Raw genomic sequence first — 72,089 nt, 5'->3', positions numbered from 1 at the left:
CTGTAGGGGTCTCTGCAAGCATACAGGGCTCTGACAGGGTACAAGATGACAACTTTGGAATTCTACTAGAAACAGTCGATCATATTTGTTTGTCAAAGCTGAATTCAGGGCAAACTACGCTAAATTAGCATTTTTAGCTAGCAGCTACAATAAGCATAAAAGTTACTGTACGGCTATCAATTGTTAACATGACGCTTGTTCTTATACATGTAATACATTTATTACCAACCTGAGAGTTTATCCGCTGGTCATTCGACATGACGAATGACTTCTGAAGTCTTAATTCAGCTCAAGACGCTGTAGATTCCGTCAGTAACGCTATCAGTCTGTAGTTCTATTAATCTGCGCTTGAACCGGAACCAGATGTAAGTCCCAAAAAACTGAATTTTGGAACTGAAATTGAATTGTAGAACTGAAACTGAATGGTGAGAAGTGAATCTGAAATTATTCGAGAGCTGAATTTTTAAAGGATAAAATGCAGTTTCAAAGCAAATCAATTCATTTTCAAACCATAAATTCAATTTCAAATTAGACTAATTCAAATTCAGTTTTCAAAAGCTTTCATTCAAGTTACAATTCAGATTCAATCCGAGTAATTCAAATTCAAATTTAACTTATTCAAATTCAGTTTCTGATGGCACAGATTTCTGCCCATATAAATACATCATTTCTGCTAAATCATACTATTTCTGCTATTTCATACGATTTGTGCTAAATATAGTGTTTCTGCTAAAACATAGTACAGTATTTCTGGGTTTTTTTTTTTTTTACAGGATTTGTACTTAATATAGTATTTGTCTTTAATCATAGTATTTCTGCCATTTTATAGTATTTGTGCTAAAACATTTAATCCTTTGTGAGGAGAGTAATATTCAAATTTACATTTCAGGGCATGCACGACTTCCCAACCAGCCAATAATACCTGAGGACTGACACATTCAAATTTGCATACTGGGGCCCCACGTGGCTTCTTAGATAACCAATCATCTATGTCATATATCTATAATATTTCATATTTTTATTTTAAATGGTCAACATTTCAAGATTCTCCCATCTCTTCTGAACAAAACGGTGTAAGAATGACCATTTTAGCCCCTACGGTTAGGAATTTATGGCTGTTTGTTTGAGGGGAGTGCTCACTATGAGAAATAGACTGCAAAAATCCTGTCTCTCTCTGTGCTGTAAAAGCCTGCACTTGGTGCACCAGTTTTGGCGGGAAAAAGCACACAGCCTCTCTGATTGGTGGATTCAAATTGAGAAGCTCACAGCTGTTTGACTGACCTAGAAACATGCTGTTAACAGCGCCTGTTCACTTGCTGATGCTGATGCTGTGTGTGTGTGTGTGTGTGTGTGTGTGTGTGTGTGTGTGTGTGTGTGACAGACAGAGAGAGAAAGAGAGGGCGAGAGAGAGTTTTTATGGGAGCATCTTATTGTATGATTTAAATTCAATATATTTAGACTGGTTGACTGAATTTGATCCTGTGTGTGCCTCTCTGTACATGTGTGTTTCCATATGTGTACATATTTGTGATTGTGTGACTGTTATACTTTTTTTGCTGATTTTTTTTCGTTTCACAATTACATTTGAGGGACCCTTAGCATGTTCAGGATTTTTTCAGCGGTCCATTTTGCTTTTCAAATTTTTCTATTTAAGATATTACTATTGTGCTAAGTCATAGCATTTCTGCTGCTTTTCAGTATTTATTTTTCTTTCAGTAATCATACTATTTCTGCCATTTTATAGGATTTGTACTTAATATAGTATTTCTGCCATTTTATAAGATTTGTGCTAAATATAGTGTTTCTGCTAAAAAATAGTATTTCTGCCAAATATAGTATTTTTGATTAATTATAGTTTTTCTACCAAATCATAGTACAGTTTTACTGCTTTTTATATGGCTTGTAAGACAACCAATCATATCTGAAGGCTTGCACATTCAAATTTGCATATTGTTGCTTTCATGGCTTCACAGCCAGCCAATCATATCTGAGGCCTGGCACATTCAAATTTGCATATTGGGGCCTTCATGGCTTCTAAACCAACCAATCATCTATGTCATATATCTTTAATATTTCATATTTGTATTTTAAATGGTCAACATTTCAAGATTCCCCCATGTCTTCTGAACAAAACGGTGTAAGAATGACTGTTTTAGCCCCTACGGTTAGGAATTTATGGCTGTTTGTTTGAGGGGAATCCTGACTATGAGAAATAGACTGCAAAAATCCTGTCTCTCTCTGTGTTGCATGTGTAAAAGCCTGCACTTGGTGCACCAGTTTTGGCGGGAAAAAGCACACAGCCTCTCTGATTGGTGGATTCAAATTGAGAAGCTCACAGCTGTTTTTCTAACCTAGAAACATGTTGTTAACAGCCCCTGTTCACTTGCTGCTGCTGCTGTGTGTGTGTGTGTGTGTGTGTGTGTGTGTGTGTGTGTGTGTGTGTGTGTGAGAGAGAGAGAGAGAGAGAGAGAGAGAGACGCAAAGACCTTTTTTAGGGCAGCATCTCATTGGTGGATAAAAAAATAATATATTCAGACTGGTTGACTGGCATAGACCCTGTGTGTGTGTCTCTCTCTGTACATTTGTGTATCCATATTTGATTTTCTGTGTATTTGGTGATTTGTGTATCCATATTTGATTTTGTGTATCTCTTGGCTGCTCTTATTTTTTTTTTCTAAATGTATTTTTATTTTATTTTTTCACAGGTGAACAAAAATTAGTTTTGAGCGAACTTAATCATGTTCCTTTTTATTCAGCTTATCATTTTACCTTTCCAATATTTTCACTTAAGTTATTACTATTCTGCTCAATCATAGTATCTGTTCTAAATCATTGTTATTAAGCTATATTGTAAGATTTCTGCTAAATCATAGTATTTCTACTATATTATATTTTTCTTTCTAAATATAGCATTTCTGCTATAGAATAGTGTTTCTGCTATATTATAATATTTGTGCTAAACTGGAGTATTTTTGCTAAAACATAGTATTTATATAAAATTACAATATTGATAGTATATTACAGTGTCTCTGGTAAATCACAGCATTTCTGCTATGTTGTACTGTTTTTCTAAATCATAGTATTTCTGTAATGTTTAAGAATGTTTGGCTAAATATATTCTTTCTGTTATTTTATACTATTTCTCCTAAATTCTTGTATTTTTGAGAAATTATCATGTTTCTGGTAAGTTACAATATTTCTGCTAAGTTCTGCTATGCTATTGTATTTCTGCCAAGTATTATGTTTCCTCTAGGATATTACAGTTCCGCTAAGTTACTACATTTTAGCAAAGTTCCTTTGCTTCTGCAAAGTTTTTACAATTTCTGCAACTTTTCAGTTTTTTCAGCTAGTTTCAGCAGAGAGCTTCAGCTTTAAAGCATCCACACTGCATTTTCGCAGGAAATGCAGATTTTTCTAGTTCTTTATTCTACTTTATTCTAGTTTCTCCGTACACTTTTTGGCACTTAACTACTTCCACAATTTTCAGCCGATTTTCACCGTTCAAATTTTAAACTATTCTGCTATTTCTGCTAATGTTCACAAATTATTGGGCTATTCAGGTATAAATCAGCTTTTTCATATCTGTTACCGTTTTCATCTTATCCCTCTTTAAGTTTTCAGTTTCATCTTTGTGATTTTTCACAAAATACATGCGTTGTTATGGTTGCTATGCACTTGGCTTCCAGTGTGCCACTGAAGGTTTTGCAGTCTTCTCTTCATGTCCGAACAACTTCTTGCTACTTGCTCAAATTTCACTCAACTTCCACAAATTATACATCAAAACGTAGGTATTTTTGCTGGCTTTCCGAAAATGTCACTATCATTGTTGTGGGATATTTAGAATTTTGGCAAATCTCCTCAGACCAACACAAAGTCGCAAAACTCTCCATAGAAAGTCAATGGAGAGCTTGTTCAAAATCACCGCTGGATTTCTGTAATGAGAGGCATATTCGAATCGTCATATCTCCTTAACGAAGCACAGTTAAGACATAAGGCTTGTCCCAGTATATCTTCAGACACTCCTGACGCTCACAATTCAAGAATTATTTTCTCACCTATTACCGTTCTGAAATGAGTTAGACTTGTTTGAGGGTAGGAAATTCGTCCTTCGCTCAGATTTCTTCAGATTTCAAACTCTGGAAATGAACCACTTTTTTCTCTCGTCATATCTTTTTAATGGATTTCCACAGAGACCTGAAAATTTCCATGATTGTTCACCAAAGCCTGCTGTCTCTTACGGTGAAATAATGATATTGATACTCCAAATAGATTTAGAGTTAGAAAGTGTTGTTTGAGGGCAAGTCAAGGCAGTTTTTGCTTTGCTCTACTCAGTTATGATGCATTTGAAGTCAAATATCTTTAATAATTCATATTTTAATGATAAATTGTCAACACTTTAAGATTCCCCCATCTCTTCTGAACAAAACAGTGTAAGAATGACCATTCTAGCCCCTACAGTTAGGAAATTATGGTCATTTGTTTGAGGGGAGTTGTCATTATGAGAAATAGACTGCAAAAATCCTGTGTCTCTCTGCTGCGTGCACCTGTTTTGGCAGGAAAAAGTGCACAGGCTCTCTGATTGGTGGATTCAAATTTAGCAGCTCCCAGGCTGCTTGACTGAGCTAGAAACTTACTTCTCTCTCCCTGTGTGTGTGTGTGTGTGTGTGTGTGTGTGTGTGTGTGACACAGAGAGAGGGAGAGAGAGAGAGGGGGGGGAGAGAGAGAGAGAGAGAGAGAGAGAGAGAGCCTTTTTATGGGATGATCTCATTGTAAGATTTAAAATTCAATATATTTAGACAGGTTGACTGAATTGGATCTTGTGTGTGTGTGTGTGTGTGTGTGTGTGTGTGTGTGTGTGTGTGACAGAGAGAGAGAGAGAGAGAGAGCCTTTTTATGGGATGATCTCATTGTAAGATTTAAATTCAATATATTTAGACTGTTTGACTGAATTGGATCTTGTGTGTGTGTGTGTGTGTGTGTGTGTTCCTGTCTAGCCATCTTTGTGAGGACCGAAATCTGCATTCTACTATACTTGTGAGAACCAGCAGTCACTTGTGAGGACACACAACCCGGTCCTCACATTTTTGAAGGCATTTAAAGGCATTTTTGAGGCTCAAAATGGGGTTTTAGTGTCAGGGTTACAATTAGGTTATGGTTAGGTTTAGGGTAAGGGTTAGGGTTAGGCATTCATTTTTAATGGTTAGGGTTAGGGTAAGGGGCCAAGGAAAGCATTATGTCAATGAGGGTCCTCACTAAGATAGCTGAACGGGGTTGTGTGTGTGTGTGTCTGTGTATGTGTGACAGTGAGAGAGAGGGAGAGGGAGAGAGAGAGAGAGAGAGAGAGAAAGCCTTTTTATGGGATGATCTCATTGTAAGATTCAAATTCAATATATTTAGACTGGTTGACTGAATTGGATCTTGTGTGTGTGTCTCTCTGTTCATGTGTGTTTCCATATGTGTCCATATTTGTGATTGTGTGGCTGTTTTATATTTTTTTGCTGATTTTTTTTCATTTAACAAGCATATTTGAGGGACCCTTAGCATGTTCAGCATTTTTTCAGCTGTCCATTTTGCTTTTCCAATTTTTCTGTTTAAGTTATTACTATTGTGCTAAATCATAGCATTTCTGCTGTTTTATAAGATTTGTGCTAAATATAGTATTTCTGATTAACTATAGTTTTTCTACCAAATCATAGTACAGTATTTTTGCTTTTTATAGGATTTTTATAGGATATTTATATTGCTTAATATAGTATTTCTGCTTATTATAGGATTTGTGCTTAATGTAGTATTTCTGCTAAATGTAGTATTTATGCTTAATCATAGTATTTCTAAATATTTCTGCCAGGTCCCCAGGCAGCCAATCCTCTGTGAGGACTGAGGCATTCAAATTTACATATCAGGGCCTGCACGGCTTCCCAGCCAGCCAATCATATCTTAGGGATGAGACATTCAAATTTACAAATCAGGGCCTGGATGGCTTCCCAGCCAGCCAATCATATATGTGGGCTGAGGCATTCAAATTTGCATATTGGGGCCTTCGTGGCTTCTAAGCCAACAAGTCATCGATGTCATACATCTCTAAAAATTCATATTTTAATGATAAATTGTCAACACTTGACGATTCCCCCATCTCTTCTGAACAAAACGGTGTAAGAATGACTGTTCTGGCCAATACAGTTAGGGAATTATGGTCATTTGTTTGAGGGGAATCCTCACTATGAGAAATAGACTGCAAAAATCCTGTCTCTGTGCTGCGTGTGTGCACCTGGTTTGGCGGGAAAAAGTACACAGCCTCTGTGGATTCAAATTTAGCAGCTCCCAGGCTGCTTGACTGAAAACATGCTTCTCTCTCCCTGTGTGTGTGTGTGTGTGTGTGTGTGTGTGTGTGCATGAGAGGGAGAGAGAGAGACCCTCTTTAGGGTAGCATCTCATTGTTGGAAAAAAATATAATATATTCAGACTGGTTGACTGGCATAGACCCTCCGTGTGTCTCTCTCTCTGTGCATTTGTGTATACATATTTGATTTTGTGTGTATCTGTTGGCTGATCCTTCTTGTTTTTTAAATTTATTTTTATTTCTTTATTTTTTTTTCACAGTTGAACAACAATTAGTTTTGAGGGAACTTAACCATGTTCCGTGTTTTTTTTCAGCTTGTCATCTTACTTTTCCAGTATTTTCACTTAAGTTATTACTATTCTGCTCAATCATAGTATTTGTTCTAAATCATTGTTATTATGCTATATTGTAGTATTTCTGCTAAATCATACTATTTCTACTATATTATATTTTTCTTTCTAAATATAGCACTTCTCCTATATAATTGTATTTCTGCTGTTATAATATTTGTGCTAAACCAGAGTATTTGTGCTGAAACATAGTATTGATTTAAAATTACAATATTCATAGTTCATCACAGTGTCTCTGGTAAATCACAGTATTTCTGCTCTGTTGTACTATTTTTCTAAATCATAGTATTTCTGTAATGCTTAAGTATTTTTGGCTAAATATATTCTTTCTGTTATCTTATACTATTTCTCCTAAATTCTTGTATTTTTGAGAAGTTATCATGTTTCTGGTAAGTTACAATATTTCTGCTAAGTTCTGCTATGCTATTGTATTTCTGCCAAGTATTATGTTTTAGCAAAGTTCCTTTGCTTCTGCAAAGTTTTTACAATTTCTGCAACTTTTCAGCTTTTTCAGCTAGTTTTTGCATACAGCTTCAGCTTTAAGCATCCACACTGCATTTTCATAGGAAATGCAAATTTTTCTAGTTTTTTTTGTTTGTCTAGTTTTCTCCAGAAATAAGTAGAATTCTTTTCCCCCTCCTCAATCCATTTAGCCCTTGAACGAATGAAGGCACCTTTTGCTTTGTCTATGTAAAGTTCATCAAGTTTGTACTGCAGCTGGTTTAGTTCTATAGAATTTTCCTCTGTCAGATGTGATAAATTGCACAATGAACTTATTTTTGCGGTAATTTCAGCCTGTTTCTGTCTCCTTTTCATAGCCATTAATTTTCCTTCTTGACTGGCAATTTTTTTGACATTAAACTTGAACCATTCCCATTTACTAGTAGAAGAAAAATCCTCCATTGCTTTTACCTCTCCTATTAAGGATTTAATTTTTATACAGAAAAATAAGCTTCTTAAGAGGTTACTGTTAAACTTCCAGTGAGAATTCTTCGGTTCTGATGATCTATTATCCGGGGAGATTGAAAGTGTTATGGCACAATGGTCAGTTACAGGGGAATGAAGAATCTTACAGTTGGATGACAGGGGGAAAAGACTACCAGTTATTAAGCAATAATCTAGTCTTGAGCGTTGAGAGTGTTCAGAATTACTCCAGGTGTAATGCAATTTGTCTGGGTTTAACTTACGCCAGATATCGATTAGGTTGAGGGTGCAGGAGAAATCCATTATTGTTTGGTTAAAATGAGGAGAGTTATATTTAGTAGGAAATCTATCCTGTTTTTCATCTGGTACCATATTAAAGTCACCTGCAACAACAACCTTTTCAATTGAATAGATGATCTTCCATTCCATTCATTTTTTCCAAATCAGAAATTAATTTCCGGTTTTTGGCTCTATTGTTGAACCCATAAACATTTACTAAAATGTACTTAGTATCATCCAACTCTATGTTAACCATTAACCAATGACCTTCCTTATCACCTTTATGATCAATAACTCTTCCATTAAAACGATGTAGAAAAATAGCCACTCCTGCTGAATGAGAGGTACCATGAGATAAATAAATATCACCGCTTCCCCACTGCTTTCTCCAAAATATATGATCATCTTCACTACTGTGTGTCTCTTGAAATAAAAAACAATTAGTGTTAGGCTGTTCCTTACAAAAAAGAAAAATTGCTTTACGCTTTATGTTATTTCTTAAACCTCGAACATTTAAAGAAAATATTGAAAGAACCATTGAATATAGCTTGAGAGTGCTTTAATAACTAGAGTAGGGCAATAGAACGTTTTACCTCCTTTGAACTAATAGACTCAGTCATATTTAAGGACCACTGAGCAAGTTACCTGCTTAAATGTAGTTGAACAGTTATACCTTATCTAAGTCGTTATAAAGTTCTTTCATTCTTTGATTTGACGACCATCGATGACAGCATATCCTTCCTTTAGGAAAGCTTTGAGCCCTCTGCTCCTTGCCTCCTCCACCCTCGGCCACAGATGTTTGCGGGCTTCTCTGTCTTCCTTACAAAAGTCCTCTCTGAACCGAATCTTCATCTCCTTGCAGAACTTCGCCTCCTTGGACATCTTCCACACTAGGTCTCGAACAGTTCTCATGGCAAACTGTATGACGATCAACCTGGGTTTGTCACCGACTCGTCCCTTCTGCCCCAGCCGATGCACTGTATCTACTGTGTTGTACAGCTGCTTGGCGTTTGCAGGAATTATCTTGGTCAGAATTCTGATTATTTCTTCTCTTGTGTTTTCACCCTCCTTTTCGGGAACCCCAGTTAGCAGCAAAGACCATCTCCATTTGTTTCTAGCATGCTCCAGACACATTTCACGAAGAGCCTCGTTCTCTTTTTTCAGCGTCGCCATCTGCGTTTTAATACGTTTCACATCCTCCACCAAATATTTAACAGCTTCCGTATTAGCATCCACGGACTCCTTTACTTTTCGTACAGCGTCGGTGTTTTCTTGCAACTGGAATTCATAACTCTTTAAATGCTCACTTCGGGTGTCGAATTTACATACCAACTGTCAGGAGTTTTCCTGAATTGCAACCCAGGTCGGAATAAAACGCTCAGACAGGTTAACGTGTACACGGGGAGACTCAGGGAGACTCGCACCGCCACAGTAAAAAGGAAGAGTCTTTATACAGAGTGCACATACAGGAAGAGAGAAAATAGGACTGCAGGCTTCCTGTGTAACTTCCCCATTTAGGAGTCTGCACAGAGTTGCAGAGGTTAAGCTGAATACTGAAAAGAGCAAACACATTTAGATAATGAAACGTACTTTTAAGCATAACATAGTAAAAACCCCAAAATCTCTTAACATTCCCTCCTGTTGTACATATGTATATGTACAGTTCATAGCTTATTGTATCAGTCTATGGCCACTTGTAAACATCATAAAACGGTGGGTTTCGTGAATATGTTATATCCAAGTGTCTATCTCATTATCATCTTCTTCATTCTGTGACAGGGTGATGTAAGCATGAATTGAAGCAGAATAACAGTATTATAACACCAACAAAAACAGCAGGGACTTCCAAGAGCCGCTTAAAAGCCACGTAAGCCAGTCTTCTGTGTTTGCGGCATAGTCTCGTTGTTGTGCATCCAGAAGTTGTCTGAGTGTTTTCAGAGCATCAGTCATGTTCGGTGAGTGCACATTATCTGGAATGTATGTGCAACATGTGTTGCTAAAGAGAATTCTCCTTTCTCGGCGAGAATTATGTCCAGTGCTACCCCTGTGGTGCATTACTGCAATGCACAGAGCATCAATCTCCTGATCCCATTCGTCGTTGAATTCACATGAAGCATACAGAACCTTTTGTCTTTCAGTCCAAAGTTTAAATTCCTCTGGGACATCGGAACCCCATATGGAATCATGCTGCTTGAGGTCTGGGGTGCTTCGTCTTTTCCTTGTTGTTGACGTTGAAGTTGACGTGGCGTCCATGGTCATCTTGAAAGTGTGGTCAGATATGAAAATGGGAGCGCACTGACCTGTCCAGTTCCCAGGAAGGATATCCCAGGCCATCCCTTGCACCCAGAAGGTGCCATTTGAGATGTAGCTGCTCTTCACGTGTGTCTGTACTGCTTTGCAGTTGGTGGTGTTTCCCATTGGCGTGGATCCGTTCTCTTGGCGGTAGCATGGGCTGTGGCTCTAATTCTCATTGTTTTCAAGAAAGACTGGGAATGATTTAGCCTTACTTCTGTGCTTCACATTCAGGTCAACCCAGAACCATTCGTCACATGTGCCGTTTCGTAGTTCTATTTGGAGAGGTCCTCATGGTTGACCACGATTCCCTGGAATTGATACCCAAGGCTGGCGTAGCTTCCGGCACACTTTGCCTGAATTATGTCCATTGCCTTCGCGTACAAGGTGGCGTACCGTGCCGTTGGGGGCATATAGGAGCAAACATAGCAGTCTTGTCTGGGTGTGCTGTCATGTATATATCGATACCAGGCGTTGTTCATCCATGGGTGAATGTGGTCTTGTGTCATGTCACGAAGATGTGAGTTGTCATGTGTCCATCTTCTTTCTTTCGGGTGAGTGTTAATAAACTCACCAGGAGTGCAATATTAGCCACTAGGAGGACGAGCGTCTTCATGATGACCAGACGCACCAAGTCCTATAGGTGAGTAGACTAGGGGCGAGAAGAACAGGGCGGGATTCTACCCAAACAGCCCTCTCTCCACCTTCCTAGATCACCTACAGGCAGGGGCGTCGGCGTCTCTTAGTCTATGTTGTCACTCACTTTTTTGCAGTGGCTTTGATGGATCCAGGACGGTCTTTCTGCTATTTTGCAGGCAGTAGGTGTGGTGAGTAGCACTTGATAAGGACCTTCCCACCTTGGTGAACTCCAATTTTTCCTTTGGAGTACTTTGATCAGGATCCAATCACCTGGTTTCAACCTGCAAGATACTGGAGAGTTGTTTAGAACAATCTCTTTATTTTCAAGTAATTTAGTCATCCATTCGGCTAGTGTAGTTTTTCTTATTGACTTATCTATAGGCTCACTTGTGATTGGTAGTGGAAATAGTCTACCGTGAATGATTTCAAAAGGTGTGAGTTTCTGAGAACTTTGTGTCAATCACATCCACATTTTTACCAGGCCTATACACTCAGGCCATGGTCTCCCTGTTTCTTCCATGCATTTTCTCAGTCTCTGTTTTATTTCCTAGTGCTTCAGAGACCTTACTGATTACTTCATTAACAATATGTGTCCCATTGTCTGATCTTATCAGAGTGGGGATGCCACATATTGAAATAAAATGGTTGCACAAACATTTTGCTACTGAGATGGCGTCTGCTTTTGAGATCACGTCTATGATCACTAGAGCGTATTCTGAGCCTTGGCTTTCATTTAGCTCAATAAAACTCATGTGGATTGTATGAAAAGGATGAGGTGGTGTGCATTATGTGCATTATGTTTTTGGCAAATCATGCATGTTCCGACAAATTTCCGAAATTTTATCTACCACTCCTACCCCCCCTCCTGTTGACAATAATGCTGCTGATATGTGTAGGGACTTTGGTAGTATTGGTTCGCTATCACAGCCTGTGGGGTGCTGTGAAGGTCAGCGCGTGACACAGCATACAGCAATTCTAATGTGTGACAGTGTGAGCAAAATGCCTACATAGGAAAGTTGTCTGGCATGTGTCGAACTTCTGAGGTAGGAAAAACCTTGCATTGCTTACAGTTCATAGCTCACAGCTCTAAAACTAGGCATCAGCAAACAAACAAAAACAAAACAAATTGCCTATGGCCTAAGGCTTTGTGTTCATATTAATTGAGTGTAAGCTGCTTTCTTCATTGCAAGTGTTTATTGCCATAAGGTTTAATTCATGCATCATATCACTGAGTTCTAAGTTCAAATTATCTCTTCTGACCCTTTCCAAAAATAATTTCACATATAACAATTTGACTATGTGTTGTCTATTCATTCTATTCATAGAGTCTATTCATAGAGTTCTGTTTCTCTCTGTGAGCTGTCTTGACACACTACAGGCACACATATATATTTATATACATATTTCCTGTTTCTGCAGACTAATCGAACTCTTTTGTTTCTCTTTGTATTCATAGTCTATAAACCCTCTTTAATTCTGCTAAATCTTGATCTAAAACCAATACACCTTTATGTCACGCTCACACTCCTGAATGGAGCCCTTTCAGACATCAGGTATCATCACACACACTCAAACTTCCACTTGTTCACTCACTCTACTATGAACCTTTGTAGTGTTAGTATTACTTATGTTTTATTATTTTTGTACAAATCACACCCAATCACTCAAAACCTACTACTCACAGCATTCACACAGTTAGAATCACTCAAAATATGCTTTCATACGAGTATTTCAGACATGCTTTTCTAGATATATAGAGGTCACTCACTGTACATCCACAGTAATGTATTCAAACTCTAACTACAATTGTAGTGAGCAAAACCAGCATCTCCATGCGCGTCACCGCTCCTCATTAGCTTGGTAGTGTCCACATATTTAATTCAGCTTCTCATTAGTTGTTAGTATAGGTCTTCATCTTAACAAAGTCTCATCTAAGATGACAGGTTTACAAGCAGGTCAAGTGTCTCTATGCACCTGATTAGTGTAGTTATTTCCTTATTTCCTTCATCTCATATATCATTGTACTGAGTTTGAGCAAACCTTAAGCTTGACTCAGACTACTTTTAACAATCTTCCACCTCACATCATAACTGACTGAGGTGCCCCTTCTTATTAATAGTATGTCATTATTAATGTTATCATTGTATTGTTTTTCCTTTTTTATAACAGCAATAGTATATCACAATACACTATATTAGTTTATATTTTATTATGTATCCATCACGGGTCTGTGTGAATCTGCAGCTTCACACCTTCCCAAGCTGGAGACATTTGCTTTTCCTTGGCTGAACAATGACACAGCCGTAATATACCTTATGCATCTCTCTTTTTTTTATTTGATATATTTTCATGTGAATTATCTGGTTTCATGCATTCTATTCATTCTAGGCACGGTCGTCATGCCAACTATGTTTCATTGTTAATACCAGTTTACAGGTTGTTAACCTTCCTATTATCTCCTATTATCATGCTTATCACTAGATAAGCTCTACTTTAAGTTAAGTTAACCCTAATTTAACCTTTTGTTTATTCCACTTCATTCCACTTTCCATGCTTTAAAATATTACAACTCTTGTGTACTCTTTGTTTTCTTTTTAGCTTCCTTTTCAGTATTTAAATTTGTCAATGCATTTTCCCTCCCACGTGGGACATTTAGGTTTTCTTTGGATTTCTCCATCTATATGCACTAATTTGTCCGGCACCTGGACATTTTTTCTCTAACCACTGCTCGTCAGCAGTGAGTTTTGAAGCTTCATTACCCATTTTAATCCTTTTAATTTAAATACTTTACAACTACACAACTGCGGCACCTTCTCTGGCACGAGAATAGAGAGTGGTAGTTGACACGGCCTTCTACTTTCAAGCTATTCTTGAAAGCGGTGTCATCTTTACGTGATAAAACACGACCTGTTTCTCTCTTTTCACCAGTACTTGGGTGGCCAACAGCAAACAAAATAGTGGAATAGTTCAGCCTCCTTATTGTGCTGTAAAATCAACTTATTCCACCAACAAAAATAAAACAACGACAACACCTTTTCAACGCGTACTACGTTTTATGGACGAGGTTTATCTAAAAATGCTTCCAGCCCTTTTTCAGGCGAGCCTTTACTTTTAGAAATCCACCTAAAAATGCTTCCAGCCCTTTTTCAGGCGAGCCTTTACTTTTAGGAATGCTACCAGCCCTCTGGGCGAGCCTAAACGTTTTACGCGAGGTGTCTGAGTGTTAATATTCACCTGGTTGCTGCCGGTCTCTCAGGTTTACCTCATCGACCCCCACCGCCGTGGACCACTTATAAGAACGCTGGCCAGAACCCGAATTCACGTCTCTGGACTTTATCCTGTACCTGGACAGGAGCTGTCGACAGACTTCAGCGCGGGCTTCTCACGACGTCAGGGCTCGATGAGGCTTTCCTGTGGGGTCACACAAAAGTGCTGTGTCCCATCCGGCTCCAAGGACCAAGAAATGTCAGGAGTTTTCCTGAATTGCAACCCAGGTCGGAATAAAACACTCAGACAGGTTAACGTGTACACGGGGAGACTCAGAGAGACTCGCACCGCCGCAGTAAAAAGGAAGAGTCTTTATTCAGAGTGCACATACAGGAAGAGAGAAAATAGGACTGCAGGCTTCCTGTGTAACTTCCCCATTTAGGAGTCTGCACAGAGTTGCAGAGGTTAAGCTGAATACTGAAAAGAGCAAACACATTTAGATAATGAAACGTACTTTTAAGCATAACATAGTAAAAACCCCAAAATCTCTTAACACCAACTTTTGGATAGCGTTGAGGAGAACTGTGTTTGAAACTTCGTTTTGCGTCTGCGATTCGATAGCCTTCATTTTTTTAGGATTTGGACTTTTAACCAGTGTGTGGTGACGATCAGTTTGCGGTTTGTCTTGTGGTAAGTCATGCTGCTGTTCCATCCATTCAGTATCTTCTTCGTCGCACGCCTGCCGAAGAGCCGCTAGGTGATAGCCATGATCTTTGTTAATGTTAGCCATTTCGTAGCTTCGGAGAAGGTGGCCAAAAATGATGGAGAGAAACAGCGGGAGGAAATTTTTGAGTCTTAGAGATGAAGTATAACTATTCTGTTTCTAATTCTGGCTTACTTGATTGCGGTCATGACATAAAGGAGGTTATTTTCAAGAAAAGCCTCGGAGCCCACTCAAGTTGAACTGCTCACTCCGCCATCTTCCCAGAATCCCCGCGTTCTCGGCTTGATGCGTACTTCGAATTGGAACAGTACTTGGTCTCTGACTGATGACGTATCACGAGTACACGAGAACGCAAGTACGCACAAGTACGCATATTGATAAACGGCCACAGTGTTGGAAATGCAGATTTAATGCTAGCTAGCTAACCATGCTAAAGTAGCCTCGTGTCTGCGCTGTTTCCGGTATGAGCCGAGCTCATTCAGCCCTCTGAGCTCCGTTTCTCCGCACTAAACACAGCACAGGTGCACCTGATCACCGGTGATGCAGGATTTTGACGTTTATACCACAGGTGCATCTACTGGGAGGCTGAGGGGAGCACTGGTGGCTGTCAGTATTTTTCAAAATATAATAATGTTTTTGTGTTTGTCTGATTTTCCGAAAGAAATACAAAATGATGCTGATTAATAGTTCTGATTATATCCAAAGAATGAGCTGGATCAATGAGTCTGAAAGATCTTCCACTTGATTAAATTTCTCTGTTTTCCATCCATGGAGATCAGGATCCTGAGTGTTTAACTTGGCTCCTTGACTTTGCCCCCTTTACTCTGTAGGGGCCCCTGCTGGGGTGTGTGAGGCACCCTTGAGTCTCAGGACTCTGGCCCTGGTGCGTGGTCTGCTCTGGCATAGCTAGCTGCAGGTGGAGCCTGCGGGCACGTCGCCGGGGCCCTCTGGGGCTTCTGCACTGTGTCTGCTGGCTGACCCCCGTCCAGGGGTCTGCTTTGGTCTTTTCCGAAAGAAAAGAGAAAGACTGCAGCAGTCCAGGAGTTTGTTAATTGTCTTTAATTAAGTCCCACAAAAGATTTGTTTACATGAAAATGTTTGTGAGGCTTAATCTGAATTCGGTGCAGCCAAACTTGAACTTCTTGTTTTATAGTAAACAGCACGTGTGACTATAAACATGGTTTTCTGGAAACAGAAATGGGCAATTTTATAATTAGTAGAGTCATAGATTAGTAGGAAAACAATCACAACACATCATCTACTCAACACAAGCAATATCTCACAATGTCCACAAGGGGTCACTGCAGACCCAAAATTGGCAAAATAGCACATGTCTTACAAGTTGCTAATAGTGAGGCATAAATATGGCAAGCTAGTAACAGTTAAAGGAAACCATAGAAAAGTCCTTTATTCCTCATCCCGCTGATTGTAGTTATTGCAGGAGATTACAGCCAGATTATAATCAGGATCATGTTAATAGACTAGTCATAGTCTTCCTAGTCTCGTCATAGTTCAGTCATAGTTTTCTTATTTTGGTCTCAGTCTTTTGCTTTATTTTTATATGTTCAAGTATCAGCCACAAATAAAGGCTCGCCTTTTGCTTAGTTTATTCCATCTCCTCGTCAGTGTCCACACTTGGGTGCTCCACTCTTTTTCTACTCGGTCTGCCGCCTGCAGACCGTGACATCAATAGAAATATTTATTGTTCCATTTTAAAGCTGACAGCACAGCAGCAGCATGAGGAGAAGAGTGTTTGCTCAGGAAATACACGGGTCCCTGAAGAGTTCAAACAGGAAATATTCCTGCATTAAATCTGCAGTTCAATCATCAGCAGCTCTCAGGTTGAATCAAAGCACAGATTACTGTCAGTGTCATCTGTCACCAGGCAGGTTTTAACAGGTGTGTAAGCCACATATTATTATAACAGCCTTTTATATTTGTATGATAAACACATGTCATTTAGTTGTGTTTGGTCTTTGAACTTGTGCTCAGTTTCCACAATGAATTCATGATGGAAATCTCTAATAAACTATCAAAATAGACACTATTTCCCCCCCCAACACACTCTGTCGGTGGCTGGTACCCCCATTCTCTGGGTGTATACTGGCTAATGGCTGCTTGGCGGGGCCCGGTCCCCCTGGCTCTGTCAGACGCCTGCTTGGGGGTTAGGGCTGCCACGATTAGTCGACTAGTCACGATTACGTCGACTATCAAAATCGTCGACGACTGATTTAATAGTCGATGCGTCGTTTGAAGCTTTGTAAGATCACAAAAGACGCAAGAATAAGTAGTAGGATTTAAGAGTGTAATAACGGACTGAAACAGAAGATTGCAGCACTGCATGTACAAGGATGCCAGCTGCCGTTAAACCCTGAAGAAGAAGAAGTAGTAGCTCCTTCCCAGAATTCATAACGCAGCCCAGCTCAGTTTCCAACAATGGCGGCAGCTTGTTAGTTTTAATATTACTCTTATTATTCTTTTTGGGTCACAAAATAAACGTTTAACATATTTTCAGGCGAGAATGTAACTGTGTAAACCTCAAATATCTGCTCCATTTATCAAGACACCACATATTTTCAAAAGCGCTTTTCGGAGACGTCTGTTACCCACTAGCTCGATAGCTAGCCGGCGGCAAGGCTCACTAGAGCCTGTGAGAACACCGGACTCCTGGCAAATCGTTTTCAAACCCACCACCGTCTTTCGCTACTCAGGTTAGTGACTTAGACAACTTAAAAATGTTATTGTTTGGCTTTTTTCAGTATTTTATTTGTTCCTGAGTAAATCGGTTTGGCTGAGAAAAGTTATAGTTTTACACAGCTGAATAAACGTCAAGCAGACAACTGATTATTAGAAGTGTGAGATGCTCGAGAATATACTCCGGTGTCCTGTTATATTTTAGACAGCAAGGAGCAGACGGCTGACTTTATTGAACTTCACTGAAACAATCTGCAAATTTCATTAAAATTTAATAAACTGTCATCTTGTCTTTATTTTTAGTTAGCACATACCTTAAACACTTAAAGCTGTAAGCTAATGATAGTTATATAAGAGCAGGTGCATGCTGGTGCAATAAGCTGTACGTTTTACGTGCAATGGATGCATGATCTGATTAGTCGACTAATCGCAAAAATAATCGGTGACTAGTCGACTATCAAAATAATCGTTTGTGGCAGCCCTATTGGGGGTGAGGGAGTCTTTGGGTCTCAGATCTCTGCTCTGGCGCAGGTGACTTCAGCACCATGGCTACGGTTTCTCTGATGTTTGGTTTTTTTGTGTGTGTGTGTGTTTGATTGTTTTTGTTTTGTTTGTTTTTTAGGGCAGGTTTGGAGCAGATCCTCAGTGTTTTTTTCCTCTCCCTCACCTTCTGTAAACTTCCTCACCAATTTTTTTCTTACTGCCCAACTCTGGAGAAGAGGAGAAGTTTTTATTACTCACATTATGTAAATTAATTACAGAGCTCTACACTAACTTTTTGCCATGGTTGCACTGGTGCGCCTACCAACTTTGTTTCTTAGGCGCACCAGTGCAAAAGTTAGGCACACCCAAATTTTTCAACCGCATCGTTTAACATCTCAGTTTTATATGTGCACTTTTTTTTTTAAATTGCTGTCCATACAGACTTTCCACACTCACCAGAGTAAATTCAGTGCATCATGTTGTCTGCTTTACTGTATCTTAGCCAGGGAAACTGGTCAAGCCACTCTCTTCCAAATGTAAACACTTTCCCCCCCATTTACTCTCAGTGGGCTCGAAGTCGATCGTATGTGGCTCATTATCTGATGCCGTTTGATCCCCTATTCAATTTGATTCAATTTTGCCTCAGACAGTCAGAAATATTGTAATTCTGATTATTTATCAGTACTGATACATGTGAGACTTCATCAGAGGTGTAAACATCACAGCAGATGCCTTTGTGTCAAAGTAACTGAGGATAAAACACAGAAAAACATGAAGCAGATTTTCCTGGCCTGACTTTTTATAGCAGATAACCTTAAAAATATTCTGCAGTAGAACAAAAACTGATCAAAATGTGGCTCACAGAACTGACTGCTCTACTACATATGGAGAGAATTAGATATCCATTAGCGGACAAACTTAGTAATTTCTTTGATGTGTGGCAGCCATTTTTAGACCATGTATTAAAACAAAGTCCTGTTTGATCAATCACCAATAACTCAGCCTACCACCTTAGCGTTTTATTTCTGTTTATTGCCAGTGTTGAAGTAGTATTTTTGTCGTTGCAGTGTAAACTTTTGTCTTATTTGTGTGTTTTAGCCCTTGAAAGCCCTGCTTTCAGGAAAAAAGCAGTGGCAGATGGCTTCTTTTCTCGTGGTCCACAGTGGGATAAGGTTAGAAAAAAAAGAAAGAAAAAAAACTAAATAAAAACATGAATCAACATATGAACATTACTCTGCTTCTCTTCAGCAACATCAGGTAAAGTTACAGAGGTTTTATTAGAAACACAGATAAGGGTTTTGCAGTTTGGCATCATTTTAAAAAGTTTAAATTTCTTCTGTATTAAACAGCAGAAAAGAGGCTTTCTTGTCGGAGGTCATTTTTAAAAAAAAACAAAAAAAACCCCAACAGCAGCCGACAGAGCTGTAAGCAACGGTAGACTGGGGCGTAAAAATCTAACAAATAATGCAGAAAGAACTTTTCCTCCTGAGAGTTGCAGCTGTGTCTGATGTGATCATCAGACACAAACTAAGATATACAAACAAAATCATTTGTGCCTCAATCCAGACACAGATAAAAAAAAAAATAACATGAAGTATTTTACAAATGTGTGAATCCAAACTTGATTAAAGATCATTTAAAGACACAAAAATCTTCCAGTGTCTGAAAATATTTGTTAGTTTGAGTCCCTGACAGAAAATTAAATATACCTGACACACACCTGTGTATGTGTAGTTTTGCTTTCAGTGAGTCACATTTAGTGTGTGCAGCCAAACATGATGGCAGACTGCCACAGATCACTTCTGAGGAAAGAGGAGGCGTTCAGCTTCCTCATAGTTTCACACCTGCATGAAGCAGCCTCACCCTGACAGCTTCAAATCACTGTGTCAGCTGATCACTTCCTGTCCTGTGATTGGCTGAGCTTCAGGCCTTCTCTCATTCAAACTGGAAACAGGGATTGAGACAGTGTGAGGGTTTGTGGAGTGCCACAGTGCTGTAATGAATACTGTAGTGGAAGAAGTTCTTTCACACTCTTCATCCTGGAGCTGCTTTATGTCCATGATCTGCATGGAAACACATCTATGGAGAGGAAATCCAGCTGCTGAGGGTCACATCTGCATCATTGTAGCTGCAGTGGATGTTTCAGTGTCAGGACTGAAGGCGGAGCTTTGTGCGTGTCAGGGTGAGGCCGCAGCAGCCGCCTCCAACCGGAGCGCTCGGGCGTGAAACTAGGAGGAAAGCCGACGTCCTCCTCTTTCCTCAGAAGTGATCTGTGGCCGGCCGGACTTCATTCCACAGATGTGCTTTAACAAAGTGTGAAGCTGAACTCTGAGCTGTGACAGTGTGAGCAGTGTGAGAGTGTCAGTAGATGATCAGCAGAGGAAAGTGAGAGCTGCTGTGAGCTGATGTCCTGAAGGGCTTTTAAAGAGTCTCTGAGTTTGACAGGAACACGAAGATGTTTGTGGTGTTTGTGATCCTCCTGCACGGTAAGTACACCTTCCTCTCTCTGCTCTCATCATCATCTCTCTCTCTTTAATGTGTTGAAGTGCAGCAGGAGGAGATTTCCATCAAACACTGGATTCTGATTCAGATCAAACTAACAATCCAAAGCAGCAACTTTCAAATCACTGGATTCTTCTTGGTGGCTTTCAGATGAGCTCATGTTACAATCAGGTTTCATCTTCATGTTTCCCTCTCACCAGATAACCAAACCGACATCATGACCAGCAGCTTTTACAGCTGTGGCTCCAGCAAACATCAGCTGATACCAGAAAGTAATATTAAATAAATTCTACCAACAGCTGATCAAGCTTAAACGTGCTGCTGTTGTTTAGCACGACATCGGCTGGTTTCCTCTTTCTTGTGCAAAGTGGGCAATAAACAAACACGAGAGAAAAGCCGATCAGCTGATCATTGATCAGTTTCATGATTGAAGTAGAAACAGGAGAGAGAGGGGGAGAGAGTGAGAGGAGACGAGGCAGCTGACAGCGTAAAGACACAGAACAAATCCAGCTTTGTGTCTTTTCCATTCAAGCTGAAGTCCGGGACAAACTGTTCCTTTTCAGGTCAATACAAAACGCGTAATATTTTCTCTGAACACAGGACGATTCCGTTTTTTAGGGGACGGTTGGCAACTCTACTAACTAACCTCATGAATACAATAAAGTTCACTATCAGTAACATCACAGCACCCACCCAGCTGTATAGAAACTCCGTCATGCTAGCTAGTACGCAGTAAGAGTTATTGTAACTGACTGTAAAAAGTCAGCACAACGAAAATAAACTCCACCTAAACTTGGTTTATATCTGACCCAAATAGACTGCAGGTCATAACTTCTTACCTGAAGTTCAGTTCACCTGACACTCGGACCGGCGACCGCCCCGTGTCTCTCCTCCACCTGCCTGCCCTTCCTCATCCACCTGCTGGCCTCTGTGGAAGCTCCACACAAACAACAAACAACAAAGCCACCACCAAACAACTGAGTTATTTTTACACATTCCACCACCTCTCGTCTTTTTTATGTTGCAAAAAAGAAAAAAACAGAAAAAAAAACTATTGGACCACAAAAATGAAAAATCAGCGATGGTCCTGCTGATTTTACTTTGGTGGACACCAAACATTTTCATCTGCAGGTGAAACTCTGCAGTGACCTGAGCGTGTGCTGTTCTCTGGCATCTCTCTGAATGATGATGAAATGCTTGATGTTCTTGTCTGTGATCACGAGGATCTTATCTTCCATCCCTGCTTCTGTTTCCTGCTCACAAACCTGCATCCATCTCAGCGTCTAAACTCAGAGTCAGCAGCAGCTTCTTAGCTGTCTCTGCCCTCATAGCCCTGATCTCAGGGACTCTTAGATCATTTCAATATGTACATGGAAATCTGTCCTTGATGACATCGCCCCTTTGAAGGTGAAACATCAGAAATATAATGGCCTCCATGGCTCAGTGATCACAGTAGAGATATGAAATGATGATTGTTATGTTATATGATATGTCCTGACTTTTAAAGCCTCACATCAGCTCGTTGCTCCACCTCCTCTGGACTTCCTGCCTTTTCCTTTTTTATCTGTGAGATGTTAAAATGTTGAATGTTTCTGTCGGTCTGCCTCCTGGTTTCTGTAAATGTGTCTAAACTTGATCTTTACCTCAAAGTGACTCATGGAGTCTGTCTGTGTGTCCTCAGTTTCCCAGCATGCCTCAGCTGTGGAGTCGTATGAGGGGGAGGCATTCATCCTGCTGCCCTGTCAGTTTGACACTTTTGATTTTCGAAAGCCCTCAGTGGTGTGGAGTCGCTCCGACCTCAGTCCTCCAATCATCCACCAGCGTCAGCTTCAAGGAGACGAACTGAAAGATCAAAACCAGCGTTACAGCGGCCGAACATCCATGAAGACTGACGCTCTGGATTCTGGAGACCTCAGCCTGAACCTGACCAACCTCCAACTGTCTGACAGCGCCACCTACACCTGCTCCGTCAGAGAATATGAACGTGAACTGAGTAGGAGTGACGTACAGCTGCAGGTCAAAGGTCAGCAACACCTGCTGACAACATCCAACATCACTCAGATAAAATTTTATTATGTTAACGCTGTCAGAATAACCATGTTGGCTCCTTGACTGAAGTGTAGGCCTATTTATTTATTCCATTAATGGCATTCAGTCAAAGGTCAAAGGTCATGTTGATCTTTGTGTTTCTCCACAGAACGGTTTCCATCCTGGGCCAAAGCTCTCCTGGTTCTCCTGGTTCTTCTTGTGATTTCTGGGGGTCTTTTATTTCATTTCCGACAGTATTTCATGCCAGGTGAGTGTCTCCTACTACACTACCCATAATGCCGATGGTTGAGCATTCACCATGCTTCTGAGCAGGGCCGTGCAGAGACATTTAAAGGGGCGGGTGCTCAAAGTTAAAAAGGGGCACATTGAACCAGGCTGAATAATAACAACACACATTCATCAAGAATCTAATATGGGATTGCATTATACCATATCACTGTTGTGAGGTGGCGACAAGGCAAAGCAAATGTAGCCGATGTTTTACCTGATGGGTACAATGTTGCTGTTAAGGCAGGGGTGGGCAATCTCAGTTCACGAGGGCCGGTGTCCCTGCAGGTTTTAGATCTCACCTTGGGTCAACACACCTGAATCACATGATTAGTTCATTACCAGGGCTCTGGAGAACTTGGCCGTTTATCAATGCCCAAGTACGCGAGTACGTACTCGCGTTCTCGGTGAGTACGTACCCGCCGAGAACGCGAGCACGGACTCGTGGGCCGTTTCTCAATTCTCAAGTACGCGAGCACGGACTCGTGATTTGTACAGTCGGAACACCAGCGTACGTGATGATGTCACAGGTCCAGAGTTTTTACTGCCGTCCCCTCCTAATTTAACTGTGAGTAACATGTTATGAAGCTTAACTGTAATCACAGCCAAACCGGTTTACTCAGGAACAAATAAAACACTGAAATAAACCAAACATTAACATTTAGAAGTGATCTAAGTGACTTATATATCATTTTTAACCTCAGTAGTGAAACCTTTATTAATAAAAATAGTGTACATGTACATACGTGTACATACCTTAATAAAAACAAGCAGGTGAGATGTTAGAATGCTTTTATTCCTATTTTAGTGGACACTCAATACTATAGACAGCTGCTGGAGTTTCTTTAACCTGAGTAGTGAGAAGACCGCGAGCGGGGGGGGCGATGTGCCGGGAGTCCGCTGTTGAGTTTTGGACGAAATGCATTCTGGGATATATAGCTGTGCCAAGTCTACACCGATGCATGCTCGATAAAATGGGCGGATCGAGAACACATCCGGGACTTTTTCGCGTTCTCGGCGTGATGCGTACTTCGAATTGGAACAGTACTTGGTCTCCGACTGATGACGTATCACGAGTACACGAGAACGCAAGTACGCACAAGTACGCATATTGATAAACGCCCCTTCAGGACATGTTGAGGAGCTAATTTAGCCATTTAAATCAGCTGTGTTGGTTCGACGACACATCTAAAAGCTGCAGGGACACCGGCCCTCGTGGACTGAGATTGCCCACCCCTGTGTTAAGGGGTTTCTGTTGCCCCTGCTGCTGATAGTGCTGGAGGGCAGGGCTGTGCTGATCTGAGACTGTAGACATTAAAAAGTCACAGGAGAGATGGTAGCTGATTAAACAAGTATCATGAGATAATAACAAAATGCAAAGATTGGTGACAGCGCTTGGAACCATAAGGCAACAAAAAACTGTGAGAAATAAACTCGACTCTGCCTGTGAATCACTCTTTCCTTCTCTTCTTCCTTCCATCCCATCATTTCATATATCACTCTCTAGGGCTGTGCGATATGACAAAAATCTCATATCCCGATATAAGAATTCTATCGTCCGATAATGATATAAATCACAAAAATGTAACATTTTCTCTAAATTCTGTGAATCTCGGGCAGCTCGACTCGCAGGAAGTGTTTGCAGCTGCGCGTCATGTACTTGGAGTCGAGTGTTTTAACCGATGCATGAAACTATACATCTTTAGACATAAGTTGTAATGGCCGCCGTTTTATTTGTGAGTATTTATTACACAGCGTGCTGCGGGGAAAAGCCTGTTCTAATGTTTGAGACTAAGGTTTATTTTTTAGCACCTGGCGGCTCTTTTTTACGTCTCATTTGTAAATAATCTTCTCTTTCACATGATTCAGTTTATTTTGAAAAGTCTCAACAGGATCTTGAGCTTTATTGTGAAAGGTTTATGTGGAACATAAACAAGCGGACACGCGATGGTGCTACCATCGTTGTTGCTAACCACAATGCATAAAAACAGGCGCTTGTCCGTCCATAGTGTGGTTATATTAAATATAAGAGAAAGAGAGAACTTTAAGAAATTAATATAGACACTACAGTGACCATCAAAATAATGAAAAAATATTGCCTTTAGTAGCCTCACACAGCTCCTACTGTTTCCTCCTCATGTCCTTACCAGCCATGTCTGGACAATGTTATATCATGAGTAATAATTTTAAAAAATCCATATACATAAAACAAACACGCACACACAGTGACATTTTAGACCTTCTTCAGAGTACTGTATATACTATGGGCATCATGGTGCTGATCCAGAATCCTTCCCTTATTATTTATTACTAGAGCTACAATAATAAAGCAATAAGGAGGGGGAAGTAATAAATATGAAGAAATTAGGGCTGCACGATTAATCGTTAGAAAATCGCGATCTCGATTCATACTTATGTGCGATCTCATTTCCAAATGACAACGATTTCAAAAAAAAAAAAAAAAAAGACGGCGACGATTGTACCGCATTTTGATCCGGAACGTAATCTGCATGAAAACAAGCGCTCACTCTTCCTGCTCAACAAATGACAAGGGCGGAGCCTTATACCAAGTGATACAGAAGCTGTGCCGTGATGCTCAAATTGGCAGGGAAAAAACAACGGAGAACACGTCAGGGATGACGAGAAAGTGACAGGAGAAAATTCGTCCCGGTCAACCACCCAAACATCAATAACGGGAACCTTATACAGCGCTTCCCTATACACGTTGAACTCCCGCAGGCACAAAGAAATTACGGAGGCTATTACTTATCACCTGACCAAAGATATATCAACACTGTGCAAAACGAGGGATTTAGGAAAATGATCAACACCCTAGACAAACGCTACACAGTGCCGTTCCGCAACTATTTTTCTATTGTTGCACTACCTGCTCTATACACGCAGTGTCGAGCAACGGTGGAGACGGACTTTCAAGCAGTACAACATTTTGCGGCAACCACAAAATGTGAGGCATTTATTGTTTTTATGTTTATTTATTGTTTTTATGTTCAGTTTCAACTGTTACGAAGTTGATGTGCAGTTAATAAGTGCAATAAATATTTATATTGGAAAAGAAAAAAAAGGATAAGCGGAAGCGAATGGATGGATGGATGGATGGATGGATGGAAAAGAAAATCGTGAGAGAATCGTGATCTCAATTCTAAGCAAAAAGATCGTGATTCTCATTTTATGCAAAATCGTGTAGCCCTAGAAGAAATGTATTTATGATGATTCCATTTGTTTCACTATCCACTGTGTGCAGGGGCTAAGCTTATTACATTTTTAAACTGTAGAGATACAATAATTTTACTGCTGTAAAATCCAAATTTTGTCTTATTTAAAATATAAATCTAATATAATCTTTTTCTTAATGTATGTTCTTTAAAATACAGCGTGTTTTTTAAAATATTATTATATGTTATATATATATTTTATATATATTATATTTCATATATATATATAATATATTATTATATTATAATTGTAATAATGCATAATTATGTTGACATGCATATTAGATCGTTTTTAGTGAAATATAATCCCCCCAGAAAGGCAGGAAAAGCCCTGTAACTTACTTTAAAACTAAATATGTTCCCTAAAACGGTGCACAGAGCTACAGACCCATGACAGCCTTACACAGGTAGCCAGCAGCTATGACCAGCACTACTTGTGCAGTTAATAAAAGGACAGGTAATGTTTGTCGCGCTGTTACACACACAGCACGCTCGTTTGTTGCAGTTCGTCAGTTGCCACAAGACAGCTTTGAAACCGAAAAAAAATATTGTGACTGAAATAAATGTACTGAAAAATCTTGTATTGAAACCCAAAAAAAAAAAAAAATTGATAGTGAAAAACAATTAATCGAAACTGTAATTTTTTTGTTTTCGCTTACAATTTTTTTTTCAGTTTCAACCCATTTTTTTTTCGCTTTCAATCCAGTTTTCGGTTTCAAACCATTTTTCAGTTTCACTCTGCTGGCACTGTTTTGGCGTCCGGGAGCGCGCTGAGGGTGCGGGGATTCCGACCCGCATGTATTTGCATATATTATAATGCTCATCAATGACTGGAGAAAACACTGACGACGCAGCTGCGGTCACGGATAAACTTGCATGTGTCTGTTCAGGAATGGCAGATGCTGAGAGGTCCAGCGTTTACACTACCGACTATTTTAAAGTGACAGCCTGAGGTGTTCTTCAGTAAATTGGACTACCGGATAGGAGGACCTGAGGCCCCACCGCATTATTTTTGGTAAGTTGAATGTGTTTGTAAGCTAATCCGTAATTTAGGTCCTTAGCTAGCTAGCTAGCTAGGTAGCTAGCTAAGATGAGCACTCGGCTGTAGGGGAAACTTGTTTTGTAAAGTTCGTTTAGCTAACCCGTGCAGGTGAATGAATTTACCCTGACTAAAGAAATCAAGAGAAACGCACCGGGCTGCTCAGTCACTAACCACGGTTACTGTAATTTTATTATGGGTATTATACTGTAAGAGCAACAGGCTGGACTCTGCTTCTGCTCCTGTGCAGAGCTGATTATTAAATATGTGCAAACAGCAGCATGTTTTCTGTCGCTTTCCACATGTGGAAGGACATTAACGCCAACTTTTAAAAACCTGGCACTTCAGTAACCCCTCATCAGTCAATAGCTACGGATTAAATAGCAAAGCCCGATACTTATGTACTAAAACCAACTACTTCCGCTTGTCAGCTTAAGTTAAAATGTTACATTTTTCCTCTGATTATTTTTTTAGCATTTTTTTTTTTTTTTTTACTGAGTTTGTTACAAATATTCAGGTTAAAAAACTGTCCGAATTATTTTTAATGAGTTGTGTTCACAAAGTCACATGTGCAGTACTCTGTACAGCTTGCATCCTTTAGGACAAATAATTTGAAGCATTAATATTTCTTGTTCAATACCACTGCTGATAACACCTCCGTATGTTGTGACCAGGACGCAGCAGCAGACTGAACCTCGACTGAAACCTGCTCCATCATCTCATCTTTGCAGCTGTCCATTTATAAACCTCCAAAAGTTGAATCTGTTCATCTGGACATAGCGTTTTGTGGGAGAAACGTTTCGTCACTCATCCAAGTGACTTCTTCGCAACAGCAATATTGCAGAAGTGGAAGCAGAGCAACTACGGACGAAAGTTTCGGCCTGTCTCAGCAATGCAAAGCCCCCAGCATCCAACATCACCATGGAGGAGAGGAAGGCACTCACTTCACTTAGTGATGACAACAACATTATCATCCTTCCGGCAGACAAGGGTAGGTGCACAGTATTGCTTAACCAGAAAGACTATCATGAGAAGATTTTGTCACTACTCAGTGATGAAAATACTTATGAGCCCCTGAAACGAGACCCAGGAAGTGGCTACAGGAAGAGGGTCATAGACTGTCTGAAGCAGTTAGAACAAGACAAGGCTATCGACCGGACCTCATACCACAGGCTGTACCCAGGGGAGTCTACACCAAGTCTGTATGGTTTACCGAAAATACATAAGCAGGGTGCACCTTTAAGACCTATTGTCTGCATGATCAACTCGGTCACCTATAACATCTCCAAGTTTCTGGCTTCGATCCTCAACCCGCTGGTGGGCAGCTCTGAACACCACATCCAGAACACCCTGGATTTTGTTGAGAAGGTGAGAGATGTCATTATGGAGGCAGATGAAACCATGGTCTTGTACGACGTTACATCTCTCTTCACTTGCATCCCAGTCACGGAAGCGTTGGAGGTAGTCCGTAAGAGATTACAGGATGACACCAACCTCAGCAACAGGACCACCCTCAGCATCGACCAAGTGTGTTTGCTTTTGGAACTGTGTCTTCATTCCACCTACTTCACATACAAGGGTCAGTTCTACAGGCAGAAACATGGGTGTGCCATGGGCTCCCCAGTTTCACCCATCGTGGCCAATTTGTACATGGAAGAAGTGGAAAAGAGGGCTTTGCTATCCTACCCTGGAACACCACCAAGCCATTGGTTCAGATATGTGGATGACACCTGGGTGAAAATCAAATCTCAGGACGTACTACATTTCACGGATCACATTAACTCGGTGGACCGACACATCAAATTCACCAGGGAGGATATGAAAAGTGGCAGGTTAGCCTTCTTAGACTGTGAGATTTCCATCAGTAATGGGGGACATCTAAAAGCTGACGTGTACCGTAAACCTACGCATACGGATCAGTATCTAAGGTTTGACTCTCATCATCCACTGGAGCACAAACTGGGTGTCATCAGGACGCTACAACACAGAGCGAACACCATCCCCACTGACACAGCGGCCAGGGAGGCAGAAGGACAGCACATCAAGAAGGCCCTGAGTAAATGTGGTTATCCCAGCTGGACTTTTGTCAAAGCTGGGAAGGCACCTAAAGAAAGCTCCAGCCGATCCAGGAGAGAAGGACAACCGCTGCCCAGGCGAATACCTGTAGTGATCCCATATGTGTCAGGAGTATCGGAACAGTTCAGACGCATTTTTTCTAAACACCGGGTCTCTGTGGCTTTTAAACCCCAAAACACGCTGCGCCAAAAACTGGTCCACCCCAAGGATCGGGTCCCCGATCCTTGTAGAGTAACATAGTGTACGCTGTTAAGTGCCAGGAGGATTGCCAGGATTTATACATCGGGGAAACCAAACAACCTCTAGCGAAGCGGATGGCACAACACAGAAGAGCTACCTCATCAGGCCAGGACTCTGCAGTTTATTTACACCTACAGGCCAGTGGACACTCTTTCAACGATGAGGATGTACACATCCTGGACAGGGAGGAACGCTGGTTTGAGCGCGGAGTCAAGGAGGCCATTTACGTGAAGAGGGAAAGACCATCTCTGAATCGAGGAGGGGGCCTAAGGGTACATCTTTCGCCATCTTACAATGCTGTGATTGCAGCCATTCCCCAACTCTCTGTGAATGGTACTCATGGCCATTGATCAGTGTTCTTTGATCAGTGGGTTTTGGTCAGTGATTGTTGATCAATGGTCATGGGAATTTGCATAATTATGATTAAGGAACTGACCTCACAGCCCATTGTTCCTTCAGTGGGCTGGTTTCAGTCATTATGCAAATGTACTGTTTATAAGGTTTGGGGAAACCTGCAGTCAGCTGAGACTGAAGAAGTCACTTGGATGAGTGACGAAACGTTTCTCCCACAAAACGCTACGTCCAGATGAACAGATTCAACTTTTGGAGATTTACTTTCCTGGATGATTGAGAATGCATCAAGACGTCCATTTATAAAGCATCAACAACTCAAAGGTAAACATGATATTAGAAAATGTGTTAGTATATAAGGCCTTTCAAACAAATAAAAAATAAACAGCTCATATGTCAGCTGTCGGCAGAACTGTAGGACTGAACAACTTCAGATCCCGAGTGTGTGAGGACAGAGAAGGAATCAGCTCTATTTCAGATTTGAGAGATAAACTTTATATTTCATTTTGTGATGATTCTGTTCGGTTTGTGATTACAGGAGCCGTCCTCAGATTCAGACCTCAGCACCACCCAGTGACAGCAGACAGATCATCCTATATCTTCAATCTTTGTAGTAACTCCAAAATTAACTGAAGAAAACAGTACAAAGGTTAAAGTACTACATGTGCTGTCAGTGAAAGCTGCAGCTGTTTTATTGATAAATTTAAAGACAAAAAGTCAAAAGGATTAATCACTCATGTAACTGTGTCACTATACATCAGTATTAACAGTACCTCAGTTTGGTGCTTCAGAAAACTGCTGATGTCAGACCTGCACAACTTCTGTTTTAAACACTGAATGTACTCAGCTACATGAAGAGCACGTGATGTTTTCTCTGACACAATTAAATAAAACCTGATTAAAGTCAAAGGTTGTTACTTGTATTTGAACTAAAAACTTGTGATCTGGAATTCTTTCACTGTTTTTTGACAATAGTGTGTTATTTATCATAAAGTAATTCAGAGTCAGTTATACCAGAGTAACCAGAGAGCACAACATATATTTAACTTTCTACAAGACTTAAAGCTATTATATTATGTAAAAGTCCAGACCCTCTGAGGATTATCTGAGTACTTCTAACATTACACAAAGCAAAGGTCTCCATTAGAGCAGGGCAATATGACCAAAAATATTTATCACGATATACATTTGAAAATTTGCGATAACGATATAACTGACACTAGACAAAATACTTTACAACTCCACAACTTAGTGCAAAAAACCCCATCCATGTATTTTTTACTTAAACAAGCAGCTGTTTTTTTATGTGCATTAAAGTTATATAAAAAATGTAACAGTGCAAATTCCTTGCTGACAGTTTAACCAAAAGGCATTTCCAGTGGAAATTGGAATTTATAATATCCACAAAACTTAAAAAGAGGTTATATACACACAATATTATGTTGAAGCACAGTACGTATCACTCCGCGAGGCGCCTGCCTACGATAGCCGTAATGCTCCCACAATCCATCAAGCGGTGCGGGTTCGTAGCTTAGCAAAGTCGTACTAAAACATTTGACAGATTTTCGAGCGCCGTGTTCCACATAAAATCGTTTCGAGGTCAGTAAACACAACCAGAATTCATACATAAGGCACACGGGATTATAAGGGACACTGTCGATTTTCAGAAAAATCAAAGGACTGATTTTAAGTGTGCCGTATTTTCCAAACAACACGGTAATAACGACGGCCCGCTAGCATGCTCTACCAAAAATAGTGCTTTGTTGTGTATCTGACGGACGAAAGCTAAACCAGTTCCACACCACTGAAGTTGCAGCATTTTTACAAACCAATTCTGGTTCATTCGTTTCATTTAACGATCCACTTTCGCTCTTCTCATTCTCCGTCACCGGCATGTGCGTATGTAAACATAGGCACTGCGCATGTAGCCGCTAAACTGGTGACCTAAATCTTCGCCACCACGTCTATATACATACAAGCATAAGGGGAGAGAGTGAATCAGCGCTCGGAGTACGGACACTGGGCCGGCTTTAAACACACCATTTATTTTTTAGAAGAACAGCCAGAATCACAAGTAGAAGTTAAAATCCCCACTATACAATAAAAATAAATGTTCACAACCCGCTAAAAGTCCTGCCGGCAGAGATTAAAATACAATTAAAAAATCAAAGCTAAATGAATGTCCTTTTTATATGATAAGAACTTCCCCCCCCCCCCAAGAGTCCAACCACTCACACTCAGGCAAATGTTCCTTAGCTGAAAGAGACAGAAGGGGGCCCCTCTTCCGGAATGGGGAAATCTCGCCAGCAGAAGGCCAGGGAGGAGGCTCCTATCCCCACCTGGCAGCGCATGGCCGTGCAGTCCAGCCGCTCTCCGCGTCCGCACACGGCTTCCCTCATAGCCCGGCCCTGATACAGGCAGAGGCGTCCCCTCTGCCTTCGGTGGATTTCACACATCGCCTCCCGCTGTTACTATTCTGTCCGTCGGAACTGGATCGCCGGAAGTCTCGCGACGCCTCACAGGCAGGCCAGTCCTTCTATACATGTGCTCGTCTGCACCACACGTTCGGTTTCCTGTTCTTCGCTGTTCCTGTGTCTCTCTCCCGTCTTTGCGCTCACCATCTCCCTTAAGTCCGTTTGGCGGCCAATAGGTCACCTCGGGGGCACGCCCCCACCTCACAGGTGCACGCAATTATCTGTCCAATCCACAGTGGAATAAAAAAGAATACTATACAGCGACACAAAACACAGTATAAGTATGGGGATAAAATCATGCAATAAGAACATCAATAAACAATCATGCAATAGCACTATAACAATAAAACATGCAAATAAAATCACTATGTAGCAATACACAGTCTGATTCAAAACAAAATATAAAAACACAATTTTCCACTGTGTGACATCCCCCCATATTTTACCTGTGACAGTCCCTGTCACAACATTCAGGTGTTCTGTCCAGGAGGGTGGCTGGACAACATTTAACCTAGCGGGCTACTGTGTCTCTGGTAGTCCCTTCTGTACACGTAACACATGAAACATCAGCAATAATCTGCTACCAACGAGTTCCTTTGAATGCATCCTAGAAAAGTTACAGCACAGGTGAGTTATACAGTCCAATTGCCACATCCAGGTAACCTGCTTTTCTTCAATTTCGTGACCACATAGCATAGCTAATGTATGGGATTACCAGACCATTGGTTCCTCTCAGCTGGGCACTGCTGGGATCCTTCCAGGCATAGCCTGGTCTTCGTGCTTCTCCTAAGCACTACTGCATAGCAGCAACCCATGATCCCACAGCCAGCAACTCTTGAAGCTCAACTCCTGATATCCCTGTGGTTGAACACTACTCATGAATCCTCACGTGGCAATAAAAAGTCTTTTCTGCACACCCCTTCCTTACAACCCTCAGCGAGGGTAGCTGATTAAACACTTGGTTTTGCATTCCATCATCTATATCTGTAGCCCAGGCACTGAACACTGCTCCCAAACTTGTATCCTGTCGACAAACGCCAAAAATATGTAGCCGCTAAACTGGTGACCTAAATCTTCGCCACCACGTCTATATACATACAAGCATAAGGGGAGAGAGTGAATCAGCGCTCGGAGTACGGACACTGGGCCGGCTTTAAACACACCATTTATTTTTTAGAAGAACAGCCAGAATCACAAGTAGAAGTTAAAATCCCCACTATACAATAAAAATAAATGTTCACAACCCGCTAAAAGTCCTGCCGGCAGAGATTAAAATACAATTAAAAAATCAAAGCTAAATGAATGTCCTTTTTATACGATAAGAACTTCCCCCCCCCCCCCCCCAAGAGTCCAACCACTCACACTCAGGCAAATGTTCCTTAGCTGAAAGAGACAGAAGGGGGCCCCTCTTCCGGAATGGGGAAATCTCGCCAGCAGAAGGCCAGGGAGGAGGCTCCTATCCCCACCTGGCAGCGCATGGCCGTGCAGTCCAGCCGCTCTCCGCGTCCGCACACGGCTTCCCTCATAGCCCGGCCCTGATACAGGCAGAGGCGTCCCCTCTGCCTTCGGTGGATTTCACACATCGCCTCCCGCTGTTACTATTCTGTCCGTCGGAACTGGATCGCCGGAAGTCTCGCGACGCCTCACAGGCAGGCCAGTCCTTCTATACATGTGCTCGTCTGCACCACACGTTCGGTTTCCTGTTCTTCGCTGTTCCTGTGTCTCTCTCCCGTCTTTGCGCTCACCATCTCCCTTAAGTCCGTTTGGCGGCCAATAGGTCACCTCGGGGGCACGCCCCCACCTCACAGGTGCACGCAATTATCTGTCCAATCCACAGTGGAATAAAAAAGAATACTATACAGCGACACAAAACACAGTATAAGTATGGGGATAAAATCATGCAATAAGAACATCAATAAACAATCATGCAATAGCACTATAACAATAAAACATGCAAATAAAATCACTATGTAGCAATACACAGTCTGATTCAAAACAAAATATAAAAACACAATTTTCCACTGTGTGACACGCATGCGCGTTTTACCCACATTCTATCGCGATATTTCATTTTCCTATCGTTGCCCAAAATTACACCAGTATTATCGTGAACGGTATGATATAGCCCAGCCCTAGTCTCCATCAGTGTTCATGAAATGCTGGGTTTATGCTTCTTGTGAGGGAGCTGATGGTGAAGATCACGAGCCCTGCTTGATCCCTGCGATGAGTTTCAGTCTTCCTGGTGTTTCTGAAATGATGCCTCTCACTGTGGGTCAACAGAACATCTGGCACAGGATAGCTGTAATGAAAGAAATTGAAGAAGTTTTGAAAAGAAAATCTTGGAAATGCCCTATATGTGAGAAGCAGATTTTGTATTTACTTTTCTTTTGCCAATCAAGATAACTAAAAGTATAATTTTCACCATACAATTACTAACCTTGTCATCTCCTGCACTGTCTGTTTTGGGCTCTGGGCTTGTCCTTCCCAGGGCTCATGAGACTGCTTTTGCTGCACTGTGGTATGAGGTGCTAACTTGTTGACAGTGTTGGGAAGGTTAATTTTAAAATGTATTCCACCAAAGATTATAGAAGTAATGTATTCTGAATACTTTACAACTACATGAATGTACTATTGCTGTGTGATTTATTACTATTACTGAAGGTTAATAGTATATACCATATACCAATATGTCAATACCAGTACCAACTAGATGTTTAAATCTTACTATAAATGAGTAACAGTAGGGTGGACATTAGGTAAGGCTGCACTTTTTGCAGCGATCTCAAATAGAAAACTATTCCGCGCATATATAAAAAAGGTCAGCAGCTCCGAACCGTAGTAAAGGGACCTCTGGCTAATACGTCGGGTTCATGTCGGGCTCGTAGCTGAAAACTAGCTTTACTTTGTTGTCTGGGTCAAGTTTGCTAGCAAGAGACAGAGAGAGGCGTTGAAAGGCTGCTCCAACGGAACTTATTGTGTCGGAGGAAAACAGGAACACAGTGTACAGTTGAGTCTTAATAGCTTACTTACAACTTGGCTCGTCAGGCACTCTTCTTGGCTGCAGTGGTTATTATTATATTTACATGCTTCCAGCTCCCGTTTCTGCTCGGTGACAGCTCGGACTTTTCCTTTTTCTCCCTCCCTCGCTCACAGACACATATTGGGTATGGCAGTCCATTCTCGCTGCAGCACGGACTACACTGCCCATGAGGCTACATTGTTTAGGGCTATGCCTGTAACACTCTGCTATTGCCTTCATATTAAATCATTTTTGTATAATAATTTTTAGAGCCTCTTATTGCGTGTTTTGTTTGGGTTTCCACCGGTGTGGAATTACCAACAATAGAGAGACCATAGCCTAACATATGAAACAGGAAAATGTCGCCATGTAATCCATTTATTTCAACAAAGTAACTGTATTCTCAATATCACCTATTGAACGGTAACTGCAACGGATACATTTACTCATATTTTGTATTTTAAATACGTAACGCCGGTGTATGTATTACATTACTCCCCAACACTGCCTGTTGATGAGATCTTGTGCCGCTCCAAAAACACTGGCCTCCAACTCCTAAAGAGAAACGGGTATCCCTAAATTTAGCAAATATTAGCTTCAGGCTAGCTTGCTACGAAAAATAGGCTAATACAAGCATTTTACCACAACTTCACCAGATGTAGCTAAAAAAACTAAACTAATGTCCAGTCCAGTGGGACAGCAAGGAAAGATGACAAAAAATGATTACTTACTTGCGGTTTAGAGGGTCAAGCTGAAATGGAAGCAGCCATTGAAAGACAGGAAGAGAGAAAGATGGCAGCTTGGTCAGCACTAGTGGCCTCTATAATATATGCAAATAAATGCGGGCCGGAACCCCCCCCGCCCCCAAGCGCGCCTCCGGACGCTAAAACAGTGCCAGCAGATTGAAACTGAAAACAAATGGATTGAAACTGAAAAAAAAAAAATGTAAGCAAAAACAAAAAAATTAGAGTTTGAATTAATTGTTTTTCACTACCAAATGTTTTTTTTTCGGTTTCAATACAAGATTTTTCAGTACATTTATTTCAGTTACAATATTTTTTTTCGGTTTCGTTTCAAGGTGGCATCGTTCTGATTCCATAACTTACCAGCGTGTACGTAATAAGCTAATACTCCTGTGTGCTATACACTACAGTGTACGCGGTACACCTACTTACTGGTTTTGTCGCATCAGTCTGTCAAAAAATGCGCGTGCTCTTTGTGAGCTCGTTCCCGGCTCGTAACCAGCGCGTTCTGTCGTCAAGGGCGATCATTGGTTAAATGTGATCATGTGACTGATGCAAGCCAGATCCTTTTATTTAGCAAAACTGTGATTAATAGTTAAATATTATTGTTGAGGGGCACAGACAGGACTCCGCACGCCCACACACATAAAAAAAAATAATAATAATTTTTTTTTTTTTAAAGTTGCCTCAACAAAAGGGCACTTTGGGCACCCATCAGGAAAGCCCCCCCCCTGCATGTGCCTGCTTCTGAGGCTTTTTAAAGTCATGTACAATAACTTCAGCTTTGTCTGAATTTAGGGGAAAAAGTCAGGTCATCATGGCTGTAGATGATATATATATATATATATATATGTATATATATATATATATATATATATATATATATATATATATATATATATATATACACACTGGAGGAGGTGCTGGATATACAAGTCTGGCCTAAGTCTTCGGTCAGAAGAGGTCCAGGAGTTTAGTTCACTGTCTTTAGTTACGCTCCACAGAAGAATTGGTTACATACGAGCTTGCCATGTTTAATCCAACTGTGATGCAGCCAGATATGAACTTATAGTTGTAGCAGATGCAGTATATGTGACTATAAACATGGTTGTCTGGAAACAGAAACAGGTAATACTATAATTAGTAGGGTCAAAGATAACTAAGAAACAGTCATAACACAACATTTACTCAGACACAGCAATATTTTACAATGTCCACAAGGGGTCGCCGTAAGACAAGAAGTTGGCTAAATAGCACATATCTTCAATGTGGCTAGTACTAAGGCAAGAATGTGGCAAGCTAACAACAGTTAAACTAAACAGTAAACAACAGAAAAGTCATTTAGAATAGAATAGAATAATCCTTTAATTGTCCCACAAGGGGACATTTGGGTGTAACAGCAGCAAGAAAGACACATATACAAACAAACAGTACACAAGACACAGAACAGAAACATACACAATTTTTACATATTTACATGAAGGACTTTAACCGCGGGATGTAATTATTGGAGGAGATTCTGCCCACTGGTATTAACTTAGTGCAAATTAATTAAATACTTAAATAAACCTACTAACATGATATCAGTGTACCAAGGCATAACTTTAGCTTTAACATGCACAAACAACTATAACTGTTATCACACCTGTCAAAGGTAATAACACTTACAGGTTCATTAACGCACACGGAATCACACAAAACTGCGTTACAACTGCCACGCTCTGCCACTGCGCCTTTCGTCTCTCACTCTCCCGCGGTGGGATGCGCACATGACCACTGATGCGCTTGATTCTTGCCTCTTGACATCCTGAGGCCGAGTTAGCAGGGAATTTGCACAGTGGGCTTTAGGCCTTTAAGAGATGCCTGTAGGTTAACTAATTGATTTGTGTCATCTTTCACCATGAATAAAAGTATCTGAGTGTCATCTTCTTAGAAGTTGAAATGTATACATTGTTTTTATATCATCTAAGAGAAGCATGTGTTATGTCCTAGTCGCAGAAGCCTGTGGATTCTATCAATAACGCTTGTGAGGAAGAAGCCAAGAAGTTGGAATCTATCAGACAGAAATAATTAAAACAACTGCAGTGTCTGTTCTAGTTTCTGTAGTAAAATATGATCAGCTGTGGAACCAAATTCTGTACAGAAATAAGTTTATTTTAAGGAGGCTCAGAGAAGATGATTATTAAATTTGACTACAGCTCATGTTGTGCTTTGTTCTAATATCAGTTTACAAGGTGGAGGCAGATTCAGAGGTGGAGTCTGTCCTGCTGCCCTGCAAAACCACAGTTTGCCTGCCTAAAGATGCTAAAGTGGAGTGGAAGATTGGTTCATACACCAAGGTCCACGTGTATCAGAACGGCTCTGACCAGCCTGAACAACAGCACCAAGATTATAAAGGCCTAACGAGCATGAAGAGAAACTTACCTGGAGACCTCAGTCTGACCCTGAAATATCCCACAGATGGAGACAACTCCACCTACACCTGCACCGTCTACAGCAGGGAAGGTTTCATCCTGCTGAAAAAAGAAGTGCTACTCACTGTCAGAGGTCAGTGCTGTAGATACAGGTCAAAGGTCAGAGGTCAGACTCATGATGGTGGTTCAGTCTCAGTGGGCTCCATCCAATAATGTTACAGTGTTAGCATGTCTGATGTTTGTGGCTGTTTTGGTTTTTATTTGATTTCCAGCCAAATGTAAAAGCTTCAGCAGATGAACTGTAGGAGCAAAGTTCATGTGTGAGACTTCATCTGAAAGGTAACATCTTCTAGTTTCTGAACATGTGTTTGTTTAGCATGTGGCTAAAACACAGGCTAAGCTAAGTCAGTTCAAATCTCAGTAAAAACCTTCTTTGGTCCTCGTCTATAATCAGTCATATCTGAGTCACAATAACTAGAAGATGATTTCTAGCAGAACTGTGAAAATCTCCACATCCTTTCTCCATGTTATCATCCAAAGCTGTGTGAAGTTTCAGAGCTCTGCAGCTAACAGAGACTTTCAGTTTGCTGCTCTCTTCCTCTGACAGCTCCATTCTTAGGGAGCGTTAGTTCTCTGTTTCACTTTATTCCACTTATTCAGTCTGATGTTCTCTGATCTGTTTCTCTTGTTTAGTGTCTTAAATGCTGCCAGTGCCTCTCTTTGCTTTAACCAACCTTTCTCTTTATTTCTGAGCTTTTTAAGGACTTTAACTGATGCATCAACCTTTGAAAATGGAAAGAAATCAGTCAGATTCATGGCTGCATCAAAGTGTCACATGTAGTTCTCCCACATCAGCTGGATTATATCTATAGCAGCAAACAGCAGCTGATCCACAAATCTTTGTCTGTGTTAATAAAGTTGGATCAGTTCAAATAGTTTGTTGCACTTGAAAGCAGCAGTTTTTCTAATGCACCACCTTCATGTTTCCTTCCTATTTGAATCCCCCTGTAGATACTGACAGGTAACCATGTCACACAGAGCTCAAGCCTTTGAATCCAGCTGTGATTGTTGATTTTCTATTGAATGGACTTTTTCAAATCCAGCTGTAGGCCTGTGTTTGTGAGCTCATTAACAGCTGTTTATTTAGAGATACGTGGTCCTCACAGGACAGCCACTACAAACATATGATTTTATAGAATATGATGCATTACTGCAGATTCAACACAATAGAAAGGATTTGAAATGAGCTCAGCCTTAAACATGTGCAGCAGTAATATTGATCCATAGACACTGATGGGAACATTTTTCTGCACAATAAGTACTTTGACTTTTCAGACTTTATGTCCAATTTGCCAGTACTGCAGTTTTGTGTGTAGTGAGGTGTTTTCATGGTGTTTTATTGGTGCTTTTACTAAAGGAAGGCTTCTATCAAATTCTTCCAAATGTTGTCAAACTGAGCTGTGTGATGAAGTGAGTGTGACAGAAACACTCAGACTGTGTTTCTCTGCTTCATCAAGTCAAATCTGGTCCTCAGAGACTGAATAAAGTCCTGTCCCACTAACAGCAGCTCCAACAGTCTGTTCACTGCTTTCTTCCTGTCAGTCTTCATCTTTCTGCTGCGTCTCCTCTTCACACTGACCACTTTCTATCTAACAGTGAGCTCCCAGTGAAGCAGCAGCATTCAGCCTGTTAGAGTCAACACAAATGTCTCCATCCAAGCTCATGTTGTGCTTTGTTGTCCTCTCAGTCCCCCACGTGGAGGTGGATTCAGGGGTGGAGTCTGTCCAGCTGCCCTTCAACACCACACTTCACCTGCCTGAAGACGCTAAAGTGGAGTGGATGGGCACATCCGCAAAAGCTCACGTGTATGAAAACGGCTCTGACCAGCCTGAAGAACAGGGTCAGTTTTACAGAGACCGAACGAAGATGAATGAAGATCTGCTGAAAACTGGAGACCTCAGTCTGACCCTGAAATACCCCACAGATGGAGACAACCACACATACACCTGCACCGTCTACAGCAGGGAGGGAAACATCCTGCTGAAGAGAAAGGTGGAGCTGAAAGTCAGAGGTCAGTGCTGTAGATACAGGTCAAAGGTCAGAGGTCATGAAGATGACCTAAAAGCCAAAAATGTCAGGCGGAGCAACTGTGTGTTTAAATGAACAGACTAAGAAGACCATTAAAAATGATCCTAACTTCAAAATAAAAGCCTCTGGCATGATTTGAGTTTGGATCAAATCAATAGTTTTGTTAGTTTAGTCCAAATCAATGTAAATGTATAAATATCAATAGTTTTAAAGCTGCTGAGATCATTCAAACACTTTGATCCAGTCATTTGGATGTTGTCACATGTCAGGGTGGAGCAGCCATAAATATGAGGCTTTTATTGTGAAAATGCTGAGTGTGATGATCCAGAGGAGCCCATGGGGTGTTTGTGGCTGGATGCAAAGGTTTGTAGCTCTCCTTGTAAAGAGAAACAGCTTGAAGCTACAGAGGAGCGTCTGCAGAAGAAGACAGGGGGAAGAGGAAGAAGCTGAGGCCGCTGGAGAAAAGACAGGAAAAGAAAATCAGCTTTATTTGTTGGAGGCCGTTTGTTCATCACACTGAAATATTCCCACTTTAGAGACATGAAACAAAGTGAAGTGTGGATTGATGTTTGTCTCAATGATTTGGGCCCTGGAATCATTTCTTCATCTCCCACTTTAAGACATATTAATGTCAGCCTCACATGTCCCACAGTGGACAGATTTCTATTTCTAGATTGATATTTGGAGGATTTTCATGTGTTTCTCTGCTGTCACAGCTCTTTGTGATATTTGAGCGCAGCTGTAATGTTTGTGTGGTTAAAGCCACCAGACTCCACTGACAAAAACTCTCATTTTAGTCGGAGAACACGGGGCTGCTGTGGGACTTTGTGTTTGCAAAGATTTCTATTGGAGGCATTTTTGCCTTTATTATATAGGTGCAGAGAGTAGACAGGAAAGTGGGGAGAGAGTGAGGGACACACAGGCACCTGTAGTAAGCCCCGCCTTCAGTCCACCTGCTCAGCCAGGTGAGCTATAGCGCTGCTTTAACATGTTAGTGTGATTGAGAGTGAATGAAAGTGAGTGATGGAGGCAGCAGGAAACTAACAGGCTGTTTGTTCTGAGAGGTCACATGACTGTTTTTCTCAGCAGAGTCTGATGGATTTGATGAGACCATGAGAGCGGCTTCAGTTCCTCATCAGAAAGAGTCTGACAGAAGCTCCTCCCTCTATACCCCAGTAGACTTCTATTAGACTGCTCCAGATTCCTGAGAGTTCACACAGAAAACTTTACAAACAGCCAAAGAAAAACTATTGAAAAGGCTTCAAGATGACAAAGAGCTCTTTCACAGCACATATGAGCCATTAAGAAGTGCACATTTGTGTTTTCCATAGTCCATCATCCAATAATATCACAGGACAAACTGTGAGGTAAAAAGCCTTCAGCTCTTTGTGAATGAAGCAAAAAGACTTTGGTCCTGAGAGATGGTTCAAAACACAATTCAGACCTACCAAAGTATTATTGGTGCCAAACACATGAAGCCTTCAACTTTGTATTTGTCCAGTCAGTGTGGCAATAGAAGTCACTGTGATGATTTTCAATGTGCTATCAAAGAGCATCCAAACAATCAGGTGAGAATGAAGAGAATTAGTGTGGATGGACAGAAAATCCATATCCAGTGTGATTTAGGAGCCGTTCATATATAATGAGTGAAATGAAAGAAGAGCACAGACAGTAAGAACATGAGTGAGCAGACATTTTGGAGCTGCTGATCCACACAGGGCTGGATGGAAGGAGTGGGAGTCCATGATGGCTCAAAGTCTCTGATCCTAACTGTTCCTGAGCCTCTCCCCCTGCCTCCTCTTTGGATCTTCTCCTCCTCTTCTTCCTTATCTGCCTCCTCCACCACTGCTCTCTCCTCCCTCATCTCCTCCTCAGCTGAACTGAAGTCAGGGCTGTAACATGAGGAAACGTGCAGAAATGACTGAGTCAGCATGTTGTTGAAGTGAGTTGAGTGATTGTGAGCAGATTAGATGTGCGAGCCTCCCCTGTAGAGAAAAGCAAATCTTCTCCAGAGTTTCCCACCTCATGTTTTCCTGTGTCACAGCTGATTGTCAAATCCTGGCTGTCACTAAATGAGTGGTCCAAAGGTGGAAGGAGGAGCACAGTTAGATTGTTCACCTCCTAACCTGTGAAATCAATCAGCTGAATGAAAAACACTGTGATCCTATGAGCTGCTATCAGGGCTGCTCCATTCTCAGGATTCTCATCTGGATGATTGAAGCAGATTATTGATGAAGTCAGCAAACAGCTTTCAAAATGGCTCTTTTTCCAGGGGAACTCCCTGAAATGTAAATCTCATGGAAATGAAGAAGAAGTCCAAAGGCGTGGTTAGGCCCAGACTTGTGGCTGTTTTCAATGTAAAGCCCATGTTGCAGGCAGCTGCTGCTCCTTACTGGCCCACAGTCTCCACTGATGGATGTGTCAGCTCACTTGTACTGTAGCCACGGGGAGAGCGATGGAGAGATGAAGCTGACAACCAGAGGTGTAGTGCTATTTGTTGAAGTAGCCCAGCGCACCGTGTGCCATGTAAGCACAAGTTTCCAGAGATGATTGGACTCTGAAATGATCCATGTTGGACTGAATGTAAGAACAGATCATAAAGTCCTCTGTGTGCCCGTCTGTCTGAACATCTTCATCAGTGTGCAGCTGATCTACAGCTAATGTGCTGATTGATGAGCAGCCTGTTCATGGTGATGATGAGAAACAGATTTGATTCAAAGCACAAATGAGTGAAAAAGGAGCAGCAGCCATGATAGAGCGAGTCATCTGCTGACAGAAATAGTGGAGTGAAGGATTTGTGCAGCGTTTCTCTGTGAAAACAGCTGATTCAGATCAATGAGAGGAGGATGAAGGAGAAGCAGCATGTTTCTGATAGAAGGATCACTGCTGTGCTACAAACTGCTGGGACTGTGTGTGAATGTGTGTGTGTGACGGCTCAGCTGGAGGCAGGATTGGTCCAGAGGAGAGCTGCTTTATTCCAGACTAACTCTTCTAGAAAGCTGAAATCTGTGTGGAACAGCTGACCTGTACCATGTGGAAAAGAACAGCAACATGATTCAGCGTCAGATCCCGACACATCCACGGATTCATCCCGTTACAGGAACTGTGCCACACGTGGCCTCTGTTTGTTCTGCATGTGATGCTGCAGGGATTTCTTCAAGTCACTATAATATAGTGTCAGATGGACACATGAAGCTAACACGGCACATCTTTGTGAGTCTGCAGCATGTTGACACACATGTCAGTGTTGTACAGATCTGAGAGCAGCACAAACAAACTCCATCAAAGTGATTTGTGCTGTTGCAGAGCTGTGTGACTGCATTTGTCTTCATTATGGACACATTTCTACAAATGGGACTAAACATGTGACCCTCTGCACATCCATGGGCTCAGGCTCAACAGTGCACCCATTGGCTGGATGCAGCTTGTATTGTGGCTCCTCCCCCTTAGCTTCAGGTCAGTTTAGCTGTGTTTCCTCCAAATCCCAGAATTCCTGAGGAGCAGGAATATGTGGGGCTGGGCTCTAAACACTCAGGGTGAGGACTGAGTGAAGAGCTACAGGACAGAGCCAAAGTTTCAGCACTGCGCTCACAGCTTTGAGACGTCCAATCAGCAACTGGTCCTGATAACATCTCCCCTCTCATTCCACATACATGAAGACTGCTAGAAGCAGCTATCAGCCACATCAGGCTCACATCATGCTTGGTATTAAACATGCTGCAGTCTGCAGTAAACTCCCTGCCACAAAGCTTTGAGTGCTCTGAAAGGGAATCTCCTCCAAATCCACCTGTAACAAGGTCACCTGCAGAAATAACTGTGTCCACGGGCAGAGTCACTAACACTCTGCACCAGAGCTAAACCTGCTTTGGAGCTAAAAAGCTGCTGTCAGGGTTTCCTGCAGAGGTTCACAGTAAATGTGGAGACTGAAAGCTGTGGACAGTTTCTGTGGCTGGATTATTTCATATGTGTTTGTAGGAGTTTCACTTTCAAAGTTTGGAGTAAAGTGTTGAAATAAATCAGGTCTGTGACGCACACTTTACTGCAGATTGTTCTCAATGGAACACAAAAAGCAATCAAAATGTGATTGATCCTGATGTGGTTGTGATTGTTGCTTCTAGCAGTGTTCATGTATTTGCACAGAGAGGGGGAGATGTTATCAGAGTGTGTAACTGATCAGATCTGATGCTAAATCATGTTCATGTACAGTCAGCTGATCCTCACAGTTCACTTTGTAATCATGCAGCTCTCCTCTGATCAATCCTGAGCTCCACCTGAGTCTCAGTCCTCAGGACCTCACACAGTCCCAGCAGCTTCTATCAGCAGAGTTCTCCCTGATATCACAAACATATTGATCCTCCTTCAGCCTCCTCTCATTGATCTGAACTGTTTCCACAGAGAAACTCATCAGTGAATCCTGAGCTTACTGTGGATTATTCTGGTTGCTCCATCACTCTCTGCCTCACACTCCCTCATCTGCTGCTTTCCTCTGATTGGCTGCTCTGACAGAGTCATGATTGGCTGCATGTTTGTATATAAAGCAGCACGTTGCTGGTAGATCAGCCATCAGCTCATGTTTGTGACTGCAGCATGGCACCAGTTTGCTCCTCGTGTTTCAGTCCCAGACTGACCTGCAGCTCTTTAGTAAATTCAGACAGCAGCTTTTGAACTGTTAGTAAATCTGACCATGAATCTCATTATGACACCTCTGACCACTCATTCTGTCTTTATTGGCTTTCATACATGAAACACGCTTAAAGTCACCATTGAATTTAAACTGGATGAAAGCAGCTGTGAGTCACTGCAGCAGCTCTACACCTGTGCCAACAACCAACCAACACCTGGGTGGAGTCCCAGCTGAAGCTGAGAGATACTCAGAGATCAGAGACAGAAGCAGCTGTATGTAAGCGTTCTACAGGACGGCTCACACAAACCTGATGTTACTGATGTCTCCTAGATAGATCTCATGGACCAAAGGCTCTCTGTGTCATCTTGGCTCCAGCTGAACTCAACTGAGAGTGAATTTGGGCTTTTAGGGAGGGGTGAAAGCAGAGCGCTGTAAAGGAAAGGGCTGTGATTGGTTCATAACATGTCAATGAGAAGAAAGGAAAGCTTCAGAGCAACATGAATGAAACAAAGTGTTTTGATGACGACTGAAAGCCAAAACTGTGACTGAAATCAGAATCCAGTTCATCTCCAGCCCTGTCAGCAGTTCCAGCTGTAGTGCTGTTACAATAATAGTCATCACTTCTAGTTTCACAGCAGGAAACTGGGAACATTCAGCGTCTCAAAGATTGACCTGTTAGCACCTGCAGACATTGTTGAGCTGGGTCTGCTGATCTTGTGGAGGTCTTCATTTCTCCACTATTTGGAGAAGCTTCAGCAGGATCCACAGTCAGAGTCAAAGTGGAGTTCTAGCATGGACGTAACGCTTCAAGAAGCTTCAGACAGACAGTGTTCTCCAAAAGTTCTGCTCTAAAAGGAAACTTTGAGCTGGCTCTGTAATTGTTGTAGTCAGAAGGATGGAGGCTGGATCTTTGATGAGTGCTTGCACACAGGCTGTCTTTAAGTATTCTGGGACACAGCCAGAGGACAGACAAGTGTTCATTATTGGAAGCAGCCGAGGGGCAGGGACATCCCAAACTTCACTCAGGAACTTTGGAGGAATCATATCTACACAGCTTGATGAGCGTTTCAGTTGTGCCACAGTCCTTCAAAGCTCCTCCACAGAGACTGGCAGAAAAGAAGATCAGATATTGTGGCTGGGGTCGGGGACATCAAGAAAAGAATCAGGAGCTACTGGTTTGGATTTCCTCTCATTCATTTGATCCTTCAGAAAGTTTAGAAAGTGAAGACGTTCCTCACTCGATGCCGTAATCTGATGAAAACTTGCAGGATGTCAAAGACGCTCCACTGAGCTCCAAAGAGCTCTGGGCTGTGCTTATTAGAATGAATTAAAGGAGAGAAATAGCCGGCCCTCGCCTCGTTCACCTGTTCATTGAAAGCAGTCGTTCATGCTTTCATTTCTTGATGACGGAGCTGAAGATTCACCTTCTTCCGTCTCCTTTCTGCCCTCCGGCATTGTCTTTTCAGACTGTGAATGTCTTTGTGAATCCAGGGCAGCGAGCGAGCACCACGTTTAGTCCTGATCTTAAAAGGTGCAGTTGAATCTAAAGTGGATGTACAAAGGAGGTTCAGATCATTCAGAGTGTTTGTGTGTGTGAGGGAGGAGGAATACCAGTGGTGGTAGGAAACACTGATGAACATGTTTCTCCTGTTTCCTCATGAAAAGAGCGTCAGCGTACTGACACAGCTTCTTTTGCCTGATCACTTGGAAAAATGATCTCAAACAGAATCCATCAATGATCAGATAGAAACACATCAGCTCAAAGCCTGGAGTTCATACTGAAGCCCACAGTTATATGTAGGCCAACAACACGCTGTTTGAAACCAATGAATTTACTGTACTGAGGAACTCTGTGGCAAATGAGTCAGTAAGATCATCAACATGGATCTTAAAATCAGCAGCTCAGATCATGTGATCACACATAAGAACCATGGAGCAGGAAACATCTGAGAGCTCCAACTCTGATGGAGTCTTAGGAGGGCGGAGATACCTGCACAGATAGGAGCTGTTTCACACTTTAACAAGCAGCACCTCCAAACTACACCCTTCATCCACCTTAATAGGGGAGCATTTGAAGCCAAAGCTCCACCCACCCAGCCACTTTCTCTGGGCTGACTGAAACAATCATATGTGGGGTCAGAGTTCACAGACTAGACAGTCCTCTCCAGATTTCATCATGTTTCTGTTCAAAACATCAAATCAAGCTGAGGGGAAGTTGTAAAATCCTTCAGAATAAAAGCCTGACTATTCAGAGCTCCAACATTAAGAAGAGCAAAGTGAACCAAGGTGGATGGAGGCAGCAGAGAAACTGTAGGGTGGAGCTGAATGCTTCATCAATGGGATAATGCAGCAGATTTTCTCCACCTTGCACAAACTGTCCTGTTAGTTATTATGACTGGAATATCCAAAATGTCTCCAGAGGCTCCGAGTCCAGCTGAACATGTATTAGTGTTTAGAGTGGAACTGAGATGATAGGGACTAGGACCTGGGGGACGTCAGTCAGTGACGGAGCGGTCAGCAGGTGTGGGCAGGTGTGGACAGGTACTTGATGGAGTGTTTCCTGCACGCTGGACTCCATATGATATGTTAGCAGAGAGGATCTGGCTCCTGATTGGTTGAAGTGGAGCCCATCTGCTGCAGAAAGATGCCTCCTGTCCCAGAAAACATTGAAGTTGTCTCTAAAGCCCAGGCTGTGGGAGTCACACACAGAGGAGAGCCAGGTGTGGAGGCCGAGCAGCCGCCCAAACGCCCCACGGCCACAGGTGGGAGTGGGGCCGCAGATACAAACACTACGGTGGGCTTGTTTCACAGCCTCACAAAGACACACAAAGTCCAGTTTGAGGAAGTGGGAGCGCTGTTTGGAATCCGGTTTGTGCCCATGTGGATAAGGATGGTGTCGGCCTCCGGACGGGATCGTATTCTGCCAGGAAACTTGTCTAAAATGTCCCAGAGCGTCGGGCCGGGAAAAGACAGAGCGTACGCCTCCTTTATTGTGAAATTCCTCACCATGGTAACTGAACACATCAGCTGGTCTGCAGCAGGTTATGTTCAGAGTTTGAGGCTCAAATTGGCTCAAAGTGTCCCATTTTCACTGATTGTTTTCCCGACGACATGCTTCAAGTGTGATATGGATCCTCTGCTGAAGGAATCTGCTTTCTATCCACAACCTGTTGATCCGTATCTGACTAACAGCAGCGCAGGAAGCCCTGCAGTTATAGAGAAACTGTCTGAGTCGCATTGTTGCTGCAATTTACCTGCAACTGCTGATGAAGAAAAAGTCTCAATGTGTTTGTGTTTGGTCCTAATCTGCTGCCAAGTCTGTTTGACGCTGCTGGATTTCCAGCTGATAGATGACAGATTAGAAACTGATCAGTCTATTGATCACACAATATTCCATCAATAGAATTGATTTGACTTTGATTTGTGTAACAAAGTGATTTCCACGTCTCCTTCATGATGTGACAGTGTCAGAGCTGAATGCACTTGTAGAGTATCATGTTTTTATGGCTCACATTTAAAGTGTTCCAGCTCTAATGTACAGCTGTCATATTAGAAATAGAAGCAGCTCTGATTTTAGTGCTCAAATAAATCTATGAAGTGATGAATTCACACATGAACAGTTTTCTGCAGCGTTCCTCTCGGCCTTATTTGCAGCTCCACTCTTGTTTTTGCTCTAATAATTATTTCTCTCCATGAGCTGTTTCTCTGCCTGAAGGAGGCGCCACTCCATCGCTTCATTTAGTGCAGAACAAGAGTCACATGATGCTGCTCTGTCAACACCAATCACACTTTGTACAGCTCATGTTGTGTTTGTTGTCCTCTCAGCCTGTCAGGTGGAGGTGGAGGAGGGGGCGGAGTCTGTCCAGCTTCCCTTCAAAACCACACAAAACCTGCCTGAAGATACTAAAGTGAAGTGGTGGGACAGTTCGTACAAGACACTTCACCTGTATGAGAACGGCTCTGACCAGCCTGACAAACAGCACCAGGTTTACAGAGACCGAACGAAGATGAATGAAGACCTACTGAAAACTGGAGACCTCAGTCTGACCCTGAAACACCCCACAGAGAGAGACAGTAGAGAATACAGCTGTGCAGTCTGGAGTCATGGAGACAGCTTCGCCAGGAGATACAAAACAGTGCAGCTCAAAGTCAAAGGTTTGTATGTCTGTGTGTGTGTGTGTGTGTGTGTGTGTGTGTGTGTGTGTGTGTCTGACTGTCTTGTGTCTCCTCTGCAGGGAGAGTTCAGGTCCAGGATCAAACAGGGGACATCAGGAACAGAAGCAGCTCCATTGATCCGACTCCTCTGATGGCTGATCAATCAGTTTGATCTGTGTGTTCTTTGATTATTGATCAGTGATGTCAGAGTGGAGTCAGTGTGATGTTGTTGTTGTGTGTTTGAGACTTTTAGTGTCCATGAAGGTCTCTGCTGCCGTAGATCCTCTGAACTGTGACAGAGGTCTCACTCTGGAGGAAACTCTCAGCACTTTCCAGCAGCTCCTCCATCATGGAGGACGTTCCCTCACTGTAACAGGTGGAGGAGAGAGGAGAGGAAGCACAGGTGGATCCTCTGAGGAAGAGGAGCGTTCCTACAAGCCACATGATCACATGACCAGAGGACAAGCATGTGTAGAAACACATTAAAGTCAGCCTGTAAACACGTTTGTGTAAATTCTAGTCGTGTTTTTCTGTTACAGTCAAATAAAAGCAGAGAAAGCAGAACAAATGCTGAAGCTGTCTGTGTGAAATAAAGGAGTTAAAGTACTCACACACACACACACACACGCACACACACACACACACACACAATACTGAGGATGAGGAGTAACTCTGAGGTAATTATGACACAGACAGCAAAGAAACACTGACTAAAAGTTTCATCTTCATCTGAATCATCATGAAGCTTCAGTCTGATGAAAGCTGACAGTGTGACGTCACACACTGACTCAGGGAGGCACAAACTCCTCAGTAAATTAATGGAAATGGAGTCAACAAAAACACTTTAAACCATTTATTGTATCATTATCTCGTCTAACAAACCAACAGAAGCTGATTTTTTACAAACAGTCTTTCACAGGTGAAAAAGTTGTTGGGGGGGGGCAGCTTCACCCATTCATCCTCTGATGCATCCATCAGGCAAAGGCAGCAGGCTGTGTGGACTCCCAGATAGTAACAGACTCCGGGGTGGATCCATCCTCAGTCAGCAGATCCACGGAGTCCCTGATTTCACAGGATCAGGTCTCCTTCAGATGCATCAGACTCACTGCAGACCCACAGAGGATCCACTCATTTTATTTCTGACCACGATCAGACTTTACAGAAGCTCTGTGGACTCAAACATCATGAGTTATTTAGAAATGTGAGACCAGTTAGCTTAAAGCACATTAGCTAACAGCACATTTGCTAACAGCACATTAGCTAACAGCATATTGGCTAACAGCATATTAGCTTACAGCATATTAGCTTACAGAACATTTGCTAACAGCATATTACCTAACAGCACATTAGCTTACAGCACACTACATTAGCTAACAGCATATTAGCTAATAGCACATTTGCTAACAGCACATTAGCTAACACCATTTTAGGCTACAACACATTAGCTAACAGCATATTAGCTAACAGCACATTTGCTAACAGCATATTAGCTAACAGCATATTAGCTTACAACACACTAGCTAACAGCATATTAGGTAACAGCACGTTAGCTAACAGTACATTTGCTAACAGCACATTACCTAACAGCACATTAGCTAACAGCATATTAGCTTACAGAACATTTGCTGACAGCATATTAGCTTACAGTACATTAGCTAACAGCATTTTAGCTAATAACATATTAGCTTACAGAACATTTGCTAACAGCATATTAGCTAACAGCACATTTGCTAACAGCACATTAGCTAACACCATTTTAGCCTACAACATATTAGCTAACAGCATTTTAGCTTACAGCACATCAGCTAACAGCATATTTGCTAACAGCATATTAGCTTACAGCACATCAGCTAACAGCATATTTGCTAACAGCATATTAGCTTACAACACATTAGCTAACAGCATTTTAGCTTACAGCACATCAGCTAACAGCATATTAGCTAACAGCATATTTGCTAACAGAACATTAGCTAACAGCATATTAGCGTACAACACATTAGCTAACAGCATTTTAGCTTACAACACATTAGCTAACAGCATATTGGCTAACAGCATATTAGCTTACAGCACATTAGCTAACAGCATATTAGCTTACAGAACATTTTCTAACAGCATATTAGCTAACAGCATATTAGCTTACAGCACATTAGCTAACAGCATATTAGCTTACAACACATTAGCTAACAGCATTTTAGCTAAAACTACATTTGCTAACAGCATATTAGCTTACAGAACATTTGCTAACAGCATATTAGCTAACAGCATATTAGCTTACAACACATTAGCTAACAGCATTTTAGCTAACACTACATTTGCTAACAGCATATTAGCTAACAACATATTAGCTAACAGCACATTTGCTAACAGCATATTAGCTTACAGCATATTAGCTAACAGCATATTAGCTTACAGAACATTTTCTAACAGCATATTAGCTAACAGCACATTTGCTAACAGCACATTAGCTAACACCATTTTAGCTTACAACATATTAGCTAACAGCATATTAGCCTACAGCACATTAGCTAACAGCATTTTAGCTAACACTACATTTGCTAACAGCATATTAGCTAACAGCACATTAGCTAACACCATTTTAGCCTACAACACATTAGCTAACAGCATATTAGCTAACACTACATTTGCTAACAGCATATTAGCTAACAGCATATTTGCTAACACTACATTAGCTAACAGCATATTGGCTAACAGCATATTAGCTTACAGCATATTAGCTTACAGAACATTTGCTAACAGCATATTACCTAACAGCATATTAGCTTATAACATATTAGCTAACAGCACATTAGCTAACAGCACATTTGCTAACAGCATATTGGCTAACAGCATATTAGCTTACAGCATATTAGCTTACAGCACATTAGCTAACAGCATATTACCTAACAGCACATTAGCTTACAGCACACTACATTAGCTAACAGCATATTAGCTAATAGCACATTTGCTAACAGCACATTAGCTAACACCATTTTAGGCTACAACACATTAGCTAACAGCATATTAGCTAACAGCACATTTGCTAACAGCATATTAGCTAACAGCATATTAGCTTACAACACACTAGCTAACAGCACGTTAGCTAACAGTACATTTGCTGACAGCATATTAGCTTACAGTACATTAGCTAACAGCATTTTAGCTAACAACATATTAGCTTACAGCATTTTAGCTTACAGCACATCAGCTAACAGCATATTTGCTAACAGCATATTAGCTTACAGCACATCAGCTAACAGCATATTTGCTAACAGCATATTAGCTTACAGCACATTAGCTAACAGCATATTAGCTTACAACATATTAGCTAACAGCATATTAGCTAACACTACATTTGCTAACAGCATATTAGCTAACAGCACATTTGCTAACAGCATATTAACTAACAGCATATTAGCTTACAGCATTTTAGCTTACAACACATTAGCTTACAACATATTAGCTAACAGCATTTTAGCTTACAACACATTAGCTAACAGCATATTAGCTAACAGCATATTAGCTAATAGCATATTAGCTTACAGTACATTAGCTAACAGCATATTAGCTAACAGCACATTAGCTAACAGCATATTAGCTAACAGCATATTATCTTACAGCACATTAGCTAACAGCATTTTAGCTTGATGTTGCACGCAGGTTTATCTTCAGTATGTTTCACCTGAGCTCATATTTGAGCTGCTGTGTGTGAATGAATCACTCTGCTGCTCAGACGTCTGTTTATTCTGAGATTCCTACGACACGTTGCTCCTGGTGAGGTCTGGTTTTTGATGCTCGTCCTTTCTTGTGCTGCTGGAGGAAGAACTTGAGATCAGTGAAATCTCTGTGCTGCTGTGTCCAGACCACATAGCCAGTGTTTCTGTCACTGGGCCTTTTCACAGTCCCAGTGAAAGAACTGGTTCCATCGAAGTGCAGCCCAGAGGAGCAGTTAAGATGCTCCTCCTCTTTCACTTTCTGAGCTCCTTTCTTTTTCTGTCTGAAAACATGTTTGCATCAAACGTGTCACAGCGGCACAAACACTGCTGCTGACAGGAGGCCTGCTGTGACTCTGCTGTGTCAGACTGAGGGTCCACACTCTGGTGGGTTTCACACACATCTCCCTGGAAGCTTCACACAGTCTCAGCTGACACACGCAGATGAAGCTGATTAGCATCTTTGTGCTGCAGATTGAAGGTGATCCTTCTATAATAACTCGTTTGCAGCGATGCTGAAAATGGGAGCTTCAGCATTAGCAGCAGCTCGCTCTCTGACCTTTCACCTCTAAGCCTCTAAACAGAAACTGTGGTAGCACAGCTCCAGAAACACGAGGCAGAGGGTGGCTGTGAGACTGTAGCTGGATCGTGTTACACTTTATGGTGTTTATCGCATATTTGAACATCTCACACTGTGAACCTTCAGCTGATAGCACAGTTTGTGTGACGGTCACGGCTCCTTGCTGTCAAACACACTGCTGCACAAACACGTCGTCAGTGCTAATCACTGTTTTCTGTTGCTTTGTTTTTCAGGCTGTCGCCTTACTAAAGAAGATGTCCTGATCACTGGTGGTCAGTCTGATAACTTTCATGGCTGACTGAGAGACACGGCTCCCATCACTCCTCTGTCTGCTGTCTGTCTCAGCAGAAACACCATTTAACCCCAAACCATGGATTTAATCAGCGCTCAAGTTGCTGTTTGTCAGAATTCTTTTACATTTTTGGAGATTTTTTTAACCTCCACCTTCCTGTATCACTGGATATTTAGGGTTAAAATAATGCCTGAAAAAATGTTCTGGTTTGTTTTATCTGTCGGTTTGTGCCAGGTGGGTGGAGCCTGTGTGATGGGGGACGTTTCAGATGCAGCAGAGCATTTTAAAGTGAAGGTTTAGAGGTTTCTCTGGAAGCTTCATGGGAGCCCAAATACCTCAGTTTATCCTGGCAGTGGTTTTTTTGTTTTGTTTATTTATTAGCATTTATAACGTTCCTGTTTCCGATTTCCTGACGTCCAGCACAGCCAACATCAACAGAATGTGGTTCATTCATGGAATGATGCTGACGCTGCACAACAGGCTGCTCAGTTTTTCCCATCAAAGGTGATCACATGATCGAGTTAGTTTATATGTCCAAGTGCAAAAACCTCTGCAGATGTATGAAACAGTCCTGCAGTAAATCCTGCACCATGCAGGCTGTGATCAGTGCTTCTCCTGATAAACAGCATCACACAGCCTGGTGTTTCTATTATTTTGTCCTTTCACGCCACAGTAGAAAAACAGCAGCTGGTTGTCAGGGGTTGTGTGTGGAGGCGTGGAAGAGATGACCCAAACGCAGGACTCACGGTGCAGAAATGATGAGGGTTTATTGGAGCGGCTGAATGAACAAAGCAGGAACGGTAGGACTGACTAGCTGACTGAAAGACTGAGTGGCTGAATAACTGAGCACTAACGGGAACGACAACATAACATCAACGACACGACAAAGACCAGGAGAGAGCTGAGGACTTAAGTATACTGGCTGAATAATGACTGATAGGTGAGTGAACAGCTGAACATAATGAACTCATGATAAATGGGAAGAGGACTGAACATAATGCACACAGACCAAGGTTAACACAATAAAACAGGAAGTGGAACAGGCAGTAGATAAAGAGTGAACGTGAACTGAAAATAACCCTGATACTGGTGTGATGCAGGAACTCAGCCAGATGAGGATCCATCAGAGTTGAACACAGACAGCATCATTAACAGCACAAGTGTTACACTAAATCACATCGATCTTGCCCAAACTGTGCAAATTCACTTTTATTCTGATTACCTCCAGTTACACGAAGCTCCAACAGCTCAGTCTGTACTTACACTAATGAGGGGCCCCACAAAAAACTCTGAGGCAACGACTGATAACACGCTGTCAGCCCACCAATCAGAGAGCAGCAGAAAGCAGGTCTCAAACTCAAACTAACACCTTAATAACTACACACACAGACACAGACAGTGTGTCCTTCCATAACCCCGGCTGGCCTTTTTACTGGCAGATTTCTTTATTCTATGTATTGATCACATTTTTTAACCATATCAATTTAATAATAGTAATATCACTTTGTCACTTATGTTAGCTTCACAAATGGGCCTCATGCTCTATCACACACAAACACACACACACACACACACACACACACACACACACACAGTGGGGCCATTGTAGTAAGTGGGAGACATGCATGTGAAGGACCATAATCTTGCTTATCTTGGGAAGCAGATGTGGGATGTAAATCTCCAGGATGAGCTGAGCTCCGGGTGACTTTGTGACACAGCCTGGTCTTCATGTGTGTGTGTGCACGGTCTGAGGAGCTCTCAAGCTTTTCATAGAGGACACACACACTGATGCAGGAACAGATGGATGCACATGAAAGCTTCACACACTCCTGATGAGTGAGGACACACACACTCACAACATGAGCAGCGAGCAGGCTTTAAATGCTCAGTGTGAAGAAGTTTCCACACTTACCTTAATATCATCAAGCAGCCTTCTTCTTCTACTGGTTCCCACAGTTCCCAGTGTTAATAAATGCACAGCCACATGTGCTCTCTGTCATCACCTACAGATCTGAGATCAGTAGCTTGTCCACTGTAGGCTTTATCTTTTCCATGTAACTGTGCTGCTTCACAGAGAGGGAGAACTGCAGCGCTTTGTTTGCTTGTGAACAATATGTGCATGTTAAATATGAACAGCTGCTCCAGCATGTGTTAGTGTGACAGACTGAAATGTTGCTCCTTTTAAAGCTTCTGCAGGAACTTCATTTGAACAGGCAGGAATTAGTTGTTCAATAAAGGCATGAATTGGACCTTAAAGGTGGCCAATCGATACCAACGCTGGTATTGGTGTCGGATCAATACTAGTGTGATGGGACTGAGACTTTGTTTCTATGCTCTAAGTTCATTATACAGACACTGGACTGTGTTACATCAATATTTTGGGGGAAAACAAAGTAGGTCAAACATGCACAATGAAAACTGTCTGAAGCTTTTGGTGTGACTATCACACCTATTTTATTTGTAGCCTGCAGCACATTGTGTTTTACTGAGACGCACATTTATATTCAAGGTGTCCAAAAAAGCTCAAAGCTGTGTTTTTATTGTGTTAACTAATTATTGCAGAATGTGAACATCACAGTGATTTAGTGTCATTAAAATGTGTTCAGAACATTGATGATGGTTCATCTCATAAATGCTGACACACTGCTCTCCCCTACATATACATACATATACTGCCATTAGAAGTGACACAGAGCAGTGTTAGTATTGATATGAGCAACACTGCTCATGGATTTACTTGGTAGTGCACAGCACTGCTGGCCTTTCATCACAACTTGGTCCTTTGATACAGCGAAACTTACAAACTCATTGTCTGAAAAACCAACGGCTGTTTTTATCAAATTATATTTCAAATGTTTGTGTGAAGAGTGAAAAAAGGGGGAACTTTTCTAATGTGTTGTAAAGAGCAGCATAACTGGAAGTTGAACTGCTCAGTCAAAGCCTTTTTTCCCTTTGAGCTTCATTTCAGGTGGAGTCATTCTGGATTCTGAGTGTGTCCCAAAGGCCACAAGGATCCTCCAGGATAGAGGTACAGACTGCACTCCGGGACAGAGGAGCAAGGAAACATGTTGCTCTTCATAACTTGATGTCAGAGCTTTGAACTAGTTTGGGATTCAGCTCCATCCTGTATCTCTGTGAAACCTGACCTGTGTGGCTTTTGTCCCCTCTGTGAGAAACATGCACATTATAAAGCCGACACATTCATTCAGTTTACTCTTTCATTCTAAAGTGAAAGTGACTGTGTGAGCTTTCTATACAAAGATGTGTAGTTGTGTTTACTTCAGTTTCAGTCAGAATTAAAGAGACTAATTGTGTTTAAGAGAGGAGGCAGAGACACCATTGATGTCACAGTTCCAACTACTCACACCAATCGCATTCAGTCCAGTTCATGTGGACAATAATTAGATGTTGTAAAAGCAGAATGGGAGTCTGCATTTAAATCAATAATGAGTTCAGAGTTATTTTTCAGGCCGACCACAGTTATTCTATAACATGCTGGTAAAAAGGAGCCTGTATATTTGATGGATCTGCTTGAATGCAGAAGTTTGTGAAAGAAGTTCCTCCAGTGATTCTCTGCAGTTACCTTGAGTGGGTCAAGTCCAGCTCCAGTTCCATCATGACCATTGTACAACATCTGTTGCAGCTGCATGCATGAACCAATAACAGCTAATACATTGTTGAAAACGTGTCTCTGTCCTTGGAGCAGATGTCTGTTCATGCAGGGTTTTACTGCTGGTTTCTTATTCCACCTTATTACCCACTCTGATACATGACTGAGTGCCCATGTGCATCAGTGGGTCTGGGCTGCTTCTCACAACAAGAGATTTAAGAAGAGTCTTCCTTTAACTAGGAAGTGATCCACAGGTGGCCTAACACATGGAGACAGACGAGCATTGGCACATTTAGACTCAGCAAATAATCCGAGCAGACGTGGGGAGAACATGCAGACTTCTCACAGAAAGGCCCGACGGTGGGTTCAAACCCGTCGGCTCACACGGAGAAAATCTTCCCTTATTACCCGCCGACTCAGCAGATTTGTGTCTCTACAGCTTTGTGTTCTTCTTCAAAATGAAATTCAAATGGAGGGTTTTGTTTGACACTAGAGATCAGAGATGCCCCACAGACCAACACATGAAGTACTTTCTATTTGTGGATTAGAAGGAGAAATATATCTGTGTTATCAGTTTATTATAATCTACCTGAATCAGTGTTTGGGATCAGATTTCTGTGTGGCCTGGTTCACTCACTTCATCATCATTTTAACATCATTTTCTATTGACTTTGACTGTATAGAAATGATGCACACTTAACCTCCGTCTGTAGATTTCTTTGGTTAGTAGACACCTGCCTTTGTTCGCTCTAGAGTGGATATTATAACATGATTCCTGACTGGTCTCTACTCTGTGTGGGTCATGTCTAAACCCTGGGCTTCAGACTTCGGGCAGAGCTCCCTACAGCCATGTTAAAGAGCTGGAAAAGCTTCAACGTTGTGAATTGACTGGCAGAGCTTACAGGCTCATAAAGATTCAGCTGTGATTTACAGGAAGCTCTTCTTTGATCTTTTTAAGTCTTTAAATCAAAATCATGGAAACTTCCTCCTCCAGTGACAAACATCAAAGTTTCATGTCTGACCGCTCACAGCACTTTTACACTTTTGTAGCCTTTTAGGAACGACTGCAAACTTTGGACATTTCCATAAATGTGAGAAGACATTAAAGACCTCGGGGAGTGATGCTCCCTTTATTGGATTTTGGCTCATGTCCTTGCAGTTTCTCACATTACAAATATCTTTGTTGTCTTCTGTGTTTCACTTCAATGATGTTCTCTCAAGGGCAGCAACATGTCTGCCATGTTTCTGCAAACAGACCAAAAGAACAGTAATAATTAGGATTATTAGCCAATCGGTGCCTCTTCCTGTTTATCACAATGTTACCGTTATTTAGAAAATAGCTGTTGGTGAACAGACGAGATCAAACTTTCCTCTAATCAGCAATGTTTGATAGTGCTCTATGTTGAGGCTCATAATGACACTGGCACAGTGACTCGTACTGTTTAATAAGCTGTCAACAAACTAAAGTGTGCAAGTGAAACATGTCTTATCTTTGTATGTGGCACACCAAGGGCTTTATTTACATATCCGGCTTCTTGACTAAACTGAGAGCATCATGTTTCCCATTTCTGTGGTATTTTAACGTTTCAAACACCAAACAGGCTCAGAGGACAACAAATCACATCTGATCCCTTTGAAATGTCCTCAAATGTCACAGGATGCCATTAAAAGAGCTATAAAAGGACTAAATGAGATAAAATATAAAATAAAGTCGCAATAAAAACTGACTTTTCACATCTAATCTCCTAAAAAGAGCAACAACAAGAGGAACACATCTAAAAGTCTCCTTAGCCTGAACTTGTCACCTAATGGCATTTGGTTTCCTTGTTTCCTTTCCTTTGTTTCCTTCCTTATTGAAACTTTGTCTTGAAATGTTGTTTGCATTTTTGAATAGTCATGAAATTATACATTATTTTAGTGTTTTTTAGTCTCCATGCAAGCTACAGCCAATCAGGACAACCTTCAGTCCATCAAAGCAGTCACATGGAGGTTTTTGGTGGACGACCCTCTTTGTGACTAACTTCACCAACCAGCTGTCAGGTTGGAAAATGCACATTTTTCACCAGCAACCAGACATGCCAGGAGGTCTGAAGCAGGGTTTTAATAGTTTTGCAATTTTCATTAGTTTTTATTTTTATTTCGTTTTGACTTCAGATTTTCAATTTTATATTAGTTTTAATTAGTTTTTACCAATTGTTTGCTAGTTTAGTTTAGTTTTTATTTTTTTTTAAATCCTTAGTTTCAGTTTAGTTTTGATTAGTTTCAGTTATAGTTTTAGTTGTGTTTGCAATAAAGTGTAACAAAATCCCAGTTTCATCATATCAGTCATTCTCTTCTGCTTATCCTTGGGTATGTTGCTATTCCAGCTATCATACCCTGCACCCTGGACAGGTCACCTGTCTGTCGCAGGGCTAACACGGAGAGACAGACAACTCACATTCCCACCTATGGGTTCTTTAAATAAATAAATAAATTAGGGCAGATGAACAACCATTAGTACCAGGCAACTATAAGATGTATATCTTGGCCCCAATGAGACTATTAACTCTTGCAGCACCGGGTGTAAAGGCAATTGACTCACACAGTTATGTAGATATCCCAGTCCTGTTGTCTCGGGATGCATCACGCTGCCTTGCCTGGGGTTAGCTTCTGTTTCTGGGGATGAGGGTTGAGTGTGCTCCTGTTACGGGTTCGAAATTGAGGATGAGAGTAAAACAATGATGGTCCAGAAAAGGCCGTTCAAACAATTGATTTTAATGAATACACGCAGCGTGGAGAGGTGCAAACTGCAGAACAGTTGTACATCTCTACCCAAAATACACTCTAGATTGCTTTTATAACATCAGGGTATTGTAACGCCCCTTCTTGCGTTTACAAGCACATAATTTGCATGTACAGAACATTCATGTATTTTAAGAATTAACTGCAACATAGAGGTTCCTCCTTGTGGCATACTCTTAAGAATATGGTGATGATCTAAGGCCTTTGAGGTCACCATGGACTGGACATCCTTCCGTCACCTGTAACTAAGCAAACTCAAATGCAACAAGAAGCTGAATACATTCAGGCCTTTGCTCAGCTACTTTTTTACTGTAACAATATACTCAGCATATGAGTTATGATATATATATATTTAACTCAATCATTTTAAAGTAGTTATACTGCACCTGTAATAAACATGTTAATATTTGATTATGATAACCCCTATAATATAAATTATAACATAACGCCAGCAACTTCAATAAATGCTTGGATGAAATGATAATTAATGCAATGACAAAGATGATGGTTATATAAAATAATCCCTGTAATTCCACAATTCCCCCTTTTGACGTCTTCCAAAGACGTCACTACACCATTCCCAGGTCCACTACCTTCGCTCTGACCCTCTCTAGCCGCCCCCTGACTCAGCAAATCCGACAACAACCTCATGTCCTCTAGGTGGTCCAGCAATAAAACACCAGCTCCCACTTGAAAACACTTCATGCTTAGGTAATCTCCGCTCCTTTTCTGGGTCCCTCTCTAGTGGAAATCTTCTCCTGTAAGGGATAGAAAACAAACAGCCTCTCTCTGCTACACCTTACTAACTTACTGTGTTCATCTCAGGTTCCTGTCATTATTCAAAGTTGGTTCACAATATCATATCAGGCCAAATCACAAACCCTACTGCCACGTCTACTTTGTTAAGCTCTTCAGCTAGACTCTGTACCGGTTTGCCAATCTGTGTGTACATGTCTCTACACTTTTAATGTCTAAATGCACATCTGGATGTATGTGCACTTGTATGTCTATCTGCATCTATGAGTCAATGATTTGTCAGATATAAGGCGTTAATGTGAAAAATGTTTCCTGACTATTAACTCCTGATACTCAAGGAACTTTCCTATTTGCCCAACCTCCTAGGTTTGGCCTTTTACACTTTTACTAAAGAAATTTTAACAGAGCCCAAAAAGATTTTTTATTTTGCTCCTGTGCTTGACAGGTTAAGCGAAGTTGTTTTTTGTTTTGTTTTGAAATTTTCCCTTCTGTGTGTGTGTGTGTACATAAGTAAGAATATAATAATCAACCTAAGAGCCCTGGTTTGCAAATGATTTTCTGCCCCCGCTGCAGGGCAACATCATGTGGTGGTGAGTCTATGTTGGCTAGTTTAATGCAAATATGTAACAGTTGCTTCATTACATTGCCCACTCAGAGTTGCGCAGTTTCAAAGTATGTGGAGAGTTCAATACACATTTCTTGGCTAATTATTTTCCCAATAAAAGTGAAATCACACATTGCATTTGATTTCACTTATATATTATCCTGTTCTGGGCTCTATCCATTATATTAACTTTATTCAATCTCAATACTCTTTATGTGTGTGAGCAACGCTTTTAGTTTTATTAAACACCACCCCAGTAAAATACACACCATCCCCATGTCAGCCTGACCCTCCGCTAAAAAGCACACTTCAAAATTTTCTATCTGGATTTACGCCTCTTTTGGCCTCAGCATATACATAACATGCAAAGGTTACTGTTAATGCCCGTTAGACAAGTTTCCATTATCTACAACATTTTGTTTCACCCGGCTCACCCTTACACATTTCCTGTTCACTTATTGCATATTTATCTTTAACACCTTTTACCTCAGTAGTTGCTAAGCAGAAACAAAGCAACCTGTGGTCCACCTTTACCCTGTAAAATAAACTCATATCATGTTTGTGTCCGTAAGCATGTTTTGCATTCATTCATTACACTCCACGCCATTCCTGCAAGTTAGGAGCTGTAAAGTTGAAAGCTGCATCAAGTCCAGGCCTTTGGCCTGGCCTATATTTAAATCATGTGTGTTTGTAAGCGTGCATGCAATTCACCTGCTATGTTCTCATCATCCCTCAACATGTATCACCTGGACACTCTCACCAGTGAAGCTTAAAACCCTTTTGGACGGAACATCAACTCTAAACAAGCACAGTTATGCATTGTGTATAAAATGAACTCAACCTGTAAATAGAGACATCACTGTTATGACAAACCTAAAATAATACTGTACAAGACGTTATTAATGCAGTCATCCTAAGGCAGATTATATGATAGCAATAAAAAATCTCTAAATCCCCAATCCCAACAGGTCCTGCTTTTAAATCTTTCCTGACTTTCGCTTCAAGTTCTGCTGTCTTAATACAATAATTAGGTCCTCCTCATCCCATTAAATCTGCCATATTGATTCCTTCATGTGTAAATGTCAGGTTTCGAGCATCTAAAACTTTACTCAGTCTCTGTTGTGCTAATGATGTCATAGTGAACGCCTGCAAGTTCACATAAGCCACCACACTATGTTAGTTAGAACTTTTAGTGAGTGTCCTCTCCCTACATGTGCTGTTTCCTATATTATTTTGGCAGCCCCTACTGCATGCTGTGCGCATTTAGGGTGCCTTGCTTCTGTTGGACTCAACCTTATGCTAACCTACGTAAGTACCTGTCTTAAGAGAGACCTCTGCACAGCTCAGACGCCAGTTGCAAGAGCTCTCTAACATTAGAATCATCAGCTGTGTCTTATATAGTGTTATTTCGGTACTTTATACTTCACACATTTTTTGAACGTTGTTTATATGGGGAGTTCCTCTTTTTGTGTCTATATTTATTAATATGCCTTGTGCACTAAAGCTTCCTGTTTTTCAGTCTGGCTGAGCACTCGTTTGTGAGTATAAACTGGCCTCTACAAGCCTTCATTAGCAGATACACATTACAAATACTTCATATATACAGAGAAAAACCCAATAATCCACATTTCACTATTTTGTTCTTTGGTTCAGATTTGGATTCTGTATTGTTCTTCATTTGTTATTCTTTATATTTACATTGTTTTTTGCTAGTCTTGGTTTATTATTGTCTGTTTGGGAGCTGACATAGTCTCTATAAATAAACTTCTTTTGGTGGAGTAGCATCAGGAGAGAAGCTCCAGAGAGGCATCTTCCATGTTAAACACTAAAATATAACATAAGAGATCTTCTCAACGTGTTGTATATTTTAATATTTCCTTATTATTTTGTCATAAAATAAATCAACCAAATAACTTAAGCTGTGTGACAGCACCTTGCGTTTACGCCAGGCTGTGAACTGCCCTAAATCTACTTGCTACACCCCCTTTTCACCTAGTTTAATTTTTTCAATCCTAATTTAAACTATTCCTGACTTCCCTCAATGCACACTGTAAAGTGTAAAAGATACAATTAGCTTTCTCCTGGTAAAAGGTCCTACATTATTTTCTCTACCTTTGGAAACATCCTCTATCGAGTTAACCCATTTCATTTTTCAAACTTAGGCCTGATTTCTTCGCCCCCTTTAACGGGTAGCGCATATCCGGTCTGAACACTGTGTTTGGGCAATTTACGAATTGTTGCAGGATTTCTATGTTATGTAAAGTTCCTCTCATCCCTTTTATGCTTCCATTATAACCTATGTCTAACAAGCTTTTGATCTTCTTTGTAATATAAACAACTCGGTGTATTTGTGCTCTGTTCTTCTCCTTTCTCTCGTCTGATCATCTCAAGCACGTCCTGTACCAAATTTGCTTCCTCTTTTCAAGCCCCACATTTAATTACAAGCTCAAACATATTTGCCCTATATTGCTGTCTCAACGTGTTTCCTGTCAACTTAACAGAGTTATTCTCAGAACTCAGAAAGGTCACGTAGACATTTGCTTAGTAACCCTAAAAGAACACATTTCATGTAGCTAATCGCATATATTAACACCCCCCTTTTTGTGACACATCTCATGTGTTACAAACTCAAAATCCTTCACTCAAGCTTAGGAAATTAAAAGAAAAGTTTAGTCCTATCATATTATGTATAAATGCTCCGGCCCTTCAAACCTGTATTTAAGGAATGAAATCAAATTAATCATCATGTCAAATCTTTTCTTGGCTCCATCCACAGCCTGCATCCTTGAAACGTCTTAGAAACAAAAACCTGTGTGTTAACCAGAACATCACCTTTTATACTCAGTTTCTCCACTTCATCCAACCTGTAATATAAAAAAGTTAAAACAGAACAATTATCAGTCATGTGTCCAACCTTAGTCCAGTCTTTTGTCAGTGTCCAGTCGGTCCAACCTATGGTCTGCCTCGTCCGTCCATTCACCTGTCCATTCCCACACATTCACTCACACGCATTACCATCAGGTATTGCTGACAGTGGAGACTATCTCGCAAATATTCAGTCTTCACTCTCAGCAACATCAACTCATTTATTTGTTTTACTTTGTTTTTAAGAAAATAGTTCTTTCTGCTTTTAGACAGGATTGGCTCGCGGCAATCCTTTTACTTTGTCAGCGCTGTTATCCACTCTTTTGCAGGCCTGCTTACAACAAAAATGAGAAAAAAGAGAGCTGAGTATTAGCTCATCAAAGTACAAAACAAAATCACCTGACAGGTTTTTCTTTATAAGTGCACTGTTATAAAAACTATGGGCCCTTTTAGACATGTCCATGTTTATCAAAACTCCCTCTATTAAAAATAAAACAACAACCTCAAAAATCTTCCACAATCTTAAATTTCACCCATAGAACACACCCAAAACGTAAAAAAGCTACACCGTTTTGTACACGAGATCCCCCTTTAAGCACTTTACCAAACTCACATTCAACCTTAACATATAAGCACGTTCTCACAATATGTCAACACTAATTTATACACCTCCTAATCAAATTTGCACCTCTGAACAATCTACCCCTCCTTTAAGGCCTCAATCACACACACACAGCAAGCTCCTCTGTCCACATTCACACAAGCTCTCAAACTTTTTCCATACTCAGCCATATCTCAACAATTTAACTTGGCAAAATAAATACATGTTTAACTTTATCACATTATTCGATTATTTTCATTTTCTTTCTATACTAATCACTTACTCTGATCAATCAGTGCAAGAGCACTCCTGAGTCACTCTTATAAACACTTTAATCACTTTATTAAACATTCACACCATTCTATCACTCATACAAGTAGCAAGCCGATCTTCATTGCGTATGTTTGTGTGTGCTATTTTGCATATATGGCTTCACAGTCTCACAGACACTTTCCCATTCTCCAGTTAAAGAGTCAGTTTTCTCCGTCCCCGAATTACTAACCCAAACTTTAATTTCCCACCTTAAATCACAGCCCTGCTGGTCTTCCACCACCAGTTAGGGCTTGCTGTCAGGTTCCTGGACACTGTAAACAATTCAACCAGAAACTTGCCTTAACATATCCATTCATGTTAACCTGTAATTTCTTCAGACTCCTGCATCTGGAGAATTGGCCTGGGTCTGCTTTACTCCTGAAAATAACAAACTAAGACATTTTCATTATTATCACGGACGCCTAAACGACCCATTTCTCTTTCTCTAGTCAGAAATACCAATTATGTCATGTATGTAAGCGTGTTCTTCCTTGCGTTATGTGGTCATGTAAATGCAGTGTAAGCTGTTTTCTTCATTGCATCCTTATGTATTCATTGCATTTTCATGTATTCATAGTTAATTTATGCATCTTTTCACTGAGCTCTAGATTCAAACTATCTCACTTCTGATTCATTTCAAAAATAATCTCACATGTAACAATTTGTATGTGTGTTTTCTATTCATTAAGGTAATAACAATTATTTCTTTCATTATTCTTACCTTTTCTAATGTTTACCTCTTTGTTATGCTGTAGTGGACATCCCTAAACAATTCATGAGTTCAGGCTTCAATTTTCAATCCAATTATATCCTATATTCTCGCAGTCAAACTCGTCCAGCTTCATCTCTCACCGGTCTCTTTTTCATTCACAGTGTCCTGTTCGTGCTTCAAAGCTCCAGCAAACACAGTCTCAACTCAGCTGTTGTCTTCTTCTCTGTTTCTTTACAGTCTTTCTTTCAGATTAAGTCCCAGCATGGCAAAATATCACTCAATGTCCAGTGCTCTTCCACAATTCTTTATCCCACTGTTCAACTGCCCAGCCTGTATTTTCACAGTACATCTTGCATTACTCTTACATGCTGCTGCTGGTCGTCAGTCGTCATCAGTGTTACTGGATCAGTGGCACTGCCGTTTGCCTGCTGTATTCAAGTCCACGATGTTCTATCGGTCTTCATCAGGCGATTGACTATCCTTTGAACTTCTTCTCCGCTTCAGGGACAAAGTGAGAGATCCAGCCGCACAATTTCGAGCCAAAGACTGGCTTATTTTCCCAATTCTTTTAATCTACTTTTCTGCTGCTGAACTCAAGGTTGCAAAGTTGAAAGACGCCCACCTGTATTGACACACTAAACCATATAATTAGTATTATATTCATTTTTATCTTAACACCTCGATTTGCTTCATCTTCTTAGAATTTAACTCTATCTATTTCTCTGGGTGCTCCCCTGACATCATCAGTCACACACACACCTTCCTCTCACACACACACAGCAGCACAGTATTTCCTGTTTCTCTTTCCTGTTTCTACAAATTAATCAAACACTTGTTTTTTGTTTTCTTGAATTAAAAACACTTTCAAACTTTAGCACATCCTACTTTTCATCACACAAGAAATATATTTCACACTCCTTTATTCCATACACACCTTTTAAATGCTCTAACCTCTTTCAGACGCCATAAATCGTCTCACACGCACTGCCTTTCTCTCTCTCAGACTTCCCCTTTTCACTTACTCAGACAAATCACCCAGTCACTCAAATCAAATACTGACAGCATTCACACAGTTAAAATCACACAAAATACGCTTTCATACGAGTATCTTGGACATGCCTTCCATGATCAGAAAGAGCAAGTCAAAAGAAAAAAGAAAAAGAAAACTGAAACCTCTCATAACATCACTGAAGGTCAAATATCTTCATAGACCCAAAAGTAAGCATATTATTTCCCTAGTCAAAAGTCAAACCGTTACTCACAGTAATTTTTAATCTCACAGCCTTTGTGTTTTGAAACTAAAAAGAGGAAGGAACAACGCCCAATTTAAACTGCGCATGTTGTCACTCAACAACACACACACAGAAAATGTAACTGTATATATTATCTCAAACTGAAACAAAACCCATCTAAAAATCCTAAAACATCTTACTTCGACACCCCAAAACACACATCGCTTACAGACATCTTTATTAATTAAATTATCTCAAATTCAATTTCAGTTCTCAGAACCCAGGTAACGGTCTTAAGTATCAACAGTTTATGTATCCTATCTCAAAACCCCTCAAAAAGTCATACAGTCATGGCAAGAAATAAAACTTTACTTACATATTGTAATAAACAAAACCAGCGTCTTAAGTACGTGCATCAGCAATGTCTAGCAGTCTCTATAAACTTCCTATCAGTCTTACACAGTTTTACCTAGTACAGACACGTGTCAAGCAAACCCCATACTCATATTCTACAGTTATCATGAAATACTTATCATAATCAACAACAGTCACACAAATATAATAAACATAAACTGCATTTCTTCCCTTAAAACACAGATTGAAGTCGTCCTTAACCCAGGCTCTGCAGTCAGTCATTAGCCACTCATTAGTAAACAGGAAATGTCACTCTAAATAAGTCGCAGGCATCTAATTTACATAAACACAGACACACTCTCAAAATAACCAGCCGGCTGCAGTGCCTGTGACAGGCAAAGCCTATACACAAACAAAGAAATTATAACATAGAGACGTCTGATAAATTAAATAGTATTTACAAGGCCTTAGATTGCACAACCTACATAATTTAGACAAAATTTGAATTAACCCTCCAAGGGACAAACTCCAAGTTTTTGATAATCAATGACCCAGTATCAGGTCCAACCTGTGTCTGGTCTAATTGCTAAAGTTCCTAAGTAAATTTAAAAGCGTCCAACGCCCAAGGTCCAACCTTTACTACCCAAAAAAGTGCAAACACCGTTCCAAACGGTAAAGTGGTCCAACCACTAGTTATTCTGGAGTGCCCCAAGCTCCACAGTGACCAACTGACTATCCCTCATAGAGGACGGAGTCTAAGCGTCCCCGACTCCGGCAAGCGTTACCTCTGAGCGATGCACTTCCTAGAACTTCCCACAGTTCCGTCCTACAGAAATTTTATCGTGTTTTAAAGACATCCTATGAAACCACAAAACCGACTGTATTGATGTCCAAGCCCAGCTTTATATTCAATTATAACTGTATGACCATATACAGATTTCAAATGACCTATATCCTAAATTCAGTAGTCCAACTACTTTAACTTCTCTTTCCTTAGCAGTCCAACTGCATTTTAAATCCTCGTAGCAGTCCAACTGCTTGTCCTTTACTCAGTACTGTCACTTAACCTTACATTATCATTACTTCAACTTCAATTCTCATGAGATTTTCACCAAAATCAAAACAGACTTTTACCAGTAATTTTCAGTGAGTAGACTTTCAATTTTGTCAGAACCAATTCAGCACTGTTTGGAAATAATTCAACAGGTAGTGCCTTACCTTTGAATAAGCCGGCTTATGTCCACTCACTTCGACCACTGACTCGTGTCTGCCTGTTTGAGCACCTTGGACCCTCTCAGTCTCAACCTCCAACTTTTCTCCCTCAACCCTCGGCCAAATGCACCAAATGTTACGGGTTCGAAATTGAGGATGAGAGTAAAACAATGATAGTCCAGAAAAGGCCGTTCAAACAATTGATTTTAATGAATACACGCAGCGTGGAGAGGTGCAAACTGCAGAACAGTTGTACATCTCTACCCAAAATACACTCTAGATTGCTTTTATAACATCAGGGTATTGTAACGCCCCTTCTTGCGTTTACAAGCACATAATTTGCATGTACAGAACATTCATGTATTTTAAGAATTAACTGCAACATAGAGGTTCCTCCTTGTGGCATACTCTTAAGAATATGGTGATGATCTAAGGCCTTTGAGGTCACCATGGACTGGACATCCTTCCGTCACCTGTAACTAAGCAAACTCAAATGCAACAAGAAGCTGAATACATTCAGGCCTTTGCTCAGCTACTTTTTTACTGTAACAATATACTCAGCATATGAGTTATGATATATATATATTTAACTCAATCATTTTAAAGTAGTTATACTGCACCTGTAATAAACATGTTAATATTTGATTATGATAACCCCTATAATATAAATTATAACATAACGCCAGCAACTTCAATAAATGCTTGGATGAAATGATAATTAATGCAATGACAAAGATGATGGTTATATAAAATAATCCCTGTAATTCCACACTCCCTTACCTTCTCCAGGTAAGCTAGGTTAGCCTTCTTGTGTGAGCTTTTCAAGTGCACTTTAAGGTTTGTGGGATTTTTTTCCCTTTAGAAATGTCCCTCATAATTTGTCTCGTTCCACTACAAGACACTTGCTTTATCCAAAACACAGTCATATTCAAAGTAATCCCAAATTGGACTCGTGGACGGAGCGGCAACACAGACGACCCGACTGAGGTACTTGCCACCTGCTGGCATAATAAGGCACAGCAAGAACATAACCTGGAAAATACACTTCATTCTCACCCTAGACTAACGTATGACACATACACATAAACGAAAACTAAACACATTTTCTCTATAAATTCAGTTAATTTTAGTTAGTTTTGTGAGCGGTCATTTCAGTTTTAGTTAGTTTTCCTTTTATTGCAAAGTCTCGTTTTTATTTTTATTTCCGTTAACGAAAATGTTTTTTATTCGTTATTTCGTTAGTTTTCGTTAACGATAATAACCTTGGTCTGAAGTGTGTTGGTCTCAAGGTTTATGTGACAACGTACACTGCCATGCAAACATGTGTTGTCCAGTGTGATTAGGTACTGCTGCACAAATATAAGAATTATTCAAAGTATGTATTACTCATAAAACTGTCAGTCAAAACTAAATTAAAAAAAGGTAAAGTTCTGCAACTTAAAGTTAGCATATCACAAGTTTACCATGTTTTTTTTCAATATAGAGGAGGTGGGAGAAGAATTGGAGTTGAAGTCCTTGAGGAAATGTTCACTCGTTCCCTGAATGTTGAATATTAGCAAACAATGTTTCTACTTTTAGCTCCACTGACATCGAACAATATTCTAAGAAAAACTATTAGAGAGCTGGAAACCATTCACAACACCAAGTATTACTAATAAAATACTCAGAAAATCGTTTGCTGCAAACAATAGCCATGACTTTCTGATTGCCATCTTCTTTGACATTCAGGCAGCAACGCTCTCAACTGTTGCCGCCCTTCCAAACAGCAGACTGTGATTTTATGTTTGCTGTTCAGCTGGAATGCTTAAAGTGTCACAGCTTTGTTTCTTAGTACGTTGGTGTTTCTCTGGATTAGTGTAATGTTGAATTGCACAGCACACAGCTGGGACTAATCACATGACAAGACAGAGAGGAAGCAAAACAGGATGCACTAACACAGGACACGGGATCGTCAAAGTAAAACAGAACAGGACAGAAGAGAGGCACAGAAACAAAACCTAAAGACTAGAAAGCAGCAGAAACTACCTGAAACGAAGCAAACTTATAAAAACACACAAACACGGAGTCATCCTGCTCTGGACCATGACAAAGTGGCCCTTCTTGTGTGAGTTGTATTTTCATACCTTTTATGATTTATAATGAAGTCTTCTCAGCGTCCTGCACTAGTGTTTGTGTTTTATATGAGCTTGTTTGGAATTTGGACTTTCAGCATGTCTAAAATACAGTGTTGTGAAACATTACGTTTAAAAGAAAGTCCTGTGTTTCCCACGGTCTCTGAATGCAGCAGCAGTGTTCCAGGTTGTGTCCTGTGTGATGTCACACACATTTAAATAAGGCTATGTCCACACGTACCCGGGTATTTTTGAAAACGCAGATTTTTCTATGCGTTTGCACCTTTCGTCCACACGTAAACGGCGTTTTCGGTCACTGAAAACGGAGATTTCTAAAAACTCCAGCCAGGGTGGATATTTTCTAAAACTCCGTTTTTGCATTTACGTGTAGACGAGAAAAACGGAGAAAACGCAGCGTCAAAGATGTGCGCCTTTTTTGACGTCACAGTGTGCGCCACGTTGTTGTTTCGGTGAAATGAATTTCTACAATACTGTTACTGTTACTGGTACTCTCTGCAGTGTTTAAATGCTTACATATACACACACAGTTACTGTCCATCCACACATACGACTCGGTTCTGCTTCTATGCCCCAGCTTTGTTTACTATTTCCCACCGAGGCTTCTAGACTTCTGATTGGCCAACATTTCTACACGGTTAGGAATATAGCGCCACCTGCTGCTTTGGCATGCTCCTAGCAGCGTTTTCCTTCATTTCTGCCTTTACGTGTGGACGGGATTATTTTTTAAAACGAAAACGGAAAATCTCCGTTTTCAAAAATACCCGTGTACGTGTGGACATAGCCTAAGTCTTCACTGAAGCTGCTGAAGCTGCTGAATGTCTTTATGTGAGCACTGATGTCCACCAGCAGAGGGCGCCCTCGCCCTGCTACAGAGATGCATTTAAGGCCGTCCACAAAGGTTTGTTGGACTGACAGAAACGTGCTGAGAACCAAAGAGCTCCAGTAACAGACTCTTAGTGTCGGACTGAAGCTGATCATGAGTTAGTACAGTTTGTTCTTTAGTATAAACCATAAAGACACATTTGTCACATGTCAAACCTCCTTAAAGGACAGCCTCTCCCATCTGTGGACCCTCAGTACTGCCGGACTCATCTCATACTGAACACACCCACTCTGTGTCAGTCATCAGT

General features: G+C 41.0%; 2 protein-coding genes and 2 long non-coding RNA genes across 4 annotated transcripts; 3 read left to right on the top strand and 1 right to left on the bottom strand.

The window, feature by feature from the left end:
- The first annotated feature begins 19,881 nt into the window (after positions 1-19,881).
- LOC106097565 (coxsackievirus and adenovirus receptor-like) lies at positions 19,882-42,977 on the top strand. Its single transcript, XM_019350798.2, has 6 exons — positions 19,882-20,418; positions 22,116-22,457; positions 22,632-22,730; positions 38,152-38,472; positions 40,087-40,204; positions 42,803-42,977. The coding sequence occupies exons 1-6, from the start codon at positions 20,388-20,390 to the stop codon at positions 42,975-42,977; spliced, it is 1,086 nt and encodes a 361-aa protein (XP_019206343.1). The 5' UTR covers positions 19,882-20,387.
- Positions 27,197-30,198, bottom strand: LOC112845015 (uncharacterized). Its single transcript, XR_003217788.1, has 3 exons — positions 29,984-30,198; positions 29,615-29,616; positions 27,197-27,753 (listed from the first exon to the last, which is right to left on the bottom strand). It is a non-coding gene; the product is annotated as an uncharacterized LOC112845015 (long non-coding RNA).
- LOC112845014 (uncharacterized) lies at positions 29,979-30,352 on the top strand. Its single transcript, XR_003217787.1, has 2 exons — positions 29,979-30,013; positions 30,228-30,352. It is a non-coding gene; the product is annotated as an uncharacterized LOC112845014 (long non-coding RNA).
- Positions 42,978-50,171: 7,194 nt separating the features above from the next.
- LOC112845011 (uncharacterized) lies at positions 50,172-56,400 on the top strand. The gene is made up of 3 exons (XM_025904530.1): positions 50,172-50,286; positions 51,087-53,303; positions 53,730-56,400. The coding sequence occupies exons 1-2, from the start codon at positions 50,172-50,174 to the stop codon at positions 52,139-52,141; spliced, it is 1,170 nt and encodes a 389-aa protein (XP_025760315.1). The 3' UTR covers positions 52,142-53,303; positions 53,730-56,400.
- The last annotated feature ends 15,689 nt before the right edge of the window (positions 56,401-72,089 follow it).

This window comes from Oreochromis niloticus, unplaced genomic scaffold (assembly GCF_001858045.2).
Source record: "Oreochromis niloticus isolate F11D_XX unplaced genomic scaffold, O_niloticus_UMD_NMBU tig00002388_pilon, whole genome shotgun sequence".
NCBI classification, from domain to species: domain Eukaryota; kingdom Metazoa; phylum Chordata; class Actinopteri; order Cichliformes; family Cichlidae; genus Oreochromis; species Oreochromis niloticus.
This window is presented reverse-complemented; position numbering and strand designations above follow the sequence as displayed.

What these genes read in the sequence shown, in the direction of transcription:
- LOC106097565 (XM_019350798.2), top strand. Translation starts at nt 20,388, where the DNA reads ATGTTTGTGGTGTTTGTGATCCTCCTGCACG. An exon ending in AGTGCTACTCACTGTCAGAG is followed by an intron (nt 38,473 to 40,086) that starts GTCAGTGCTGTA and finishes TTGTCCTCTCAG; the next exon opens with TCCCCCACGTGGAGGTGGAT. An exon ending in ACATCCGCAAAAGCTCACGT is followed by an intron (nt 40,205 to 42,802) that starts GTATGAAAACGG and finishes CCCATGTTGCAG; the next exon opens with GCAGCTGCTGCTCCTTACTG.
- LOC112845011 (XM_025904530.1), top strand. Translation starts at nt 50,172, where the DNA reads ATGCATCCATCAGGCAAAGGCAGCAGGCTGTGTGGACTCCCAGATAGT. An exon ending in CCCTGATTTCACAGGATCAG is followed by an intron (nt 50,287 to 51,086) that starts GTCTCCTTCAGA and finishes ACAGCATATTAG; the next exon opens with CTTACAACACATTAGCTAAC.